This window comes from Lactuca serriola, chromosome 4 (assembly GCF_051521515.1).
Source record: "Lactuca serriola cultivar US96UC23 chromosome 4, Lser_US96UC23_V15, whole genome shotgun sequence".
NCBI lineage: Eukaryota > Viridiplantae > Streptophyta > Magnoliopsida > Asterales > Asteraceae > Lactuca > Lactuca serriola.
The window spans coordinates 88,508,144-88,580,232 of NC_136411.1; the positions used below are offsets into that span (position 1 = coordinate 88,508,144).

The 72,089-nt window shown below is 34.4% G+C and overlaps 5 protein-coding genes across 6 annotated transcripts; 4 read left to right on the forward strand and 1 right to left on the reverse strand.

The window, feature by feature from the left end:
- Window positions 1-12,572: 12,572 nt before the first annotated feature.
- LOC145102071 (uncharacterized) lies at window positions 12,573-16,489 on the forward strand. Its single transcript, XM_079039410.1, has 2 exons — window positions 12,573-13,195; window positions 16,077-16,489. Exons 1-2 carry the CDS (start codon window positions 12,887-12,889, stop codon window positions 16,242-16,244), a joined length of 477 nt encoding a protein of 158 aa, XP_078895536.1. The 5' UTR covers window positions 12,573-12,886; the 3' UTR covers window positions 16,245-16,489.
- Window positions 16,490-28,802: 12,313 nt separating this feature from the next.
- On the forward strand, window positions 28,803-29,498 carry LOC145098589 (uncharacterized). The gene has a single exon (XM_079036217.1). It carries the CDS (start codon window positions 28,803-28,805, stop codon window positions 29,496-29,498), a length of 696 nt encoding a protein of 231 aa, XP_078892343.1.
- An 8,520-nt stretch (window positions 29,499-38,018) lies between these two features.
- LOC145102072 (uncharacterized) lies at window positions 38,019-40,653 on the forward strand. 2 transcript variants are annotated; one of them, XM_079039412.1, is made up of 5 exons: window positions 38,019-38,178; window positions 39,109-39,223; window positions 39,319-39,408; window positions 39,500-39,598; window positions 40,174-40,653. In XM_079039412.1, the coding sequence occupies exons 1-5, from the start codon at window positions 38,111-38,113 to the stop codon at window positions 40,492-40,494; spliced, it is 693 nt and encodes a 230-aa protein (XP_078895538.1). In that variant the 5' UTR covers window positions 38,019-38,110; the 3' UTR covers window positions 40,495-40,653. The 2 variants fall into 2 exon arrangements, with proteins under 2 accessions (XP_078895538.1, XP_078895537.1); XM_079039411.1 differs by having other exon boundaries at window positions 38,020-38,178; window positions 39,100-39,223.
- Window positions 40,654-46,965: 6,312 nt separating this feature from the next.
- Window positions 46,966-48,183, reverse strand: LOC145102073 (uncharacterized). The gene has a single exon (XM_079039413.1). It carries the CDS (start codon window positions 47,825-47,827, stop codon window positions 47,051-47,053), a length of 777 nt encoding a protein of 258 aa, XP_078895539.1. The 5' UTR covers window positions 47,828-48,183; the 3' UTR covers window positions 46,966-47,050.
- An 18,193-nt stretch (window positions 48,184-66,376) lies between these two features.
- LOC145098590 (uncharacterized) lies at window positions 66,377-67,018 on the forward strand. Its single transcript, XM_079036218.1, has 2 exons — window positions 66,377-66,485; window positions 66,555-67,018. Exons 1-2 carry the CDS (start codon window positions 66,377-66,379, stop codon window positions 67,016-67,018), a joined length of 573 nt encoding a protein of 190 aa, XP_078892344.1.
- The last annotated feature ends 5,071 nt before the right edge of the window (window positions 67,019-72,089 follow it).

Genomic DNA, 72,089 nt, shown 5'->3' on the forward strand with positions numbered 1-72,089 from the left:
ACTGTATTTGTACAATAAAATTAGTGGGACCCATATAAAAATAATTTCATGCTTCTCGAGGTTGTACTATTTTGTTCGCATCCACCCATTCCCAATCCAATCCATCAATTATGGATGCAGTTCTGCGACTCTTCCTGACACCTTCACTTTTTGCATTTTTTATTATTTTCATATTTTGCGAACAAAAAATAAGCTATCATGATTAAAATAAGATGAAATACCTACCTCTCGTGAAAATATAATAGTATTTGATTTTATGTTGCATAAAACAATTACGTCTATAACTTATTATACTGATATTGGTTTTGATTTTCATATTTTTCATCACTTTTGCTAGATTTTACTATTCAATATATTTTAGTCATTTTAGGGTTATTAATATTCTAATATAGTTAGGGTTCTATTTGAAACAGATGATCATCTTTTGGTTACATTTTAAGACAATAGATACAATTGCATACAAAGATAATTTAAGATGATTTGGAAACATAAGGTTTTGGAACAACGCCCTTGGTCGGTTTCCAAAGGGTCTCGCCCTCGAGTTTAGGGACAACATGCTAGCGGAGTCTAAGTTAATGAGGTCGAAATCATAAATCCAGTTCTTGCTAATTTTTTTTACGAACATGGTTCCTGTGGTTTCTAAAATTTGCATGGATGGCTTTTCGATAACATCTTTAGTTTTTGTCTATTAGTGTGAGAGTAATTTGGTGTTTTCATGTAGTAGGAGTGAGTTTGTGACCATCGATAAACTATAGAGACCATTTATGTAATTTTGTTTATATTTTAATGTTTATAAGTTTATGGCTTTTCTATAATTTTACTTTTTAAAATGTCATTTTGATTACTTTTCACTATGAACTTTGTAAAATATTATTTTCATCCTCTATTTACTAAATTTTTGCGTTTATCCTCCGTGGTATATGTAATTTGGTTTTCTTTTAATAATTTTTGTTTATTAATCTAAAAAAAATCTAATTTTTTACGTGCTTATTTTTATGGGAAATATTTAGAAAAGTCTTAATATTTTACCCTAATTCACAAAAAATTCACAAACTAAAATTCGTTTACGAAAAAGAATAAATTACCGATAAAAATGACGATTTGACTCATTTTTTCCGGTTTATCGGTTTCGTTGTTTACCCAGTTCTTTTAAAGTCTCATTAATCTGTTATAATTTACGAATAAGTCTCAAACTAAAATTAAGTAACGATTTGGTCATTTTCACCCAGTAAAATACATATTATTGGTTTCTTTGTTGAGTTGGTGGCTAACCTCTCTCTCATTATCATCCATTTGTTCATTATCATCCAATTTGTTCATGGTGTCTTGTGATTCCATTAGAGGCATCACACTTGAGGTGTTAAGCTCTTGAAAGACCAAATTCTACAAGCTACAATATAGAGGTATTCATCTAATTTGATTTTATGTTACATAAATCAAATTGTATGCTAGTTGTAGGCTTCATGCTTTGGATAATTTTTGTTGTATGTATAACTAGAAAAAACTTAGATCCAAAGCATTAGGGTTGTATGTGCACCATAGGAGTGTTATAGTACATAAAATCCAACAGTGGTATCAGAGCCATGAGTGTTTTCTGTTATATTGATGCATTGGTTAAATTTTCAAAGCTAAAAAAATCTCATTTCTGGCCTCTGACTGATGGACTCGACGAGTTCACTCACAGACTGGCAACTCGACGAGTTCAGTTCATGCACTCGACGAGTTGGACAGTCTGTTGGCAGATTTTCGGGTTTTTGGCTAGAATTGGATTAGGATCATTACCACAAACTGTTTTGTATCATAAAATCTGTTTTTTTTTTTCTGATATGATAGTGATTTTCCTCATCCAATTAAAAGATAATTGCCAAAATTTTAAGATGATTATTGGTTTATATGATAAAGCTAGTTATTTGTAATTTTTATTTGAAATTATCTTGCTACAAGAGTTACATTAGGTCAAATTGGTAAAAGATAATATGATTATTTTATTGGTTAAAATTTGATCTAAATATTTTTGAAGAGTTACAAAACTTGTTATCAAGTTTTGGAACTCAAAAAGTTTTTTAAAAAGGAGTTACAAAACATGTCATCAAGTTTTAGAGTTAAAAGGTTTTGAAGAGTTACAAAAGTTGTCCTCAAGTTTTGGAACTTAAAAAGTATCTTTTATGAAAATTAACTCTAGTAATTGAAAGGTTTCAAAAGGTGCAACTATTGGGTTCATAACTTAAAAAAATAATTAAATAATTTTTTATTTTGAATTTTTATATTTTGAACCTTGATGCTTTGAATAGTTCAAGTTGCACCCTTATGGAGTTTATTAAATTAATTAAGTGTTTAATTAAAAGAGAGAATTAATAAATCCATAAGGACATGGTTTAAGCTTAATTAATTAAAAGCCTAATTTATTAATAGATTAAACCACTTAGTATTTTAAAAGTTTAAAATACACCCTTATACTATATAAAATTAAAAGTCTAATATATTATATAAGTATAATTTAAAAGTCAATCTTACCGTTAGTAGGCTTCATTCACGAAGCTAGTCTATAAGGGGTGTTTAAGGAAATTGCCTATAAAATGGTGATTGGATGGGTATCCACTCTTACCCACTGCACTCTTGATTAGTGGATGGTCGTTATCCGAACGGGTAGGATAGGACACTAAACCCTCATTAAATGTATAATGAATTATAAAGTAACTCAACCCTTATAAATTCCCAATCTTAGTTACTTTAGGAAAAATTTGAATTTGATGCTAATCCATGAAATTGCACATTGCACCTTATTGGTTAGTTAGTGGAGCGTATATGGTTAACCGACATACTAATGTGGACTAATAAAGGATGACAATGGGTAGCTTGTAGTTTGTCATAGATCAATGGAGCGTGTGTGGTTAACCGACACATTGATTAGGTGATAAATGACTTCGAGAGTGCCAATATAATTTGCATGGTTATTCACACCTTATTTGTGATCCTCGGTATCCCAGTGACAAACTTGAAGGGCATGATCGAGATTAAACATGCCATTGAAAAGTTCAATGAATCTCAAAAGATCAATTGGTAAATTGTCATTTTGGAAAAAGCTTTCCTCGTGAAGATGATGTTCCCAAAAATCATACTTCACTTCCTCCACCTCCTCCAATAATTCTCCCTAAACCACATGTTTGTCGACTTGAAAAGTTCAAGGTTACTCAAACTCTATTGGCAAACAAACACAAAGATGGAAAGTATGTATGTAATCACGTCTTGGAGATGAAGTTTTATATTGACATGCTAAGAATGTTAGGAGTCGTTATGTCGAGGAAGTTGGTTGTTGATTTGGTTCTTCAATCACTTCCCGAGTCATATAGTGAGTTCATTAAAGATTACTATATGACAGACTACGACGTGACCCTTATTGATCTTACATATTTGCTAATTGCTGTTGAATTAGAAATGATTTGGCGCACTGGTAAAGCAAATTTGATTGGAAGATCTACTTCCCGAACTTCTATGGACATTAACAATGGAAACATTGGAAGACCAGAAAAGTCTTCTCTTCCCAATGGAAAGGGATCAGTCATGATCAAACTGTTTGACCAAGTGGAAAAGATAAAGACTAAGTTTGAGATTGTCCTGTGTGCCATTCCGAAAGAGTCTGTTTGTTTCTATTGCCAAGAGAAGGGGCATTGGATGTGAAGCTGCCGTATCTACCTGAAGGATCACAATGATGGTAAATTCAAAGTGTTTGACTCTGCTTCATGTAAGTCCACTATCTAACTCTATTAAGTTACTGTTTGAAGATTCTTAATACATGATGTGATGATATCGCATTTTGATGTTTTGTAGGATCGAAGAAGAGAAAGGAAGCTTAAAGAAAGAGCATGTTGAGTCTGATCGCGAAGAGATAGATTTGGATCGCATGATTCGATGATTAGAGTTTTGAGGTGCTGCTTAGGAGTTATGATAGATTGATTAGGAATATTTAGAAACATAGTTTTCATATGTACTTGCATTGTAAGGACAAGATTTTCCACAATTTTATAAATAAATAAAATTTTAATTTTATCTTATCCTTGCAATGACATTTGTGAAAATTGATGTTTGTCTGTTTCTATTTATAGCAATATGGATTTGATTCTTTCGTTTGTGGTAGTGTCTAAATTTATCAAATAAGGAAAGATTCTCATCACCAATTTTCAATTGGACAGAAACTTGGAATCATGCGACTTATATTGTATGATGAATGAGAACTTTCGTCTTTGGGAAATTAAGACTAATTTCGTTTGTGGTTGTGCACTGATCAGGTCCACCACAAAAATCGATAAGACTATTTGTCATGATTTACTAAAAGTATAGTAAATATGGTTAGGATTACAAGTTTAAGTATAATTCTGAAACATTGAAAAAATTTCAAGGTATAGCAGAATGAATAAGAAGAATCAAATTAGGCAGAAAGATAAAAGTTTCTCCAATCTGAAAGGAAAGGAGAGTACTTTAGTATCATGTTTTATGATCATCTTAATGATTATGAAAAACATATCACAATTGATCCTCTAAGGACACCTTAGTGCATTTGCATGGCTAAGAAGAGGAATAGGGAATTGTTGAAATGGTTAAATCAATTAAGGTGAGTCATACTTCGTTCCAAAATCAAGTTTTAGAGTCATACTCTAAGACTGTTCCTTGAGTGACATATCTTAAGTAGGTTTATAACACATTTAGAATTGGTAGTTGTGATGTATTCAAGACAAATACCAACTAAGACCAATTGTATGAAGTGTTTTTCCTTGATAAGAATCCGCACTAAATCTTGAATATTTGTTTGTCAAGGATTGTTTCTTGACAAGAGAATCTTATATGTCAAGAAGTCAGTGGGAGTCTTAAATATATTGAAAAGTTTCAGGAACTAATCAAGAATAAACCTACTGTGTATCACTAGCTCACGACTTGAGGTTCATAACCTATCGTGTTGACATATTCTTGTTTCTATGCCCGTTCCAGTTAAAGTTTACTATGCATGTGAGTTCTATGAGTTCTCAATTGTTTGCACAAGGCAAAGCACCTTGATCAGTGAAAATTCATTGATCAGCTCAACAACTTGGAAGACATGGTAGACCCTTGTGCTGCCAAGTGGCAAGAAATTAAGATTGAACAAGTTCAGTCCATATGAGTTTGAATCTGCCATAGAACTTATCTAATGATAATGGTTGGAAATGACATGTTCACATGGATAGGAACACATACAACATAAAATCTAAGTGACAAAGGACCTTGATCAGTGAAAGTTCATTAATCAGTAAGGGTGATCTGCTAAACAACTTGGAAGACATGGTAGGCCATTGTGCTGCCAAGTGGGGAGAAATTAAGATTGAACAAGTTCAGTCCATATAGGTTTGAATCTGCCATAGTCCTTATCTAATAATAATGGTTGGAAATGACATCTTCACATGGACAGGAACACATACACCATAAAATCTAAGTGACAAAGGTTTCTCTCCAATTCAGGAAAATTATTATGTGGAAACACTTTCACTAAGTAGATTTTGAGGAGATAGCAGTTGTGTTAATTGCGTTCTCAAATTTGATTATGATTATGACATCCATCTTCATAGTTCGAATTGTGAGCAATGGCAAATAGTTTGAACATTCAAGACTTATTGTTGTAAATTCTAAAATAGTTTAGACACACGTATGAGGTTTCTTATAAAAGGTGTATGAGCTTAGATAAAGGCTTATCAAAGCATCTCGTATCGGAAATCTGAAATTTGGAAAGAAATTGAATAAGTATTGATTTCTAGAAGTCCAACTGATTTCTGGGTACATGTCAAAGCTAGTGGGAGCATAAGTGTTATGCTGGTAAGAATATAATTATCATGATAGTGGGAGCATGATTATTATGTGAAGTGTTGCAAGTTAGCAATACTGGTTATAAGAAACAAGGTTCGAATTTGCAAAGTTGCAAAGTTTGAAAATTTGTTTCGCTATAGTAAGGGAGATACTTCACTTCAAATCTAAAAGTTTAGATTGAACTTTAATCAAACTTAGTCATGAGCATATATGAATATCATATTGAAATGTTTCAACATTGAAAATTCTATATATGGAAATATTATAGCAAAAGCCTGGTCAAGTATCATGTCTTTATGAAAGACATTATGAATCGTATCTCATATGCTTCGGGTATAGGATCGATTGCATATGCTATAATATTCATGTGTTCTGTTTTTTCCAAATGCCTAGGGAATTAAGAGGGAAAATGATTAGAATCGGACATGACTAAGGTAGTTAAACAACTGTCAAGGACGATCTAAGGTTCGCTAAGGATTGGTTGCTTAAGGACAGTTAGAAGTATAGTAATGGATGAACCATATTGACATTATTATGAATAGACGGGATTCTCTTAATAATGAGTTGTCATATGGAAAATATGGAAATGTATCCATATTTTGGGTTGGATATTAAGAATCTATGTGTAGGTTAGAAACTTTTGTGCAAGAAGGATGTTTGAAGGAGTGTACTTTGAATTTGAGACTTCGCTTCCTTGGAATTGTTTTCTTATCAATCTCCAGTGGAAAGTTTTGTAATATCATTGGCAAAGTCTCTGTGACTTTATACCATGACATTACAAAAGGAATCCTTGCATGATAGTTTAGAATCTAACACACTATTATAGTGGTAAGAATTAGGTATTCTTACACTAAGGATTTGGAATTATGAAATGAGCATTATTGAAATGTTTTCAATTGATCTATTTCACAAAGTAAGGATCATGGGTAAACATAGTGTGCATGTTTGGAGCATGAGATAACTATTGTTTTAATTCAAGTGTTAAGTTGATTAATCGAAACACTATACAATAAATGATGTATAATCAATATGGCGATTACATAATAAAGTGTTTTATCTATACTCAAAAGTTTTGAGACCATATTGGATTAGATTATTCTTGTGTTTCACTTTGCATGTTTTGACTTCCCAAATAATATGATTATTCAAACATCCATAGTTAATCATACTTTGGAAGTAGGTAATGAGGTAAGACATAGCAATGTTTTGCTGCAGTGTGATTTGATGAGTAAATAGAACAAGCATATGAGTTGAATTTTATCCGTTCCTTTTACCCTAAGAGGGATAAAAGAGATATATGTGAGTCCCTCGATGATTTAGTGATGACAATCCTAAGCGCTTGGCCAAGCCTGTGCTGATTTAATTTGTTCAATTAGTCGGTCGTCATAAATCGAAATTGGGAAACAACACATGGACAGAGAGAATGATTATAATCCATGTCTCATGTCCATACGATATCTAGAATGGAGGAATATATGATCCCTTATCTAATGGACGCATTATTGATAAGAGTTGACAACGGCTTTTGATAGCTACGATTGCTAATCGGATTTTGGAGTCATACTTGCAATAATAGTTATTAGACTTATCCAAGTGGGAGATTGTTGGATTAGGTGTCTAAGCCCATAACTATAATTGGTATGTACTTGAACCGAGAGTAGCATGGTCCTTTTGGGTTGCATTCACCAGGGCAATTTGATAGGATGGATATTTGAGAAATAGGTTATTTATGATTTATTAATATATTATAAGTATAATATATTAATTGAGAAATCATATTATTTAATTAATTTTGATCAAGAATTAGTTTGGATAATTTTTGTTGCATGTATAACTAGAAAAAACTTAGATCCAAAGCATTAGGGTTGTATGTGCACCATAGGAGTGTTATAGTACATAAAACCCAACATCATACTCGGTCCGCAACCTCCCGGTTGGATTACCCTGGCCCACAACCTCTCGGTTGGATTGCCATACATATCACATATTGGATCCACATCCTCCCAGTTGGATTACCCTCACCCATAATCTCCCAGTTGGATTGCATCGGGTTTGTTGACTGGTAGCACAAAGCAGTACAATCTCAACCCAACCACACTATGTCCACATATGCATCAAATAAACATATAACCAGTCAACAGACAACCAGGCAACTTTACAGATCACTACCACAAATCACTACAGGATAACAACATCCTATATACCATGATACATAACCAAGTGGGTCGGCATTGGTGCCTTCGACCCACAATATAGCGAGGAAAACTCACATCTCAGTAAGAAAAGATCGTTAAACAGGACACTGCTCTGAATATCAGCTCTACCAATCATCTATTCATTGGAACATGACCAAAATTAACTCATAATCAAAATACCCATAAGTCAAACTTGGTCAAAAACATGTCAATGTCAAAAAGTCAAAAGTCAATCTGAGTCAACTCAGCCTTAGCTTGTACGCTTAGTGTACTTGATCCTTGACCAGAAATGAGGTCTTTGACCTCGTACGCACAGTATACCTAGGGTACACCCAACGTACTTAGTTGTGTCCTTCCCTTCTATTAAGAGCTTAATTCCTTAAGCTCTTTCGTCCAAATTCCAGATTTAGTCATCAAATGTTGTTCTTAACCATAAAGTTTCCAACTTTATGGTCTTTCATGGGTATTAAGTGCTCAATACCAAAAACCCTAACTTCTAAACTAATTAAGACATCCTAGCTCATGCATGGAAGGGAACTAACGACCAATATTACATTGTTATGATTCTTAATGGCCCTATAATGGATAAAGTTTCTAACTTTATCCATTAGAATGGTCCCAACAACCAAGATCTAGTCTTTAAGTCTCAAAGGGACCAAAAGTGCATCTTTTATAACTTAATCCATTAAGTACAAGTTTCCAACCTTCATATATGAATCAATATGATGTTTAGACGGATAAAGTTTCCAACTTTATCCATAACAAGGTCACACACTTTCAAGATCTAAACTTTATGTACTAAAATGACCAAAAGCTCATAACACCCAAAATTGACTAGATCTAACAAATGCATCTTCAAGATTCAAGCTTTATATCTCCAGAAGAAAGATCAAGGTGAACAAGATCTGGATCTACAAACTCCAATGCAACCAACAATTCTCTAATGAGCTCCTTTTTCTCCAAGATGCATCAAGAACATTAAAAAGCACTTAAAAACACCTTCTTTTTGCTCACACGGCTCAAAATAGGGTTAGGATTTCAAGGAAGAACGTTGAAGTGTTGAAGGCTGAGAATGGAAGGGGTTTGAGGGAGTTATGGAGCTTAAATAGGGCTCAAAACCCTAAAATTAGGGTTTGGCATTTGATCGTGTACGCCCAACCTACTAGGTTGGGCCTCAGCGATTGGTCTTGTCTAGTACGCCCAACATACACCCCCGTATGCCCAACGTACGTGGCTTAACCCAAACTGTCCTAACTTCAAACGGTCATAACTTCTTCATTTTAACTCCGATTTCGACGATCTTTATATCCACATAAAGGTTTGGAAGAGCCCCATAGTATTATATAAATATTCTGGACTAAAAACGTATCGAACAAAAATCCATATTTCATGCAAGAACCCGACCTATGACTTTCCCCTTTTTACCCTTGGCCCAAAACACAATTCAAGGGTTAAATCTTTTAACTATCATTACCTCCTTCCACAAGTACTAAACTTTTCCTCTTTAAGGACCAAAGCCTTACACAATCGACTTCCAGCCCATGGCCTATAAATGGTAGGAAACAAGATGTTATAATCCCCCCCAGTTAAATTAGATTCCATCCTCGAAATCAACTTTCGCTTCCACTTCATGATGCAACCCCTCACATCAACCAAACTAACCAAAAACCAACAAATTTGATCGACTCTAAACCTCATTTGCCATTGGCCGTCATGCTAACCTGCACATAAGTGCACCATCGCGACGAGAACCAACTGGCCACATACAAAACTAGGCTACACTCCTACTCAGCTCCGACAACCCTGCTTAGCTATCTACTGAAAACACACATGCTTACCCCCGATCCGCTAACCGACAACAAAACTCGGGCTTACACCCGATCCACTGACTGATAACAACACTCGGGCTTTCCCCTGATCCAGTAACTGATAACAACACTCGGGCTTACCCCCGATCCACTAACCGAATACAACACTTGGGTTTACCCCCCGATCCACTAACTGAAAACAATATAATACTTGATATACATACCAACTTGCACAATATTACTTGATCCCAACCACTGATAACCATATACCCGAGAGGCTCTAATTCCACACAACATCCACAAACTCCATCACACATGCAATTTAGAGCAAAGATAATTACTCCATTCATAATGCAAAATCAATTAGAACAAAACTAAATAGGAAAATTCCATTCAACTGATCATCCAATATTATAACTAAACTTTGAAACATAAATCAACCCACTGCTCCCACAAGCATAATGATGGTCGATCCAAGAATTTCACGTTGCATCCAAATCTCGTATAAGCTCAGACTTACCTCCACCCGACAAACCATTCGAGACCTTCAAAATGAACTTCATGAATTGAGATTCCATAACCCAAGCCCAACCTCGATCACACTCTTCTGTCACGCACACCTCCGTTCATAGTACAGGCGGCTACCAAAGAAAAATTTAGGCAAAAATATGGGCGTAGACAACTAGATAATGAGATAGGCGGTTACACTCTTGTTCCAATTTAAGGAATACAAACAAATTAAAAACCATGCCAATAACTCAAACCAAGTGATCTCATGCTACCTTATATAAAATACACATGTCCCCAAGGGAAACACATGACCAACGTTTAGGTTAGTTTTGGTACAAGAATCACTTCCAAAAAGGATGGACTTCGGACTTTATGGAATAAGTGCTTATTGGTTAAGATCTTGCATTGTTAATCCTTTCGGGACTTAGAGATTTGGGTTTTGGACCTTTTGGGTGGTCCTAATAGATAAAGTTAGAAACTTTATCCTTCTAGATCACATTTTAGACCAGATCTGAGCTTTGGAGCTTTTGAAATATAAGAAAACAACTTAATGCATTAAGTTGTTGGAACCCCCAGCTATCACGGCGTGGTCCTAGGCCACCATGACATGGATGCTAAGATTTTCCCGACCGTTTCGTCGTATGCGGCCACGATGTGGCCAAGGAAGACCACGTCGTGGTGGTCGCTATAGTTAACATTAGCTGTTGACTTTGACCGTTGACTGTGAGGGTTGACTTTTCGCACGTCGACTTTTGTTCAGCTGATAATAGGTAGATTAAGGTCTTGCCTTGTGTGATTATCTAGGTGGCGTTTAGCACATGTTGTGGGATTTTGAGAGCGTGTTGACTTTTGAGCTGCTTTGCGAGGTGAGTTTTCCGTCATTGTACTCCTTTGTCGAATGAACCAATGCCGACCTAATGGATTATGTTTGTAGAATGACAGTAGTCTTTGTGGCACTTATTATTATGCTTGCATGTGCTTGTTGTCTTCATGAATCTCGCTGATACGATTCTAAGCTTAGCTGTAGGGGTAAAATAGAACCGATACCAGTTGAAAGATACCGAAGGGGGTGAAATAGACCCATTACCAATTGAAAGATACCGAAGGGGTGAAATAGACCCGATTATGTTTTGACTGTTATGTATGTATGTATGGTATGAGGTATTTTAGGGAAGCTCACTAAGCTTTGTACTTGTAGTTTTCAATTTGTGTTTTAGATACTTCCAACTCGAAAGGGAAGGGTCGAGCCTGAAAGGCACCGCATCTGCCTATGTTTTCCGCATTATGAGATTTTAGGATTATATACTCTGATGATATTTTTACTGTGATACATTTTGATTGATTTGACATGATTACGACGTGTTAAAGAATGGTTTAAAAACCAAATTTTAATTTGCATTTTTTGGATGTTATAGATGGATATGAGGAAGGATGACGACGACGATAGAGGTGTTGATTGTGTGAAGAAAATAGAAAGTGTGTATAGGGTTTATTAATTTATTTCCAATTAATTTCCACTTTTTTAGGTTTAAAGTTTGACTCGATTGAAAATATCCATTATCTCCGTCAACCATTTTATGTATGTGATTGATTCAATGTACAACAGTGCATAATATATATATATATATATATATATATATATATATATATATATATATATATATATATACTTATTGAAAAAAAGTTTATAAGGTTATGACCATGGGTGTCGAGTTTCACTTCAGATTTCTCTCTTACTTGCCGCAACCTTCACCTTTGTCAAGTTTTTCCAATGAGAAAGAAAAGACAAGAATGCGTCAAAAAGGACATAAAAACTCGGCATACGGAGCACCACCTGATGTGGTGTTTGCCGAGCCACATGGGCTTTATAGAGTTTCTATGTCTAGATACTCTCAAGTCTAAGATTAACCAAATAAATAAGTTTATATTTTTTTGACGCAATTTTGCGGAAATAATTTTGGTTGAAGGCTTGAATCCAACAATAGTCGTAAAAAAATTACCAAATTAAAAGAAAAATGTTTAAGGAGCCATAGACAAGATATATTATGACCGAAATAGAATTCGGATAATAGTTGCTTATATTATTTCCAACTTTTCCTTTTCTTTTTTATAATTGTTAACAATTTAAATGATTTTTGTGCTTAACTTTTTTAAAATATTTAATAATTTTGACTAAATTAAAAGTACTTATTACAGTATTACCTTTATAAAAAAAATCAAACAAGCTTTATACCATATTACACCGAACACGCCTCCCACCTTCGGTCTTCTCTCAAAAAGCCCACCCCATAAACTCAACAAGTATACAAGAACACACACTCACCCAAATCCCAAAATCTCTCTTTTTCAACCTTCAGTCACCCCATCTGTAAAGTTTCACACTTTCACATGCTCTCCATCTTCATCCCTGTGAATCTTTATCTTCAGGCTGGACACCAACTTTCAAACCCTAACATGCTTTCATAATGCCATCCGAAGCCAACGGATTTCAATCTTTCAACATCAACCAAAATATTATAAAGAAACAGTGTGTTTTAGTTTGTAATGGGTCGAGATGATGCTCATCCAATGGGTTTCTTGCCACCAACCGAAGCTCCGTCATTGTACTCGCAAGAACAAAGAGATGATCATTGGAGACATTTTGATAAATCTGTAAATGCAATCTCTTTTGGGTTTGTTGCCACTGCCATCTTGATCTCCATGTTTCTTGTTATGGCCATTTTTGAGAGGTTTCTCAGAACCACGTCGCCGGTGCTGTCTCCCGGCGGTGGCGGTGCTCGTGGCCGGAATGCTGCCGGAGATGTTGGTTCTCAGATGGGTTTCAATTCAAAACTTGCTAACTCCTCCTTCAAGGTCAGTTCACTTTATAAACGTTCGAAGTAGAATTTTCTTCAAGTTTTGCAAAGTTCTTGAAACAAAATACCAGAGAAATTTGCATACAAAATTGAATATTTCTTATTTCTTGAACTTGTGGTTGAATTTAATTCTGTGTTTTTTTTGGAAATCTGAAACATGTGATGAACTTGATTTTCCGTTTGTTTGTGCATTTTCTGAATTCTTTAACTTTTATAAAGTTTCAAGATTTAATACTAGTACTCTTTACTTGAGAAAACAAATAAAGCTCTTTTTTGCGCGTTTATCTATTTTTACAAAGATATATATCACATTATTTTGTTTTAAATCAAACAAAATTTTGTCAATCTTGCATTTAGCAAAGATCTTTATAATACCTTTAGAAAATTGCATTTGCAATGGTAATTTGATAAGATATATATAAGTTTGTTCGATTATTTGTGAAATGTCTAGAATGAAAGATATTTGTTCGTACAAAATTCATTCTTTTTGTGGGGTTTTTGGAGCTTTTTTTGAAAAGTTTATGTTGTTCCTTTTGATTTGCTTCTTTAAGGCAACAACAAAATTTTCTTTTATGATTTAATTTGTGGTGGGAAAAAAAGGAGTATATGTTTGATCGAGAGAACATGTCATGGCCCTCTTTGTTAAGACAAGGCCATGCTTGTACATGCCTTTTTTGTCTCTCTTGTGTATCGCAACTCTCAAATTATGGGCCCTTGGTTGTTTAACTCTTCTTATTTATTTTTCCTCATTTATTACAGAACATTACAATTACACTCATTTCTATTTCTATATATATAATCACACAAATTGTATATATATACTTTAAAACATATATCTGAGTGTGTGGTTATGCTATTTTAAAGAAACCTATAAGTAAATAGTTTTATGGGCATTTAAGCTATATATTGAAGAGACCTCATTTCTTTTGTTTTTCTAATTAGTCGTTTTCTCAGTGAAAAAAGTTGTATATAGGTTATTAATTTTTTTCCCTTTTGAATTCACTATAGTACGAGGCTTTTTAAGAACCCTTTCATAGTTAATTCTTCCTGTACTTTCAGAAGACTTTCAAGAACCATCTTTAAAGCTTATTTATTTTTGTTACATCAGTTAAAGTTATCTTTCTATCTAGGTGAATTTGTCATCGGTGTCATTTTGATCGGTTTGATAAATGCATTTTAAATATATTTTTCTATAAAAATATTAATTTTTCTTTTGTATATTTAATATTTATACATTAATAAAAAATAATAAAGATACAAATATAAAACATAATTATGATAGATAAAATAAAAATATTGTTAAGAATAACGGATTACGTGTAATACTATAAGAAATATATAAATAGGTAACAAATATATAAATGGCTGATGAATATTAAGTGTTAGAAAAATAATAATAAAAATATATCACCCACTCCATTGGTAATAATAATAAGTTACAAATATGCTCTAACTAAAGAGTTTAGTATTGTATACTTTTTCCAAAATTATAGAAAAGTGACAAAAGTTATTAATATTATATAACTTTTTGTCATTTTCTTGAGGTCCACTTGGATAGTGGCTACTCTCCTATAAACTTTAGAAGATGGTTAATACTTGATGTGATAGGGATATGGTTTTATAGAATGCCCACAAGACAAAACAAGAGGGTGAGGGGAGTGGAAGGGTGATGTTTGAATTTATTGGGGCATTTTTGGGTTTCTTTAATTCTATAAGGAAGCATGTGCATGTTCCTTGTTATACTATTTTCTTGATTTTGATAGTTGCATGATGACCCCATAATTATCCAACAAATTGTTAGCTGGTTTCTAGGCCCCAACTCTCTTTTGGCTTCATGGAGTTGTGCTATATTTGGTTGGCAAGATTAGGATAGGAACATGACATGCTTCCGTGGGGCTTATCTCCTCTAATACTTAACACATATATGACAAAATAAGACTATCTCACATAACAAATAACAAATAACATAATTGATAATAGATAACAAATAACAAATAACATAACAAATAGATAATAATCGATAACAAATAACAAAGATGAAGTTATCTCCTCTAATAAGACATATGACAAAACATAACAAATACTAACATAAGTAATTATTTTGGATATTATTATATATAGATAGACAACACGTAATTAAAAAAAAAAAAAAACAAACTCACCAAAAATGGCATGTAGGCTACATGGATGAATCTTTCGAGTCATCTTAATTGTACTTAACGAGTATTTTAAGTCTTCGAGGCATACAACTTACTACGCACTTATGTATTATAAAAATGAATACATTTGTCCTATTGAAACATGTTATATTATTACCCAATTATTAATTTGTCGGGATCCGATTAATCCAACATTTACCCGTATTTTGGGGAATCGAATGAATCAAGACATTGTTTTGTCATATATTTTCAACATTTTTGTATCTATCCTCGTAAAATATTCTTTCATATTTCCTCAATCTTTGTGCATGACTACCAAATTATTTGTCGTTTTCAACCTTATTATGCGCTAAACCAACCTATTACATACATTAATCATCGAAAATATAATTTATTTTTCCAAAACTACAAAGATTAATCTATCTTAAAATATGTCGATAAGTTGCTTACCATCAATTAAACAAATATTCGGGTTAATTACCCATGAATTGATTATTATAGAATAAATACATTCATGCACATATAACTTGTAATACTGAAAGGTACAAGTCATTTTAGCATTATTCTTATAATTTAAAGTTTTTTTAGTTAAACTATCATTTATCTATTAAAATCAGTTATATGTATATTTGATATACATAGCGTATGATGTAATGATGACATATGTATATCAATTAGTATATATTAAAGTCCTTAATATTTATTGTTTATTCATTTTAGATATCTGAAAATGCAAGAGAGGTTTCGGTGTTGATGCCAGGCGAACATGTTCCAACGTTCATAGCTCAACCAGTGCCGTGTCCTTCAGGGCGTATTCCATGGTCGCCGGACCCACATGTCATGTATCCGAAGCTCACTTCAAGCTCAAATTTTCAATCAAATTGCTAAAATTCCCATTTTACCCTTGTCTTCTTTTTAAGATACATTGCTAGAATTTGAAGAGTGCATGGCTTGATTCTCCATCCATGGCTCATGAGTTAATAGAGTATAACCCTAATATTCATGGGTTTGTTTTTGTAAATATTGTTAGTTGTGAAATTACGAAAATGACCTTGGACTATGTGCTAATATTTGTTTTTGACTTGCGTTGACGGTTCTTAAACGGAAATACACTTTTACGTTTTCGATTCTTATGTTGTTTCTTTGGTTTTAAGTCTTAACTGTATTTAAAGTCGATTAAAAATAGATTGTTTAATTTGAAATAGTTTAAGTTTAATCGGCATTGTAATGGGCTAATTGCTAAAGGCTCGTATTGTACTGGTGTATATGCCATTCTAGAAGTTCTAATGTTTTATCATCAATGGGCTTTAACGTTCGTTATTTTCTCCTCTTGTTTGTATTTTTTGTGTATGAAGATATTGTGCGATAATTTAAGGGGCTGGTTTAAAAATTCCAACAAATATTGTATCCTTTTAATCATATCGGGCCTCGAGACTCTTTTTTTTTTGTTGTTGTTTTGTATTGTATTGTTTGTTAAAAAGAACGATTATGAGCCTCCACAAAAAACTCAAGAAATCAAAAGATAAAGAATACAAAATATATACCAGAATCATAAAATGCCAGCTAAATGTTAGAAATAGCAACCTGTCTTAATCTTCTTACAAATAAAAAGATGAACTTTTACTAAAATATTGTAATTTTAAACACAAACAAAAATCACACAAATTGTGTATGATCGCATGCCAAAAAGAGAGATATAGATGTATTTTAAAAGTTGCAGATGCAAAAAAACTAAAAAAGGATAAAATAAGTCAAACGCAGATGTTAATAGAGTTTATAGCATAATCGAAAAGGAGTTTTGCCTCCTTGATCCTGAAATTAAAATCAATATTAAAGAACATTAGGCAAATATTTATCTACACATACCAACAATTCTGCGAAGTCTAAAAAAACTACAACATGCTGTCATTTATTCCAGAATATTGCATATTTGTGAGTTGGGGCATTTCCAATCACCCAATACACCGCCTGGGATTCCAAAGTCAGGACCTAGTCACAAAAGATATGCATATAAATAAAAATACAAAAGAAACAACCCAGTTACATAAGAAAATAAATTCACCCTGGAGAGTAACTTTGGACCTAGGTTTTTATGGCTGATGTGTCTTCAGAGTTCAGATTGCTTAAACTGAAAATCCAGTGCATGCAAATTAGGTTAGTATTGTTGCTTCAATGTTTGCTTAGGTATTGTTTTGTTTGACTTAATGGACTCATGGTAAGTATTGTTGCTTCATATCGAATCTCAACTAGTTCTAAAACACAAATAGACAGTGTATGTAGTCGTGAAACAATATAGTCTAAGGTAAAAAATGATGTCGAACTCTTGGGGAACGAGTATGATTTTGATTCAAATAATGGTGTTGCTAATAAGACACCCCAATGACAACTTTTTAAAAAGTCAACCTATAATTAACTACTTATAATCAGCTTTTTCAGAAAAACAATGCAATTTAAACCAATAAAAATATTTCAAAATTAAATTAGGATGTCTATATGGTAAAATGGAATGTCTTTTTAGCCAACCCCTTCAAATAAATAAGCTAATAATTAAACGAAAGACATAAAAGTAAAAAGGGGGTTTTGTTGTTTAAAATAACTAACTTGTTTAAACGCTAAGATTAAGCAAACAAAAACAAAGAACTAACTTTAAAACAGTAGAGTTAAAGTACTTCCTTCTACTAGATTTTGAAGTTAGAATCAAGTAGCAGAAATTTTAAATTAAATGGAAATTGATTTCCAATTAAGAAGATTACGAGAATCGATTTTGAAAAGCGATTTTGTCCTCAGTTGAAACTTACGAACATATGAAGTATCGATTTTGAGTTCTTATGATTTTCTTGATGAATCTTCAAGAACAGATGAAGAACATGAAAGAATTCCTTGTTTTGTTTTGTTTGATCTAAAAATTGACATATAGAAGTTGGATTTAGTGATTGTGACTGATGAATTGAAAAGTCAAACACATGGAAAAGTCAAAATTATTGTTTATTTTGAGGTTAGTTCACGAAGTATTGATTGACGAACAAAACGATGGTTTCACAGTTGGAGTTTGGAGTCGATGTTCGAGTTTGGTTTAGACCATATCCAACCCATCTCCATTTTTTCCCCATAAATGGAGTAAAAAATTGGGTAAATAGTGTTTCATCTCCAAACCTACTCCATTTTCTACCCTATTTTTTACCCCAAAAAATATATTCCTAGAATATTCCATTTTTATAACTTATATATATTGTCAAATACACCCCTCTACTAATTAAACTCTATATTTATGATTAATTAATATAAATTAATATATAACATGATATTATAAATATTAAATATTGCTATTGAATCGTATTTTTCCCATGAATCCCTTTCAAGCCCTTGCAATACAATAAATACCATTACATGAATGGGCCCTGTATCAATATATGGGTTGTACGATAAATATATGGACTATACATAATAAAAGAAATATACGCTAACAGCCCCCCGCAGTCTGAACGGGAGATCTTGAACGGACATTCAGACTGTCTCGGAAGTCAAGAAAAAGAGTCGATGGTAGACCTTTGGTGAAGATATCAGCATACTGAGAAGAAGACGGAACATGTAACACACGTATGTGACCCAGAGCGACTTTGTCACACACAAAATGAAGATCAATCTCGATATGTTTGGTGCGTTGGTGTTGAACAGGATTACTTGATAGATAGACAACACTGACATTGTCGCAATACACCAAAGCAGCAGACAGCGGAGGATATAAAAGCTCATGTAAGAGGTTGCATAGCCAACAAGATTCAGCAACAACATTGGCGACACCACGATACTCAGCTTCAGCACTGGATCTAGAAGTGGTACCTTGTCGCTTGGACGACCAGGATAAGAGATTCTGACCAAGGAAAACACAATAGACGGATTTAGAGCGTCTGGTGGACAGACACCCTCCCTAGTCAGTATTCGAGTAGGCGATTAGACCGCGTGATGGAGAGACATACAACTGAAGACTATGGTCCAGAATTCCACGGATGTAACGAAGGATGCGCTTGAGAGCCGTGAAGTGAGGCTCTCGAGGGTCATGCATATAAAGACAGACCTGTTGTACGGCATAAGTGATGTCTGGGCGAGTGAAGGTGAGATACTGGAGAGCACCTGCAAGGCTGCGATAGAGAGTCGGGTCAGTAACAGGCGGACCAGTACCATCAAACTTGGCTGATGTATCAGCCGGTGTGCGAGCTGGTTTGCAGTTTAGCATATTAGCACGTTCAAGAATCTCTGTGGCATACTTTTGTTGACATAAAAACATGCCATGACAGTCTCTGGTGACAACAATACCCAAAAAATAGTTCAAAGAGCCCAAATCAGTCATGGCAAACTCTAAACGTAAAGTAGAGATGATTTGCTGAAGAAGACTTGTGGAAGATGCTGTCAAAACAATGTCATCAACATAAAGTAGTAAGTAAGCAAGTTGATCGCCCTGTCTGAAAATGAATAGAGATGTATCAGATTTACTATTCGTGAAACCAATTCCAGTGATGAACTGGGCAAATCTGTGATACCAAGCCCGGGGTGCCTATTTGAGACCGTATAAGGATCGCTTAAGCAAACAAACATGATCTAGAGCCTGAGGATTCCGGAACCATGGAGGTTGATGCATATAGACAATCTCCTGCAAATGACCGTGAAGAAAAGCATTCTTCACATCTAATTGATGAACTGGCCAATGATGAGATAGAGCCAAGCTAAGAACAGTGCGAATGGTGGTTGGTTTTACAACCAGGCTAAAAGTCTCATCACAGTCAATACCGGATCGTTGACTACGACCATTTGCTACAAGTCGAGCCTTGTAGTGAGAGAGTGATCCATCTGCATTGTACTACTTTTTAAACAACCAAATACAATTAAACACATTAGCATTATGAGGACGAGGTACTAATTCCCAAGTTCCATTAGACATAAGTGCATCATATTCTTCTTGCATGGCGTTTAACCAATGTGGGTCTCGAAAGGCTTGAGAATACGTGCGAGGAATGGGAGAAGATGTGGAATCAATGTGGAGATTTAGTTTATCAATCGGTTTAAAGATGCCATGCCGAGCATGAGTGGTCATAGGGTGAGACGGGGCGGAAGCTTGAGGTGGAGCAGCCCGTGAAGGAAGAGATACGAGACTAGTGGCAGCAACCTTGGGAAGAGGATTGAGATCGACATTAGCCGTAGCTACGTCGACGGAAGAGGCAGCGCCAATGAGAGGTTCAACGGCGGTAGCTGTCGGAGTAGGGATGGAATCGAGAGGTTGAGCTGTATGAAGGGAATCGTTGAAAAATTGCAAGAATCATTATGATTGAGAAAATCATAGTTCGGGGAGCGGAAACCCTTATGATTGGAGGGGTATCCAAGAAAAATGCAAGGAACCGAACGAGGTTGAAGTTTGTGGGTATTATGGAGATGAGGGTAGCAAAGGCACCCAAAAACACGGAGATGGGAGTATGTAGGGTGTTTATGGAACAATTTGTGGTATGGGGTGTCATTTTGAAGAGTAGTGGAAGGCAATATGTTTAAGAGGTGAGTGGCCATGTGAAGAGCTTCCACCCAATATGTAGGGGGAAGATGGGCTTGAAATAAAAGTGTGCGAATGGAATTATTTATGGTGTGAAGCATTTGTTCGGATTTGCCATTTTGTTGAGATGTGTATGGACATGAGAAACGTATATGAATGTCATGAGTGGAACATAATTGGTGAAACTGATTATTATCAAATTCCTTTCCATTGTCACATTGAAAAGTTTGAATTGTGGTGTGAAACTGATTTTTGACATAATTGTGAAAATGAAGAAATTTAGAGAACACGTCAGACTTGCTACGTAATGGATAAACCCACAAAAAATGAGAAAATTGATCCAAGAATATAACGTAATAACGAATACCACCATTGCTTTGTAAAGGAGATGTCCAAACATCAGAATGTATTATTTGAAACGGAAAATAAGCATGAGTTTGAGACATATCAAAAGATAGACGAGTATGTTTGCCAAGTTGACAAGCATGACATAATAATTTAGAATCCTTTTTATTACAAGAAATGGAATTATTTGCAACTAAAAACTTGAAAGTTTGATGACTGGGATGACCAAGACGTTGGTGCCCAGTAGATGGGGTGACATTGAGAAGGGCTTGAGGAGTTGGACTTGTAACCGGATAGAGATCCCCAGTGCTATCACATCAGATGAGAACTTGTTTGGTCAAAAAGTCCTTCACAGAAAAACCAAACTCGTCAAATTCAATAGAGCATTTATTATCACGAGTAAATTTACGAACAGAAACAAGATTTTTAATTATTTGGGGAGTGATAAGGACATTATTTAAGACAAGAGTACGAAAGGGATTTAAACCAAGGGTGGTGGTACCCGTTTTGACAACAGGAATTCGAGACCCATCACCAACAAACACCGAAGAATTAGTACACTTATGATTAATAGATTTGAGAATACCTGCGTTGTTGTTTAGATGAGTCGTAGCGCCTGTGTCCATGTACCAGTCAGCGTTGCCCGGGTCTTGAAGAGACATAGTGCTGAATGCTTGAGGTAATGATGTGGGTTGATCTGTTGGTTGCGGGTAGTGAAAATACTGCCATCCGGGTGGGAGAGAAGTGGGTTGTCCAACATTGGGTTGTCCGGCAGTAAGCAGCGCTTGTTGGGCTGGAGCTGTAGTGGGCTACATAGTAGTGGGCTGTCGAGATGTAGGAGTCGACTGGAAAGACCAAGGGGCCATCGTGAGCTGTGGCAGGAGGCCACCTTGAGGTGAAGATGACATGGTCCATGCGAAGAATCCACCCCCCCAAGCACCAGGAGGATGAAAAACACAGTTGGTCCGATTGAATCGGCCACCCCGACCACCGTTGTTCCGGCCGTCGGTGCGACCGCCACGTCCATGAGAATTGCGACCGCCACCCCTGCCACCGGGAGAGGATCCACGAGTGGAATTATTGGAGGGTAGAGGCTGATGTTCGGTGTTAAGAATTGTCCGGGCAGATGAGTTGTCAAGGTGCGGAGTCGGTACAATGTTGGTTTGATCTTTGATCATGGTACGTTCTTCCAAAGTGAGCATGGATCGCATCTCCAACCATGTTGGAAAAGGTTTTTGATGGCGTATGGTCGTGAAAATGTGAGCAAACTTTGGAGACAACCCATTTAGGGTATAGATCACAAGGTTTCGTTCCGTTACCGGGGCACCGATGTTGCGAAGAAGATCAACTATGGACTTAATACGGGTATAATATTCCATAACAGTGGAGTCCCCAATGGCCAAGTTGCGAAGTTCATCATCCAATTCCAAAGCTTTAAAAATGAGATGGAATAAAATTGAGATGGACTAAAATTGGCAACCAAACTTCACCTCCAAAAATAGAGGTGAAAATGGGATAGGGTTGGAGAAGAATGAGGGAAGAAATGGAGTTTGGGGTGGGTTGGAGATGTTATGGTTTGAGAGCGAACTGACACTCACGCACTCAGATGTTCGTTCGTTGGGTTTGAAGATAGTGTTGGAATCGATCGTGTGTTGGGTCAAGAATCGTTGATATTGAGCCTTGATTGCCTTCGTTTTGGGTTACGATTGAACTTAAAATCGATGATTGGTGATTTTTGGTAATAAGGAATGGATAGATTGAAGAACTAATTGCAAAATCGCTGTTTGGGAATGCATTGACTAACGAACTCAAATGTTCGTTCATTGCTTGAAGGTGAGTCAAAAATCAAAATGTTGATGTCGATTTTGAAAGTAAAGAACAATGATTTGGAGTTTGCACACGAGATTGATGATTTGGGTTGATGTTGATGAATTGGAAAACGAAAGTTTGTGTTGGAGACTTTCGAATCTATGAGATTGATTTTGGGATGGTGATTGAAAAACGAAGGTTTGAAAAATGAAGGATTTGATAACGAATGTTTTAAGAATGAAGATTTCAAAAGGAATCGATGAACTAGGAAGAGTTGATTAGGTGACTAAATGGTTCAGATGTGATTCAACAGCTTAGCATGCCTTCGTTTTCGTTATTCCTTTGATCAAGAAATTTTTTTGTTATAATGGTGCTGTGGAAAAATTTTCGTTAAAATGATGTTGTGAAGAAAAATTCGTTAAAATGGTGTTGTTCGTTAAAATGGTGCTGTGGGTTTGGTTTAGTGGTTAACGAATTGGGAGAAGAAGACATAAAAGTTTCGAAAATGGACCTTAAAGTTTCGAACGTTTGACACTTTAACCCTATATTCGAAAGTTGGACAAATTTTTGAAAGTTTGAAGAAAAGAGGCAGAATTTTCAAAACGAGTACCTGCAGATTCGAAGGTTTGGCACATCATACCCAATTTCGAAAAGGGTAAATGTCATATTAGCCCATCGAACTTGTTGTGTTTGTTTTAAAAGGCCACCCAACTTTTTTTTTGGTACATTAAGGGAATGAACTCTCGTTTTCCTGTTTTAAAATATACTTATGTGACCTGATACCGAGTAAAGCTGTAAAATGTGTGCCTTGACCACTGTTTGACCATCAACTACACCTCCACCTCCATTAAACTATACTCACTGTATCTACTCACTGTACACTGAAAAACAAAGAACAAATCAAAGAAGATGAAGGGGAAAAGAGATAGAGAGAAATTATCCTCGTGATCGATTAAGAGCCACCGACCCACCGATTTCCTGATTTCGTTTATATTCCTTCCTACCCTCGATTAGTGAGTACCAATGACGAAGAGCAAACCAAAAAAGGGCCATTGCAGGTCGACTACCCCCATGATCTCGTCTTTCCCAATTCCCGCCACCACAAAAATCAACCAACGATTTTGAAGAGATTGTGCTTGTTTCTACGTTCGTATCCTTTACCCCAAGTAAAATAGAGATCGATCCCATTCGTTCGCCTCCTTCAATCGATTGTAGCTTCTGGTATTAATTCTAGGTCTCAATCAAAGAACGAATGGCTCCTACTGTTCCTTCCCAAACGATCACAGGTACCCCCATTCATTTTGTATTCTTCACACATTTTCTATGTATATGCGTGAATCCTCAGCACCAAGGAATCAAATCCCCTTTCTTCTTGTCGGTATCAATATTTAAGTATTTGATAATGACGATTTTGACTCATATGTTTCATCGATTCCAAAAATCAGACATCATGTATCGACCCAGGAGGTGTAACCGGATAAAGAAAGTCGAACTTACCAGATAGAGCAGTGGTTGGCATCAGTGATAGGAAGTATGAAGCGGAGATCGGAGAAGGGTCACAACTCTTCTCTCTGATGAACGTTGTGAAGGAGTGTGTCTAGGAAACGAGCCTAACGATGTGAACATTGAGGTTTTCATCTACATGTTGCCCTAATGATTGTAGGAAAGGTTGCGATGGGTTTGGCCATGGTAAAGGAGATTGCGGTGGGCTGGTGGCTAACTGCAAGTTCCAATGAGGGGGTTGGAGATTAAAAAGTAAGATGTTATATATGTAGAATATTTGACGTGGCTACATAAAATAATTATTAAAGCCACATCAGCATTGTTATCGGGTTACCTGCTAAATTTGAGTAAAATGGCTTATTTAACAGGTAAAATGACACTTTAGGGATCTATTGTGCAAAAAAAAAGTTTAGTGACCAAATCGAGAAAATGGTAAAAGTTCGATGTGCTAATATGACATTTACCCTTTCGAAAATGGGTAATAAAAGCTGAGAAATTGAAGAATATTCATTTCAGGCCCATACAGTTGGTGCGAACTTACACTTTATGCTCAGTTTCGCAAATGGGGGAGTGTTTCGCATCTTTAGCTGTTGTTGGTGCAACGGTTCCCTGCAGAATTCTATTATTGGCAATTTTTACCCGGATTTTCAAAAATCTTGCAACTCTCACCCAAAAGTCAAATAATTTCACAAATTGGAAATTTTTTCGAGGCTTTTTCGTGATTGTTTTTCCGTGCAAGTTTTTCGAGTGTTTCATTTTTGGCACACATCAAGGGGGAGTATTGTGAAGTTCATTCCTCGGGCGCTTATAATCATTTTTTGATTATTAAAAAGGGGGGAATGATGGGTATTCGAAGCGGGTTTTTTCGGGTATTCATTTGCGGATTTGAAGACCGGTGTTAATTCGAGGGGGGTTTGGTCTTGATCGTGCGAGCTCGTTGGATATTGAAGTCGGACATCCAATCTTAACTTTGAGGGGAAGAATGTTAGGGTGAAAAGTCACTCTTGGATGTATTTGTGCTTTACCCACTTGTATTGTGTGATAAATTGTCTTTCCTATAAATAGGAAGTGAGCGACACTCATTTATGCAATGAACACTTTGAGAGCATTAGTTTAGAGAGAGAAATTACTATACTTATTTGTACTCTTTCTATCAATACTAATGAGACCTAAACCCAGATTTATTTACTTCATGTGTTCTTGATTTTGTATGATGATTCAATAGATATTTTCTAATTCTATACATGTCATCACAATCAACACCACTACTAAAAAGCCTTATTCATATAAGCTCTGAAAATTCTTGTTCATAAGTCATAACTATCCTTATATAATAAATTTGCAACAAAATATGCAACCCAAAAAAATAAATACAAAATATGTTCGGGAGTTTCAATCTTGTCGCTCCCACTATAGATCATATCAAATCCTCCTCGACACAACAAATAAAAAGAAACTGAGAAATTTGGTAAAGATGTACAACCTGTGATCATATTCATGCATAAAGTTATCTTAATAATCTTGAACCAAAAGTAGATAAATTTCATATAGAAGTAAAAGGTTACACATATTCATAAATACATGTACCTGATTTCTGTATAGATAAATAGGACATGATCCAACTGGTCCACCCTGGAATTCATATAAAGTACTTCCTTTGCAGCGTTCCTGGAAATAATCTACAATGAGTGGAGAAAAAAAATTTGAATTAGTTATATATTATAGATTAAATGGATATTTCATGTATCATGAATTAAAAAGGGGTCCTGTTAAAGACACACCATACTATTTTTTTTTTCATAGCCCTAATCATTATACTTAATAATAATTATTCTTACTTTATTAATGTTTAATCATTATTAATTATATTATTTAGCAATTACATTTTTATTACCAACTAATTTATTATATTACTTTTTGGTTATTTAGATATTTAATTTCAAACTTATTTTTTCATAGATATGCTAAATAGAACAAAAATATAAAATTATTATATTTTGTAAACTATGATATACATCATTAAATGCATTAATACAGTAAGTTGCAAAATGGTTTTACGACATAATGAAAAAAAAGTTAGTTTATTTTTTAATTTTGTTGTTTTTTGTTGTCTTGTTTTCATTTTTTTAAGTTAAGAAACACATAAAAACAAAATAATAATTAAAATTTAAATATTATTACGAAAAGTAAAAATAAAAAAGTTCTATAAAATCAGAGTTTTCTTTAAAGTACTTAGCAGTGTATTATTTAATTTAATGAAATACTCAAAAAAATTATGGATTTATTTTATGATTTTGTAATTTGTTTATAATTAAAAGTTATATTAAAAAATTAATTAAAAATAAAATATGAAAACAAATTGATTAAATATTCCATCGGGCAATAATGCAGAAATAAGAGGTATTGGGTACATCAAATAGTTATACACATATAAATTAAACATTAGAAATTATATGCCATCGTCGTTTCTCCGGACCGCCAAAACCACCAGATTGTCGTTGTCGGACCACCCTCAATTACCCAAGTTACCACCTTTGGACCACTGTTTAATATTATTTGTTTACGTATTCTGATTAGCTTATGTAAAAGTAACAGTGATATAAAAAAAAAAAAAGATAATTATACTATTAAAAAAAGTGGATGATTTGACAAGAAAAATAAATGAGATAAAGAAAAAAAAATACACCAGAGTCACCAAGATTCCAATAAGAATTAGTCAAAATTCTAGATTTTAAAAAATTCTATAGGTGTGCACTAGATTGGTGTGCACAAAAATATCCTATAGATGGAATCCTGACCAAACATTTCGGATATGACACCGTGTCCTCCTAGAGCATGCTCATCCTGATAACATCACTCCTATCTACAAGGCCAACCCTGGAAAAAATTTGCAGATTAAAAAAAATATATAAAAAGGCATAAACATGACATAAATAGATGAAAAACTAGATTAAAGGGCACTTTTAAGGAGTTACCAAGAATTTGGCAAGGGTTTGAAGTATCTAGTCTCGTTCAATATCTTCTATAAAACGTTAGATTTTTATTAGCACCAAAATCTCAAAAGTACCGCTACTGGATCAGAAAAAGCAACATGAACATCAAGAATCAAGAATAAGAATCAAGGAGATTAAGAAAGACCAAGTGAAGAAATTATTGACATATTACCTGGGTATATGAATGACCAAAGTAAGATTAGCATTAGAAGAATGAAATTGACCCCACGCTAACCATACCAACCACCAACCCACCATCATCAACCTCTATTGCCAACACCACCTTCATAACCCTACGCCACCAACATCTCCAACCTCAATCCTCGATCCCTTATTAATCGAGAATCAAAATACACATGTAGAAAGGCAAGACCTAGTTCCTTGTTTATCTTCTTCATGCCACCTGTAATCAGAATTCAAGGGAAAAGGGGGAGGTCCATGTTCATCAATTTTTTTTTGTGGAACACACACAAATTACGCACCACTCAATAGACTTGTGAACATGCTTCCTAATCATACACACAATCTTTCTATGTTCCTAAATTCACAGGATCCTAACGATACTACGACAATTTTGGACATGGAAACCATCTTGATTAGCACAAATTGACAACAACTTTTGAAGAACTTTATAATGAAAGTTGAACCAGAGAATGTGGAAACCCAAATCAAACATCAAAACATATTATAGGACTGGTGAAGATGGAAGTCTAAAGAAAACCCAAATAGAAAGAAAATCATACACAAATTAAGACGTAGCTTTGTCGAAAGCCACAAGCTTGCCGCAATCTTTGTCGAAAGCCACCGGAATATGTCGGTGATGCAATGGGTTGTAGATCGGTGGTAGTGTCTACCTCAGACTCTATCTCTCCGATTGTATAACCCCCAAACAACAAACACAGGTGAACAAACGATAGTGAAACACATGGCTAACATTCAAGAAAGAAAGCCGAGAACGGTTCCAACCCAACTGGAAATCACCAAAACTGTTAATATTTATTTTCCACGTAAGCAATATTTGGTTAGAAAACAGTTATTAAACTGTGTTAATACTTTTGTTAGTAGTTTTATTAGTCAGTTAGATTTTGAGTTAGTTTTTTTTTTCTTGTATATAAGTTTGTATGTTGCTGATTCAAGTAATCAATACAAAAATCGTTTTCTCCTTTCTCTTGTTAGTTCTCTAATTCAACATGGTATCAGAGCCATAGTTCTTTCTTCTTCATTTTCTTTCTCAATTTTTTTTGATTCCTTCATTCAAAAATGGTGATTCCAATCGTCAATTCTTCACCAAATCAATATTCTCAAATCAATCATTCTAATCCTTTATACCTGCATCCATCTGATCAACCTAGAATGTTATTAGTTTTAAAACAATTTGATGGTTCAAATTTCAATTCCTGGAACAAAGCTATGTCAATTGCCCTGTCTGCTAAAAACGAATTGGGATTCGTGAATGGAAAAATCCTCAAACCAGATGAAAATGATCCTAATCTTGATACATGGCAATGTTGCAATGATATGGTGACATCATGGATCCTGAATGTTTTATCTGGAGACATTGCAGAATCAGTCATATATTCATCTTCATCTTACGAGATCTGGAACGAACTTGATGCACGTTTTGGTCAATCAAATGGCGCAAAACTCCATCAATTGCAAAAGGAGATCTCAGATCTGTCTCAAGGAACAAGCGATTTAGCCACATACACCAAACTCAAGAAGTTTTGGGATGAATTAAGTGCTTTATCATCTGTACTTGCATGTACCTGTGGAGCGATGCACAAGATTCAAGAACTCAAACAAAATAAAAAACTGATCAAATTTCTCATGGGGCTCAATAGCGATTATTCATCCGCTAGAGGTAACATCCTTATGATGAAACCTCTTCCAACTGTCTCTCAAGCTTATGCTCTCTTAATTCAAGATGAGAAACAAAGAGAGGTTCATTCTGCATAAATTTTCTCAATGGATTATGCTTCTATGAATGCTAAATTTGGAAATAATTTTTCTAAATCTACAAACTATGAAAGAAAGAAAAATATAGTTTGTACTCACTGTAAAAAATCAGGACATCCGGTGAACAAGTGTTATCGACTTGTTGAAATCCCAAAGGAGTTCAAATTCACAAAAGGAAAAAGTGTAGCTGGTAATGTTTCAAGCACTCAAACCAACAACGATAACGGATATCCTCAAGTTCATCAAGTTCACCAGGGAAATTCAAACACTACTGAAGCAAATTCTTTATCTGATCTGACTACAAGTCAATATCAGCAAATCTTGACTATGCTCAACTCTCAATCAATGAATTCAATTAATGGGGGTGCAGACAAAATCACAAATGAAGGATCAAACCAGGGAGGAAACAACAACAATTGTTCCAACATTAACTTTGCTGGTAATGTTTTTGATACTCATCAAATTCCAATAAATTGCAATTATCTCATTACTTCATCAACCACTTGGATAATCGATTCTGGTGCAAGTAATCATATGTGTTTTGATAAATCTGCATTATTTTCAATCAAAACACTTGAGAAACCTCATTCAATTACTCTTCCTAATGGTCAGAAAAAACATGCTTATGAGATTGGAAACACCAACATTGTAGATAATGTCGTCTTAAGCAATGTTCTTTATGTTCTAATGTTTCGATACAATATTTTATCAATTGGCAGATTGTGCAAACAATAAAAGGCTTTTGTTGTGTTCTCAAAAGCATATTGTTTCTTGTTGCAGGGCCCTTCTCTGAAGAGGCCTCTGGTTCTTGGTAGATATGCAACTGTATTGTATTTTGTCCAATCAAAGAATGCAGCCAACAAGAGTATAGTGTTGAATGTTTCTATACAACATCCTTCAGATAACTCAGTTTATTTTGTTGATTCTCTTTGTAATGCAGTTTCCAATGATAGCTCTACTTCCATATGGCATAAACGCCTAGGACATTTGCCTTTGTACAAGTTGAAAACATTTGATTTCATTAATATTCAGTCTTCTTTTGACGAATCTCTTTGTGAAATTTATCCAAAGGCCAGACAACACAAATTGCCATTCAAACAAAGCACAATTCATACTAGTTCTACATTTGAACTTGTGCATATTGATACATGGGGACCTTATAATACAAAAACTTACACGACCATTCTTACTTCTTAACCATAGTCGATGATTTTTCAAGGTGCACTTGGACTCATCTATTAAGCACCAAAAGCAATGCCTTTCAAGTGATCAAAGGGTTTGTCGCAATGGTTGAAACCCAATTTAACAAGAAAATCAAGATTCTATGATCATATAATGCTTTGGAACTTGGATCTAGCAATGAAGGAAAAATTTTCTTGCAAGAAAAAGGCATAATACATCTAACAAGCTGCAGAAATTGTCCCCGACAGAATGGAGTCGTAGAGAGAAAACATAAGCACCTTCTTGAAACTACTAGAACTCTTCTTTTTCAGTCCAATCTTCCAATCAAATTTTGGGGTGATTGTATTCTCACCGCTTCATATCTTATAAACAGATTTCCAACAAAACTTCTTTAAGGAAAAACTCCATTCTTCAAGATGTATGATTCTGAACCAACTTACTCCCATTTAAAAGCATTTGGATGTTTGTGTTTCGTAAGCACATTAAAGACTAACAGGGACAAATTCAAACCTAGAGCATCTCCATGTGTATTCATTGGTTATCCTTTTGGCAAAAAGGCATATAAACTATATGATATACATTCTCAAACGGTAATTATTTCCAGAGATGTTCATTTCCATGAGAACATATTTCCCTATCATTCCATGAATTCTAATCCTACACATCTTTTTGTTCCTCAAGAACATCCTATTCTGTGTGATGACAATGTTGAAATTAATGTCAATCCCAACATTGCCCCTCATTCCACCACAACTCCAAACGTTGCCCCTCCTCATGTTCTTAGAAGATCTTCAAGAAATCGTCATACACCTTCTTATTTGACAGATTTCATATGTAATAGTGTCATTGATTCTTGTGTTCACACTATTACTCACATTTCTCCAACAAATCATATTTGCTTTACTACTCTTAATAATCAAAGCAAAATTTTTATTCAAAGTACAATTGATTTGTATGAGCCATCCACTTATGAAGAAGCTGTCAAATTTCCAGAATGGAGAGAAGCAATGTCTAAAGAATTTGATGCTTTAAATGCAAATGATACATGGATCATTACTGATCTTCCCAAAGGAAAGAAACCAATAAGCTACAAGTGGGTTTACAAAATCAAATATAGGACCAATGGAGAATTTGAAAGATGTAAAGGAAGACTTGTGGTCAAAGGGTATACACAAAAAGCTGTTATTGACTATACAAAAACATTTTCTCCGGTTGTTATATAAAATGACAACAATAAGGGCTCTCATTGCTACTGCTGTCAAGAAGGATTGGAAAATGCATCAACTAGATGTCAGCAATGCATTTTTGCATGGGGACTTGGATGAAGAAATTTACATGAAGCCACCACCAGTTCTAGTGATGAACAATCCTAAGCAGGTTTGCAAGCTTCAAAAATCCCTATATGGCTTAAAGCAAGCTTCTAGGCAATGGTATGCTAAGTTGTCTTCAGCTTTAAAGGCTAAAGGGTATCAACATTCCAAGAATGATTACTCCCTCTTTCACAAAATGTTGGGCAAAAATGTCACTTATGTTTCCATCTATGTGGATGACATAATGATTACCGGAAACAATGATGATGAAGTGGTTGAATTGAAAACTTTTCTTGATGAAAAGTTTAAAATCAAAGATTTAGGATTTCTTAATTTTTTTCTTGGAATGGAAGTTTTATATTCAGATTCAGGAGTCATTCTAACTCAAAGGAAGTTTGCTAATGAACTACTGAAAGAATTTCAATGCAATGGGAAAGCTTCTTGTCCGTTACCTTCAAATGTGAAGCTATTAATAAATGAAGGACAACCTTTGAGTGATAAAGAACTTTATCGAAGGCTAATAGGCAAACTAAGCTTCTTGACAAATACTAGACCAGATCTTGCATTCACTGTGCAGCATCTTAGTAAATTCATGAGTAATCCTTGTCTTCCTCATCTTGAAGCTGCGCTACATACTCTTCGATATATTAATGTCAATCCTGATCAAGGTCTCATTTTTAACAAAAATGAAAATTTCACCCTCCAAGCCTTTTGTGATTCAGATTGGGCTGCCTGTCCACATTCAAGAAGAAGTGTAAGTGGCTTCTTTATCATGGTAGGAGGCAGCCTAATCTCTTGGAAATCCAAGAAGCAAGTCACAATTTTACTATCCTCTGCACAAGCAGAGTATAGAAGCATGAGACGTGTAACTACTGAATTGGCATGGTTGTCAAGACTCTTATATGAACTAAGTAATCCAAATGTAACTCCTATCCCAGTTAAATGTGACAGCCAAGCTGCTATTTACATAGCCAAGAATCTCGTGTTTCATGAAAGAACGAAACACGTGGAAATTGATTGTCATTTTGTGAGGGAAAACTACAGGAAGGATTGATCTCATTACGTCATGTTCCAATAAAGACTCAACTAGCTGATATGTTCACTAAAAATCTCCCTATCAACCAAGCCGAGAAATAGAAACCAGAAATCACAAAAACTAAGCCGAGAAGTAAAGAGTTACTCTGGTTAGTGTAATGCTTAATAATTTATAAAAGTGAATTTGTAAAGAATATCAATATTAGTCGTAAATAAACCAATTTTTGCAAAGTTTCTGGAAATTATCATGAATTCAAAATGAATTCGTTGAAAATTATATTTTTCAACTATGATTTGAATTTAATACATTAATTGACAAATTACGTAAAATTTTTTTTGGAGATATTTAAGTTTCTTTATTTTCTTTATTATATTTTTAGATTAGATTTTTTTATAATTTAATAACAAAGCCAAAAAAAACCATAATTTGCCAAGTGGAATTAAATGAAATTTAAAAAATGTCACGTGACACATTGAATTAGGTGATGACATGTTGTAAAAAAACTTTCATTTATTATGTAGTGTGTATATATATATATATATATATATATATATATATATATATATATATATATATATATGAAAAAGTTCAATAGATAACGATAATTATTGGTTCTCTAAGGAGCCATATTTTTTTTTCAAGTTCTAGAGCTTATTCTTTATCGAAAAAAAAAACTAAAAATATCTAAATTCATAACATAACATTGTGAATGTTAAATATATTTTTCGGATTCACCGTGTGAATATAGATTCACATTGTGAATTTGAGGAATTTTTTTTTTTTCGAATTTGATATCATTGGAAAAATGATAAAAAATTATGAATTTCTGTTTTTGATAAAAAAAAATATAAGTTCTAAAAGTTGAAAAAAAAATTGATTCCTTGGTTAATTATGGTTCTCTATTGCAGGAAATATATGTTAAAGTATATTTTATCATCACAATAATATGTTAAAGTATATTTTATCATCGTAGTAATATATTGAAATATATTTTATCATCCTAATAATATATTAAAGTATATTTGATCTTCGAATAATTTAATAGTTTTTAAATTTGAAAAGGAAATTAATAAAGAAAAAAGTCTCTAAATAAAAATTACAACGATTTCATCTATAATAACGATATATTCTCTTAATAGGAAGTAAATCTAAAAAAACTAATATAGATATACATATCCGATTATATTTGTATATTTTAGTAATAAAAGAATGGAAGATGAAAAATATATATTAATAAGAATAATATTATATACGTGAATTATGTATCTATACTGTTGCAATGGAAATATATGCGTTGATTGTTAACAAGCCATAAAAAAAAACAAATGAAATGCTTAATTGACTGAATATGGTAACATAATGTTCAGGGGCTGATTCTATAAATTTGATGAAATACAAAATCAAATCTGTAATAAAGTGCTTTACTTCAAAATGCTAAGCTTAACTTCGAAAAAACAGACTAATATTAGGGGGGGTTGAGCACCGGCCAGCCCCGGTACTTCCTCCACCACTGCTCTATTGAAACTTACATTCTCTCTCTCTCTCTCTCTCTCTCTCTCTCTCTCTCTCTCTCTCTCTCTCTCTCTCTCTCTCTCTCTCTCTCTCTCTCTCTCTCTCTCTCTCTCTCTCTCTCTCTCTCTCTATATATATATATATATATATATATATATATATATATATATATATATATAGGCTGAGCATCGGCCAGCCCGGTACTCCCTCCACCATTGCTCTATTGAAACTTACCCCCTCTCTCTCTCTCTCTCTTTATATATATATATATATATATATATATATATATATATATATATATATATATATATATATATATAATATTAACGTTATGTGCTACAAGTTAGTATGAGTATATACATGTTTTAGATCTAAAATTTACACAATTATAAAAAATAATGTACATAATTTATATAAAAATAAACAGTTTAAAAATAAGATTAATGTTGTTTTGATCTCATCTAGGATTGACCCAAACGATGGTGATCGTAGGGATTATCGTTTAAGGCGTCGTTTCATGGGGTCCAAAAGTTTAAGTTCTATGTAATATTAATTTGTTTCGAAAATATAATATAAATTAGAGGAATAGAAATTGAGCCAAACTCAAAAGCTAAAATTTGATACATTGCTGGAAGCAAAAAGAAACAATAACATACGTATAATTTTCGTTTTTCATAAAGAAGATCAGTAGTGCAATCAAAATGGGGGAAATGGAAGCCACAAATTGTAAGTTGGAATCCTATGAAGCAACCAAAATGATTTTTTTTTTATTCTTTTTTTATTTTGTGGTGAGCCCAAAATATATTTTATACCGTAGTCTATCTTAAGTGTCCATATATATATATATATATATATATATATATATATATATAAAAGTTTTTTCTCTAAGTAGTATAACAATCTTAAGAAATGTATTTTTCGAATATTTATGCCAATTTGCAGCGTGATTACAACAGTTTCTCGATGATTATTTATGCCAATTTGTAGTGTGATAAAATCTACTTGATGTTTGCATCTAACCTAGCTACGGGTCATGACTAAGTTGGAATGGATTACAAAGTGTTATGCATATTTTAATATTCATAAATTTAACTCGGTCATTCGCAAAGAAGCCCTAAATTAATACATAAAAGAGAAATATATTAATTAATGTCATGTTACCAATAATTATGTTATGTTATTTTTTAACCAGTAAGAATCGTTTACTTGTGGATAACATTTGAACAAAAATATAGTTTGTTGAGATTTTTTTTAAGAAAGACCTTACATGGATCAGATCTTTTGAACTATCAAATTTGAATGATGCTTTTTTGCAGTGTTTTAAAAACTGGTTCGAATCGGCCGGTTGAACCGGTCGAACCGGGAACCGGAGGTGAGGACGGTTCAATTTGGACCGGTTTTATAATGATTTCCTGACCGGATTGAACCGGCCGGTTTTGATAAAAAAACTGGTTCAACCGGCTGAATTGAACCATAATGGATCGGGTTGAACCGAACATTCTTGGATTTTTGTGTTTGTTTTAGACTTCTTTGTTTGATTTTGACTTCTATAATGATTGTTTTTATATGTTGGATTCTATTTACGTTTGTAATACTAAAAAGATGACAAGTTTTGTAATCAATGTATGCAAGATTAATAAAAAACATATAAAAATATAGAACCGGTTTAACCGTCCGGTTGAATTGGTTAAACCCGTTGAACCGGAAAACGTCACCCGACCGGTTCAATTAAAAAACCGGTTTTTAAAACATTGTTTTTTGAACGTTTTTGAATTATAGTTATCCTTCCGAATCTTTTTTTTTGTTTCTCTTTTAATCAAAATTTACCGGTAAATACCCGTTGTCATAAAATTATATTTGAAAAAAATATGTAGTTTGTTAGTGTTTTTTTTGTATTCATTTAAATGGTGTTTTTTTAAACATGTCAAATTTAAATAATGATTTGGGTAAATTACACCAATCATCCCTCGAGCAGGTGCCGAAAAGCACGTTTAGTCTTTATTTTCAAAAATTAATTTGGACCGTCCCTCGATTGGTTGAAAGTTGCACATGTCATCCCTCGTTAGTTTAAATTTGCATGTTCCATCCTTTGTGAGACATGAAATGACTGTTATGCCCTTATTATTATTATTTTGAATTATTTTTCTTTCTTATAATTATTTATAAAATACAAAAAAAAAAAAAAACCCACCTTATCTTAACCCCCTTCCCTTTAAACCCTTTTTTCCTTAAGCTACCATCGGAGAAGAGAGTCATCGGACCACCGCCTACCACCATCGATGAACCATAACCCACCCGCCTCTTTCTCTCTCTCTCTCTCTCTCCCCGATCTTAATATGAAACACAAAAAAATTAAATCCATAGACAAAAAACAGAGATCGATCGAGATCTTTTTGGCAATTGAGGGGGTTTACAGGTAGCGACGACATAGAAGATGATCAAACCATAAAGGGTTGGTGAAGATCTTTCCGATAAAGGGAACCAGGTAGGTCAAACACATTCTCCATCGGCTAGCACTTCGTGAAATCTGTGTCGCCATCGATGTTGGTTAATGTTTCAGAACCACTGCCTCTAAGATCTATGTAAGGTGGGTTTCAAACTGTCAAGGGTTTTGAATCAGCAGTTTAAGATCATTAATTACATCATCAAAGGGTGTGGATCGTGAAAGAAACCGTCGGGAACTACTCCATCTGCCTTATCGTGAAAACCACTTCTACCTAGGGTCTTAAATCTAAGATTGTTGTTGCTAGGTTTCCGAACAACCACCACAGGTTTCAGTTCGAGCTCCACTGTCACATTTATGTTTGATTTTAATTTTGGGGGTTTGATTTTGATTACAAGTTTCAGGAGGTGGTGGAGGTGATAGGTGGTGGTGCCAGATTTGAGGAAGAGGATAGGGAAGTGATGGAGGTGATAGAGATTATAGAGAGGATATGAAATAGAGAAAACTAGAAAGCTCCATGAGAGACAGTGAGAGGGACGGAGAGAAGCGATGCTATTTGGTGGATTCCGGTGGTGGTGGAATGTGGCTTTTGGTGGTAGTCGGTGGTGGTGGATGGTGGTTCTGGTTTCCAGGCAATGTAGAAGGAAAACGGAAAGAGAAGTGGGAAGGGAGGGGTGGATTGGGGTGTGGGGACTTTTGGTTTATATTTTTATTAATTTAAATTTGTTAATGATATAAAAGAAAAAGCAAAAAGAAATTATTAAGGGCAAAAAAGACATTTCATGTAAATAGGGACTAAACGTGTAAGAAAAATAAAATATAGGGACGGTCCGAGTTAATTTTTAAAAGTAGGGACTAAACGTGTTTTTCAGCACCTGGTCGAGGGACGATTGGTGTAATTTACCCTAATGATTTTGAACGATTTTAAAATAAAATTACCCTCATAAACTCTTTTTTATTTATTTGACTTTTGAGTTATACCTGAGAACAAACCGTTCATTATTAATACTAGAGGTGAGTGATACATAAATTTGACTATAAAGCTGTAGTTTTCCCCCAAAATTTAAATAGAATCCCTGCAATTCTAGAGAGAGAAACCGAGCGAGCTTCGGAGCTTGTACTTGCATCAATGGCGTTCTTATCTTTCGTCGGCCGTGTTCTTTTCGTCTCCGTCTTCCTTCTCTCTGCTTGGCAAGAGTAAGCTCCATTTCTTCAACTTCAGATCAGTCTCCTTTAAAAAATTCAGTGTGGTTTGTATGCCATTGCAATCTTAACTACTGGTGTAGGTGGTTCGATTTTTCGCGTTTGTGGTTTTGATTCTAAAAGTTAGAATTATGTTCAGTTCTTTTTCTCTGGATTTCTACGTATTAAATGTTGTTACAAGATTGTTGATCTGTGGAACTATAATCGGGTTTATTTATGTAATACTAGGTATTTTTTTTTGGAGGTTAATGATACGGTTTGAAATTTAGGTGTTTTGTTTCCAGATAAGAACTTATGCTCTAATAATCTTACCTTTTACGAATTATTTTGTGATTATGTCGTAGGGTTTCTTGATTGATGAAATTTAACACTTCATTTCAATTTCGCGTCCTGAAAAGAAATTAGGCGCTAAATACCAGTTCATCCCATGAATTAGTACTAAAGATCTTGACAAGTTTCGTATCTTGGTAGCAAATTTCTCAGTATTCTTTCGAGGAAATGTTAAAGTTTTGTGTTTTTTTTTCTTCTAATTTTTATTTAAGTGGACTTGCTGTCAATTGGTATTTGTTGCAATTTTTAGAACTGATGTAGTATGATTCTGTGTAAGATTTTCAGATCCTGAGGTTTCTTTTGAGATTTCCATTATTATATTCAAAGAGTTAAGTATTTGTTGCTTTCAGATTTTGGTTTTTGAAGATGCAAGTTTCATTTTTTCCTTAGCCAAAGGAAAGATAAAATGTAACTTTTATATGTTAATTTTTCATTAGAAAAACATTCTTCAACCTTTTGCAATGATCCATCATCCACGATACATTTTATGAACATTCACTTATGTTTTCATCACTAGCATTGTCACTTATACATTTAATTGATTCTTAAAGAAAATACATGGACTCACTATCATGTGCTTTTTAGTGTGTATAGGTTTAATGAATTTGGAGTTGATGGTGGATCTTCAGCAAAAGTCCTTACACAAAAGTTCAAAATGCTTTCAAAGCATTTCACAACTTTTACAGGTTTCCAAGTGCCAAATTTTGAGGTAATGCATTTTATATATTGTTATTTTAATTAGAGTCATGAATCATGATAGTTTACCTCCAAATATCTATAACTTAATTTACATTGTGGATACAGATTAAGTTCTTTGTTGCTGGAGCTATAGCCATTAAATCCCTTGGAAGCTTTCTTTTCATCTTTGATAGCACCATTGGTGCTACACTTCTTGTGAGCAACTCTTAATTAACAGGACCATTTTGTCATTTTCTTTTTTAAATTCAAATGCTTAACTTGATTTGGTTAACATTCCTCTTTTCAGATTTTGCACCAGTTGATTGCTACTCCCATCTTATATGACTTTTACAACTATGACACTGGGAAGAAGAAATTCTTTCAACTTACTTTTAGTTTTACACAGGTTAGAGAAAAAGATGAATCTTTTTCTTTTCTTTATATTTTCTTTAAATGTTATGTTACAATATGCATGGTATAATCTCAATTTAGAAACCACATTACCTATTTTAAAGCAAAGCAGTCAAAAGATTTAGGTGTTGTTTGGTATGATTGAATCAAAAAAGGAATAGAATGGTTCATTCCATTTGAATGAAAAAAAAACGTGTTTTTTAATGGATTGAAATGGAATATTCTTGGAAAAATAAATAAATTCCATTTTGTTCATTTTCTTTCCTTAGCCAAAGGGTATTATTTTCTCATTCAATCTTGGAAACAAATATTCTTTAATAAATTTCAAGTATTTAAATTAAATTACATAACTTTTGAGTTTTGATTAGCATTTATAACTCTAGTTTTTTTCTATTTATATAAATAAAAGTTCATTAGCTATAATTAAAATAATCTATAGGTTGGAGTTATTGTTATGCATTGTATTTATATATAATATTATTAGTTCATTTGAAGAATTATTCGCTTGTACATGCCAATCAAACATTATCATGGAATGGAATGACTGATTCCATTCCCTTGTTTTTGTAGAGTTTGTCACTGTTAGGGGGATTGTTGTTCTACGTTGGAATGAAAAATTCCATTCCAAAGAGATCTTCAATTCCAAGCCACGGGATTGCAACAACACAAACAGTCGAAAATGTACGAGATGAATATATCGAACATTTGAAAGACGAATTAGGACAAGCAAGGGTAGAATCGGAAATAATGTTTGAAAAATTGAAGCTTACTCAAGCTCGACTTAATGAAACACAAGAAGAATTATCCCAATGTTATCAGGAAATCACTCGGCTGAACAGAGAGCTAAAGGGGAAATCTAATGCAGAAGGATTCAAACGATGGTTTAGCTAGTGTCGATGAAAATTACTGATTTAGCCTTAATAGCATAATAGTTATATATAAATAGATATATGGGATGGAAAGAAAAGGAAATATTTCTTATTTTTCTAAGTTTTGTAATGTCATCCCAAAGTTTTTTGGTTATAATAGTAGATATAATATTTCATGATATACATCATCCTATTCACTCATTATTTTGACCAAAACTTTCTTTGATTTTTTTTTGAACGACAAAACTTTCTTTGATTGATGAGTTCATTTTGGAATGAGACGTTGAAAGTGGTCACAAACTTTGCATGAAATGTCGCAGTCAAGATATCAAATTATTTTTGGACAAAATATGTTGAAATTTATTATGAAGGAAAGGTGATTTGACTTTCCATCTTTTTGACTTTTCAACATTTCTAAATAATGCTCTCATCAATTCATATTTAAGTTTCGTAAAGTTTTGAATACATTATATAAAAACTTGGATTTAAAAGATTTTTAGAAGAAATGTATATATTCATAATAATGATTCGATCATATTATATTTATGACTTGATAGTGGATGCAATAAACAAAGAATTTATCAAAAATATTAGAACCTGTCTAAACTTTATGTAATATTCAGTAGATTGCTTTTGACAATGCTAAGTACATAAGTATGAGCTTGTTCGGAGTGGCGTCAAAGGAGGGGGCATCGTGCGCGCGAACACCATCACGGGTATGCATCGAAGTGGTGATCCCAGGTATGCATCGAAGTGGTGAGGAATAGATGGAAGTCCGGTGGGTGGGTGGTTGATTCTTTCTCTCTCTCTCTCTCTCTCTCTCTCTCTCTATATATATATATATATATATATATATATATATATATATATATATATATATATATATATATATATATCTTCTCTATACTAATAAAAAAGTAGCTCTTTTGCCATGTGTCACCATATTAGACATTTTAATTAATGTGTTGCCACTTGTCAATCTATTAGTTTTTCATTTTAAATTTATTAGACCTCCTCATTAATGTCATTCTATTTTAAATTTTAAATTATTGTTTTCATTAATTCACAAATAAAAAATATTTAATATATATTAAAAATTAATTTTATATATTTATTTGTATCAATGATTATAATTTCACATAACTAATAAAAAAATCTCTTAAATTAATAATTTATTTAAAATAACTTATTAATAATTTTTGGTTTTTACTATAAAAGTTTGATTAATTTTATAACCGTGGTTCCCACGGGTTATACACTAGTATATATATATATATATATATATATATATATATATATATATATATATACACACACACACACACACACACACACCATCCCAGGTATGCATCGAAGTAGTGAGGAATAGATGGGAGTACGGTGGTTGATTCTCTCTCTCTCTCTCTCTCTCTCTATATATATATATATATATATATATATATATATATATATACACACCATCCCAGGTATGCATCGAAGTGGTGAGGAATAGATGGGAGTGCGGTGGTTGATTCTCTCTCTCTCTCTCTCTCTCTCTATATATATATATATATATATATATATATATATATACACACACACACACACACACACCACTCTGGTGGTGGCGGTGAGCTGGAAGGTAGCCGCATCAGGGCCATGTCGGAAAATGCCCTCCCCGGTATCCTACACTTCTGCTAGCCTAATAGTTGAATCTAGGCCTATTGAAAATACCCAATACCAGATTACCGACCTAACCCGTTTTGAATTTGGGTAGATCGGGTCGGGTAAATCGGGTTTCGGGTTTGAAAATACGGGTAATCGGGTAACCCGATATTTAAATAGGTCGGGTATTGGGTAGGTTTAAAAAAATTCGGGTATACCCGATGTAACGACCCAAAAATCCCAACTAAAAATTTCTTTAAAAACATTACTAAAATCATATATATAAAACTGTATCATAAATCATAACATAATTTCTCGAGTATTAATTCAAAACATAATATCATTATCAGAGTCAAACATCCCCAGGCTAACTGACTATGGTGTGTGCACTGCAATCTCCCCGAGCTCCTCTTTTGAAAACTGAGTACCTGAAACCAAAACTGAAAACCGTAAGCACGAAGCTTAGTGAGTTCCCCCAATCTTCCACATACCATGCAATAACATATAAGTATATACTGGGCCTTGCCCACTGCATCGGACCGAGGTCCGGACTAACTGGGACCTTGTCCCCTGCATCGGACCGAAGTCCGGACTAACTGGGACCGTATCCCCTCCATCGGACCGAAGTCTGAAGCTGACTGACTGGGACCTTGTCCCCTACATCGGACCGAAGTCCGAAGCTGACTGACTGGGACCTTGTCCCCTACATCGGACCGAAGTCCGAAGCTGACTGACTGGGACCTTGTCCCCTACATCGGACCGAAGTCCGAAGCTGACTGACTGGGACCTTGTCCCCTACATTGGACCGAAGTCCGAAGCTGACTGACTGAACACAGCATAGCATAACATATCAATTAGCATAAACACATAAATCCTGTCTGAGCCACGGAGGTGTCAAACATACTAACTACTGCATTGGACCGAAGTCCAGAAACTACGGCTAACTGAACGGGCCGGCATTGTGGCCTTAGACCCGTTCCTACTGGAAGGAAACTCACCTGAGACTGCTGAACTGATGCTGCTAATCCTTTTGACTGCTACTTGACCTATGACTCCGAACTGCTGCTCCACTAGCTCCTTGAGCTACCAATGTCAAAATAACACTTAGTCCAACTGACCTGCAAAGGTCAACTAGGTCAACTCTGGTCAAGGTCAAAATCCTGGTCAAAGTCAAACTTCCAGGTCAACCCTACTCGCCGAGTCCACCTAATAACTCGCCGAGTTCATATGCTCAGGGTCTTTCTATTCGCGACTCGACTCGCCGAGTCAGCTATTCCTGAGTCCTGACCTGTCCAACTCGCTGAGTCTCCACCTGACTCACTGATTTGAGTTTCAACTCGAAGGGTTTGGGGTTTCGCGACCTGACTCGCCGAGTCCAAGAATAGACTCGCCGAGTCCAAGGCAATCTTCAACTAACTCGTCGAGTTGTTCTTCCAACTCGCCGAGTTCATGCCTAACTTCATCCGACTCGACGAGCTGTTCATCCCACTCGTCGAGTTCCTCCTCATCTTCAAGCTACTCGCCGAGTCCACTCGAAGGACTCGTCGAGTCCCATCAGATCTACATACATGCAGAGGACTTTAGAGTCATGCATGGACTCCAAACTGTAGATCCACTCTTCTAAAGCCTATTCCTTACGTAAAGTGGCAAACTTTACGTGTAGCTAACGAGATCTAGGCTCAAATCACTATAAACTAAGGTTTGAGACAAAGGGGCTCAACAATCAACCCATAAACTGATGCTTTATGATTCTCCAGGCCAAGATATACATAGATCTGAAGTAGCAACTTCAGATCTGGGCTTCTAACTCGGAATAGCTCATAAACTTGTCCTAAAAGTCCCAAATCCCAAGATAAAGGTTGATCTATATGCAAAAGAGGGAAGGTAGCGACTCATTACCTTCAAATTCTCTGGAAGACCTCACAAGCTCTGGATCTTCTGCCAATTCTTGAATCCCCAAAGAGTGCCTTCTTCCTTCTTCCTTCAAATCACCCAAATTGGCAAGAAAACTTGATTGAACAACAATGGAGGCTTAGGGTTTCTGGTTCTAGACTATAGGGCCGCAAATGAGCCCTAGGAAAGAGATTAAGATGCTTAAATAGGGTACCAAGTCCCGAAATTAGGGTTTCCCAACCCAGACCTGACTCGCCGAGTCCACTTGCCGACTCGCCGAGTCGGTCACTTGCTTTACACCCGGATCCCGCTCCGACTCGCCGAGTTCCTCCCTAGACTCGACGAGTCAACCCTCTTTTAATTTAGGGTTTTTCCTTTCCTTTCTTGACCTTTCTGATTTCGGGTGTTACACCCGAATACCCGATTTAAAAAGAAAAAAACAAATTAATAAACTGGTTATAATAAGTATTAAAATTGTATAATTATTTTACATAATTATTGTTCCTTATAGTTTAAACCAAATGTTATATGGCTTGGTTATTTGAACGATATATAATAAATACAAAAGAAATTGTTCAAAATGAAATGAAGTTTTGAACATAATGTTACAACAAGTATAATGAAAATGAATAAGATGTTAGATTCCCCTTCATTTTCTTTGTGCACTATGGATCTATTTTTTTTTCAACTATGGACTTGTTTCTTCTTTGTCATTTCTTCTTTTTGAATTGAAATATAGCTATAGAATTCGTCCCTGCAATTTAGATAACATGCTAAATTTTTTATTTATAACTTTTATGTATTCACCTTTTGCATTAAATCATGTAACATGTTTGGTTAATCCAAATTTGATCAAAATTGATCATGTACTCCATAAACTATTTTTTTTTTTATCAAAATTTGAAATGGAATGCAAAAATCACATAACATATTATAATGACTTGTATTGTTATCGTATATGTATTTGTTAAATGTATGGAATATTTTGTTACCCAAATTTTTATTAAAGTAACCGAATTACAAAAAAGAATTAAAAAAATCAATAAGTGACAGTTAAGTAATTTTCGGGTATACCCAAAAATACCCGACCCGACCTAAAACCCGAATACCCGAAACCGGAGAACCCAAATTACAATATAGGTCGGGTATCAGGTATTATTATTTTAAGGAAATACCCGAACTACACGACCCGTTCTACCCAAAACCCGGAAATTTTACTCGATCAACACCCCTAGTTGAATCTTATGTTTTACCAAACTTGAAAGTATTTGTCCAAAGAAAGAGAAAATGACTTAAAAAGGTAATATAGTTATCATTTTGTATATGTTTAGTCCTTATTTGTTTTTTCTTGTAAACTAAGTCTTTGAACTTGTTGTTTATGACTGGCTATTCAATGTTAAGTTCTCAGTTTTACACATTTAGTCCTTAATGTTATTTATTTATTTATTTATTATTATTTTTGCAAAATAAGTCCTTGTTGTTTTTGCATAAATTTAGTTCTGATGACCACTCATCTGTACTTATATTAGTAACCTGATTTACGAATTGATCAAATAATGTTGGTGCCGTAGTTTTCTCCAAGAAATGAGTTTTCTGTTCGGTGGTCAAATAATGTCGGTGCCCTACTTTTCTCGTAGACAAAACAACACCCTATAAAAAAGTTTAGATACTTCCCTAATTCCTTGGTATGTCGATCCTAACCATTTTTCAGCAAATGAGTTTCTTGTTCTTTTTAAATTGATTATCTTTCTTACCTGCATAAAAATTGTTTTCTGTTACCGAATAAACAGTTAAAAAGTGAAAATGTCGGCAATATGTGGATGAAGAACATGTCAAATTAATCCCGAATTTTGAAGATAAGCGTGTAACTCTTAAAGATGAGGTTTCATGTCTCAAGAAAGAAGTGAATGAGCTGAAGAAGAATTTATTTAATGATATGGTTCAAATAAGTTGTAATATTCTGTAATGAAATGAAATTTAATTGGTATTAGTATTGGAATCATTTTGACTAATGTATTTTCTTCATCTGATGTAATATAATTGATATAGCTATTGAATGAAATTGGTATTTATATTAAATATAGTTGGCATTTTACTATAACAGTTACTAATATCAAAAGTACAATGTTATTAAGGGCAGATGATTTCACTGCCAAGACGAGCCTAATATGAGAACACCTTATTAATGATTGTCCTACGTAAGATGTCACGTGAACAAAACATGAACAAATCAATCACAAGGACTAAATATATACAAAAACAATAAATACTTATTTTGCAAAATAAATAAATAAATAAATAAATACTAAATGTGTAGAAATTAAGAACTAAACCTCTGTAGTAACCAGTAATAAAGATTGATTGTATACAAAAACGACAAGTCCAAAGACTTGTTTTACAAGAAGAAAAAAAAAGAATTAAACATGTAGAACTATATTACTCTTTTAGGCCATTTTCGGTTAAATAAACAGTAAGAGAATTCATCATGTGTATGTTTCTCATTTAAAGAGTATATAATGGATATGAAATCTTATTTGACAAACCTTAATGTATTTACTAAAAAACCAAAATTAGTTTACAGAATCTGGTAAACCTTCTATGTCGGTGATCTAGTGTCATAAAAACGTAGTGTGATTATAATTAACTTGAAATAATCTCAACTAAATTGCATAGATATATTGCGAGCTTGTGAAATGGATATATTCCTTGTTATTCTCACCAAAACCAACTGACTCGACTTTTCCCGGAAAAAATGACCGTTTTAACTGCATTATCTCTGATATCTAATTTCTCAATTATGTATAGACTTTATGTTTTGTAGAATATCCATTTTCGAAAAGTACGATAGGATCCAATAAATACCCGACTCTTATTTGATATTCATTAACTCTAATACTAACACATTACAATCGATGTTTTCGTGGTTTAAAATCATTTTTAACTAAACATTAAAGTATACGATATTCAAATTATGTCAATTATCACTAGAATGACTCTTGAAAATGAAATTCGGAGGATGTAACACGAATACTAAACGATTTCTATAGAAATATAAAGCATTCTAAGGACACAAGGGGGTTTTCAAATGATTCGTCGTCGTTTCTGTCTGGTGGAGCCCAGTTACTCTCTTCTATCTCTATACCCGAACCTAAATCGGGTTTCGGAACACTCTCCGGCAAACCCGACCTGAATCGACCGGGAGAGTTTTCTGTCTTCCTCTTAGACGGGCTCCTTCCTATTCCATTTCTAGTCCCACCACCTCCTCCTCTGACCGTCGTACGATTCGCCGGAGATCTTGATCGAGATTCCTGTCCAGTTCCCGACACCGGCCTTTGTCGGCCATTAGAGCCAAACCCGGAACCACGGTTGTTTATTTCACCTACGGATCTGATACGACCGGGAGACTGTTGCTTGCCTCTCACCGGGGAATTTCTTACCGCTCGAAGCTCACCGGAATTCTGCTGCTGGTTCCTTCGCTTAGCCGGAGATCTGTCAGTCACTCTCCTGCGAATAACCTCATTTTCTTCTTCAAATGTGGTGGTTGAGATATTCTCGCTCATCGTACTGCAGATCTCAGAGAGATTAAGATCGTCAAGATTGTTATGCTGTTGATCCTGGATCTTGTGAAGGCTCCGTCGGGGTATACTCTTTCTGGGTTCATCTTCGATTTTTAAGAAATGCTTGTGGTTGGGAGTTTCAGAAAGCACTTCTTTCACCGTCTCTTCGTCTACTGGTGGCGGAGCTCTGCTTGATTTTGATGAATGACGGTTGAATTCAGGAGATCGGGGAGTTTTATTTGTGCTGACAAAACAACCCATTATTTAGAAATTGATAAAGATCGGGACTTTGATCAATATGAGACTAGAAATGAGGGTGGTGGTTTCCGGTAGAATTGGGTGGTGATACGGTGGTTTAATCAATGATGACACAACCCGTTAAGTAAAACTTGAAAAAGATCGAAACTCTAAGATGAAGAAGATTGAAGTGGACGCCATTTTAGGTGGTGGTCTGGGGTGGTTTCAGGGGAGAAGCCGAGGAGGTGGTGGTGGTAGTTGAAAAGAGTCGTTGGAGGGGTGTTGACTGTTGAGAGAAAGTGAAGTGAGTGCGGTGTGAAAATGGGATTTTGAGTCAATGGAGATGGTGCTGAATTTATTGGTCGTTCTCACTAATCTAAATAGGAGGCAAAATTGTTCAAAATAATTTATTGTGATTAATTGTTTGTGAAAAGCGAATAGAGTAGTGGAAAATGTAAGGAAAAAAAGAAGACCGTTTCTTGAAGAGTAATAATGGTGTAAGGTGCAATGTGAAAATAGATATATTCTACCTTTCCCCAAATGCTAAAGGGTAAATTTTGGCAATTTTAACGGGGCCACACATCCATATTTCAAAAAAAAGAAAAAAAAAAAACCTACATGCCAATTAAAATATGTATTTACTACAATAACAACATACATTGAGAATTTCATTGACATACGGTAGGAGATAGTTGAATGTTGACAATCGGGACTCATGTCTTCATAAGAAATAGAACGATTGCATCACATAGATATCTCCAACATAAGCAACTTAAAACCTGTAAAAGGGGCAAAGACATAAAGATGTATACAACAAATTAGATTTAAATGCATCTAAAAATCCGCACAATCCGCATACGAACCAAACAAGAGGGAGTAAGTAAATGTATCAGTAAAACTAAACAATGATAACCAAAGGGCCTTTGGCCTCTCGATAATGAGTGACTCTCTTATTTGAGAGGTCATGAGTTTAAGTTTCATTTGAAACATAAATGTTGATAGTTAGGATGAGATTAATTTTCTGTTAAAAAACGAAACGAAGATAAATCAAGAGACAAACACATAAACAAGAATATGTAATCGACAATTGAAGACATACGAGGTAGCGAAACCTACACATCAACCCTAATGTTTAGCCTCCACACTTTAGTCATGTCATCGGAAAGAACAAACTTCTTTATGTCTAGTTTCACATTGTCCTCTCACTTCCTTTTATGACGTCTTCTCCTCCTTTAACCATCAATCAACATTGACTCTACCCTCCTTATCGTCGTTGATGATAACCTCCTTAAAACATGTATTTAGCGACAATTAACAAGGTGCTCATCTCATGCAAACGAGACCACAACTAGAGAACCCACATTGCAATTGTCGAATTCATGAACACTCTCAATCAAAGCATTACTCTTAAGAATTCTTCATCATATCTTTCTCGTTTTATTTTTTTTCCTTTTCTATTAGGAATATTCAAAGACTATTTACACACTAAGAATAATTTTCTATTGTATTTAGACCTACAAAAATAAAAGATTTAAAACAAATATGTGGAAATTTATGTAGGTCTGAGGTGTGATATTATCATTCACATTCATAATCTTTTTGTCGCAAAAACGTTTTTTTGTTAGAAGTATAAATATCTATTAAATTTTATGCATACTGGGCCTAAAAATATAAAATTTGGGTTGTGGCCTTCATCTTCTTCAATTTTTGTACATATCATACTTTTGACCCTTCAAATCAAAAGTTCAAACTCCGCCACTGTTTATAGTCTAGTTTTTACCTACTAAAAATGAAAAAATCACATAAAATTTTGCAAATCCAACCAACAAAATTACTATAATTTTTTTTTTCTGTTTTTGTTTTTTGTTTTGTTTTGTTTTTTTTTTGTGTGTTAAGGATCTTCAAAGACCATTTGCACAAAAAAGGAGCCTTATATTGTAGTCTTGACTTGCGAAAATGAAACAAAAAAATTCGAGACACTTTCATAAATCAGATCTGTGAAGTTACTATTTACATTTGAAAATCATAGGTTTTTTTTTCTTATGAATCTTCGAAGACCATTTAAACAATAAAATGAGCTTTTATTATGTGTAAAAATGAAGTTTTTAAGTGATATTTTGTCACACCCCGAAAACCAAAGGCGGAAACGTTTCCGGGGTTGACTCCATGTTGAGTATCAAATCCAATGTACATAGTAATCACAGTAAACAACCATTACATTACATATATTTGAAAGTTTACATTGGTTTCAAAAGTAAATTGTACAAGAGTTATACATATATCATATAATCAAAAGTAGAGACGAGTCTTCTGAGCACTCCATCTTCACCAAAAGGTAATGCCGGGTACCTGTCTAACGTAGACCTGAGAATACAAGCAGTTTGAAAATCAGCATAAAACTGGTGAGTTCATAAGCGGTTTTGTTTTATGAAAATGTATCGGTTTCCTTTAGTTTTCCAAAAAGGTTTGTTATCCAAGAAAATCCCATATTTTCTTATATTAAATAGTTAGTTTGGTTATCTTTCGTTACAGTTCAATTATGCGATATACATTACCCCAGGAAAATCTTATATTTTCCTAATTACAAGACCGATTTAATAACACAGAGTATAGTTTAATACACAAAACTATATATTGAAAATCATAGGATTACTATCCCGAAATAAATATGAAATACTTTAATATTCACGAATTGTAGACAGAAAATAGTTTGAAAACCTTGGGACTATCATCCCGAATTAGTTATAAGATTGTTTGATAAAACCATGGGATCACTATCCTGAATTTGATATAAGATAGTTAGATAAAGTCATGGGATTATCATCCCGTACAAGATATAGTTCAAAACCATGGGATTACTATCCCGAACAAGATATAGATTCAAAACCATGAGATTACTATCCCGAACAAGATATAGATTCAAAACCATGGGATTACCATCCCGAACGAGATATAGATTTAAAATAAAATCCAAGCTGTGAATAAATTTATATTAATACATATTGTGAGTCGGGTAACCATGCTGATACGACAACGAGACATCCTTGACGTTAGTCAGACGTCGGACGATATCCAGAATTTGTCACCCCAGGCGTGCCCGCCTAACTGTAGCTAGCAGTTAAGGTGTGGGATTGTCAGTCCCGAATAGATCTATTCACAAATTCCTCGCTCTCCCTCCAGGAGACTCTGGTTACACTTCCGGGGAGGATTTATTGGTCATCCATAAAGGGTAGTGAATACTCACAAACTAGTACTAATCTATTCACAGGATTCTCATACGATATCAAACATACAAAGATTATGAAACATGATACAGTGAAAATAGATACATACAAAGAAACTATCTGGCAATACATTCAAATGATACGGAGATAAACTGAATCAGACATAGTTTATCTAATAACTTTAGACAGATATCAGTACATGATATAAAGAGAATATAGAATCCCAAATTATTCCCATAATAATTTGATTAGTTTGGTTATTTTCTTAACTAAAATCCATTTAGTTGTAATTGATAAATCATTCCTTATGCTCAGCATAATACATAAGGAGTAAAAGTGTTTATAAATTTGCCAGATATTATTTGAAACATATTAGTGTTATGATTTGAAAACAGTTATGGTTTGCTTGTATTCCCCCCTGAAAACATTGAAAAACACAGAAAAGGCATAGGGGTATGAACTCACCGAACGAGAGACGTGACGATTTCGGATGCTAAACGTTGGTTCGGGGCTTGCAAACGCACGAGGTTCCTAAGTATAATATAAAGATACACATTTGTATCTAATTAGGACTTAGTTTATTTATTTGTTAGGGAAAATTACTTCTAATCGTGAAAACACTCCGATACGAGTGTTTGGAAGGACCCGGGTGGCGTTTAAGGACGTGAAATGACACTAGGGACTTGGGACTTGAGTTTATTCCCCATGAATAAGCTCATACAATAGTTTTTGGTATAAAACACCCCTTCCCCATGAGTTTACGGCTGTAAAATCATGGTGGGGTAGTTTATGGTGCAAAATGACTTCAAATACTTAGGGAATAATTTTAGAATTTGGTTTAAGGATTTGGAATGATTTTTAAACATCAAATAGACCCATTTAAGGGAGTTTACGGCCTAGCATAAGGCTCATGGCCGTAAACTCCTATAAACCCATGAAAAATTGTGTTTTTGGATTCCAAGCAAATCACATGTGATTGTAAAAATTATTCCAAGGCTCTACATAAAATTTTATGAATCTTATGGGGTGTTTTTGGAGTTTACGGCCCATGAGACCCCGTCATGGCCGTAAACTCTTCTATAGGGTGATTCAAGATGTTTTAAAGCCAAGAACTTGTTTGAAAGGACTTCTAAAATTCACCTAAAGGCTTTAGGGGTGTTTAGGTGGCATTCTAACACCATGAATCAAGGAGTTTTCGGCCCAAGCACATGCCTTGGCCGTAAACTCACATAAGTCTCCCAAAAATTTTGTTTAAAGTGTTCCAAGGCTAAAGCAATTATTCTAGAAGTCACATCCATGTCTTGTTGTGGTTTTGGAAGGGTTTAAGGGCTTAAAAACCCTATATTTATGAGTTTACGGCCTAAACACCATCCTTGGCCGTAAACTCCTATTCAAGTCTCCAAATTATAGTTTAAGGCATTCTAAGTCCCTTCCATAAAGCCATCTAGCCATATCTAAGGTCCAATTGTGTTTAGGAAGGGTTTTTGTGCTCCAAAACCCATTTTATATGAGTTCACGGCCTAGGACTGTTCCTTGGCCGTAAACTCATGAATGTGGTCCTTTTCTATGATTTGAACTCGAATTTGAAGGCTAGGAAGGTTACATATCAAGTTAGGGAAGGTACCTCAAAGATTTGGAGCCTAAAATTGATGATTTGGACCCTTAAACTTGGATTTTAGGAGAGAGGTTAGAGAGAGAGTAGAGAGAGGAAGAAAAAGCTTCAAATGAATGTTTAAACACGTTTATATAGTTCCTAAAACTTGGACACGGTGGAATTCTACCCGATACCGGCCTTAACGAGGCTTTAGGTCGCACCCGATTAAGCTTCCGTCACCCGGCGGGGACGTTTCTAAAAATTATGAAATAAATATTTTTGGGCTAGATTCATGAGTTCCTAGAGGATTTGGACACTCATTAGATTAAAATAAACATATAAATTTAACTAACTAAACCCAAAAACGACATCGGAACGTTTCGACATACGGCGAGTTATACGGACAGAATGGGTTTTCGGCGATGAACAACTTCGGGTTGTTACATTATCCCCCCGTTAGAGGGAATTTCGTCCCGAAATTCAAAGAATAAGATATAGATCATGAATTTGGAATGAAGCACAAATAGATTTGTTGTCTCGGATCTTCACTTTCTCCAGTGGAATTAGGTCTCTACTGGGCGTTCCAGCGAATTCTCACTATCGGGACGTGTCTTTGTTTCGTACTTTGACTCTCTCAATCTACGATATCAATCTGTTTTCTCATGGAAGTTCCAACCCTGGACGACTTCGGTTTCCTCAAAGGAATCACTAGGGTTTCGTTGGGCAGACGCTTCTAAGGATTCGAGATGTGATGTACCGGATAGATGTTATCAAGCTCTAAGGGCATCCGAACCCTGAAGATTGTAAAATTGGTTTCTACGAAGATCTCGGAAGACCTGATATGGGACTAAGCTAGACGTTCGGAAGAAATTCTTGGGAGCTCTTTGGGAAGATATCAGGAATACTACAGTTTTCAGGGACGCTCTAGAGATCTTTAACTTCTTGTTTCTTGCTGATTGCATGGATTAGGAATACCTAACACTCCTTTTTGTAGGAGTTTTCGAGCTTTGATTCAGAAAATGATGCGAAGATTTGGGCCAAGCTTGACACCATATCTCATGAGGGTTCGGTCAGAGGGAAAATTTGAGACGAATAACTTTTCATAACGAAGTGTATTAATATGATCAGGACTCAACTGATACATGTCAAAGATAACATCAAAGCTCTTTATCGAAACTGACATCAGAGCAATGAGGAAAGAATGATTACTCAATGTAAGGATGTAGCTTGGGGATAAGTCGCTGGTGCACTCATTCTCACTGGTAACCATATTGACGGAAAGTGTTTCGATTATTAGACGAGGACTATATTTACGAAGATATTTGAATGAATGACTAATAAAACTTTCTTGACACTAGATTCGAAAAGAATGCGAACATATGAATTATCAAGAAGAAATATACCCGTGGCGGTGGGATCAGCGGCTGCTTTCTCTTGCTTCATAGTTAAAACCATCTTGGCGTTGTTGATGTTGTTGGTGGTTGCTGCCTTTGGGCAGTTCCGCTTGAAATGCCCGATTTCTCCACACCCATAGCAGGCCTGTCCGGTACTTGATCCAGAAGCTTGATTGATTAGATGAACTGGTGTTTTGCAATTTTGAGCGGAGTGGCCCTTTTTGCCACATCTTTTGCAGATCCTATCGAAGCACAGGCCAGGGGTATAATGGTGATATTTGCACTTGTTGCACCAAGGGAGATTACCTGCATACCTAGTGGTAGGTGCTTGAGCTATAGGCACAGCAACAGGAGTAGCAGCAGCTTAAACTGTAGGCACAACGACAGGAGTAGTGACAGCTTGAACTGCCATAGTTTCGCGCCTCTTGGAGGGTCCTTGGGAACTCTGACCTTTTCGCTTTTTACTCTTATCATTTTCATTTTGATGCTCCTGAACATTTTCATGGTTTTGGGGGTAGGGGTTATATCATGGACCAATGGACTTGTTAGGGTTCAAGATCGTCATTGCAGCCATCACTGCAGCAGAAACAGCCAGTTGGAACATTACAGGGTCGAAGCGAGATGAGGGTGGCGATGGAGGGCTGTTGTTACTTGAATTGGATCCTTTCTTTGAAGACATTTCGATCTAAAGTGATTAGGAAAAAGAGGATGGTAAGTCCCCTACATTAAATCAAGAGATATGAAACAAGGGATATCTCTTTAAGACAAACATATAATTCTATTAAGCGATAAAGCAGGAATGAATTATCAGGGCAGATAAGTTATCACTAAAGGAATGATCGAGGAATAACGCGTATACGAGGATTTCTACAAAGGATCGGCTCGAGAAATACTCCCATAGTATTTCATGGTTCGCTGCAGCGACGATTTGTTGTTTGGGATATTGGGTAAGTTTTAGGTATGCCGCATACCACAGTCACTCCCAAGCACATGTTGGCCGTGTCTAGAATGAATATAGTTGACCAGGCTATATTGACCCTAGACACGACTACATAACTGCCCAGGTTTAACCGCAGCGTACAACACCCATTTACTTATGTTTTGTTCTACTTGTAGTTACGGATTTCGACGGCTCGGCATACTTAAATACTTTTGAAAATACGTATATTCTGTCACACAGATCTACATCCAGTCACACAGATCTATAGATCACTAAGCATAGCAACATCCTATCTAGTAGGATATCGATCTAACAGATCATAACAATACAATAGCATGCATAACATGATATCAATCTAATGGGCCGACATTGGTGTCTTCGACCTGCAAGTACAATGAGGACAAATCACCTCACAAGTAGTGCATACCTGATAAGGGCTGACTCCGAATCTCAGCTCCTTAATCAATGCATACAATCAACACGACCAAACCCATCAAAATCCTGAAATACCTAAAATGCCCTCAAAAGTCCAACTTGGTCAACCATGGTCAAAGTTAAAGTCAATGGTCAAGGTCAACAGTCCATGTTGACCCAAATTGTCGAGTGTACCTCTTGAACTTGTCGAGTTCTACAGTACTTAGAAAGTCAGGGAAAACGCTAGCCAACTCGCCGAGTTTTCCCCATGCGCAGACATAAAAGTTTGAAGTGCATTTGTTTTTCTGAAGTGCGCAAACATAAAAAGGTCTGCGCGAGTTCTTTACCACACAAACATGGGCTAGTCTCTTCTAAAGTCTGTGAAGTGCCTTTAACCTAAAAAACCACGTTTCTTTTCTTTTCCGCCTCCATTCGTCCAAACTCACCACCCTCGACAGAACCCTCGCTCCATCTTCGCTCCAGCACCGCTCGTCGACCATCACCTTCGATCAGCACCACCTATCGCCACCCTCCTCTTCGATCCCAGGTGTCCAGACGACCAGACGAATAGGTTTTTACCTTTTCTAATCGTTTTTTCACTTCCAGCATGAAATTGAGGATTAATCTTGCTGGAAAACTCTCTAATGCACTGAAATTCTTGTTTTTTGATATTGGAAATTCGAAAATATTGAAGAAAATAGATTTTCTTGCTTCAAATTCTTGTTAAATGTTACTGAAAATCGTTATTTGCTAAAATTGTTATTTGATTTTTTTTTGCTGAAATGGTTATGATTCTTGCTGAAAATACTCTTTTTTGGCTGAAATTGTTGTTAGAATGTGCTGAAATCAATCTTTTTTCTTGATTAAAATATGAAAATTTGTGCTAGAAATATGAAATAATGCTGTGAATGTTGTGATTCTTGCTGAAAATATTTTTATTGTGTCAAATTGTTGTTGAATGTGCTGAAAATCGTTATTTTGTTTTAGAATTATGAAATAATGATGTGAATATTGTGATTTTGCTGAAAATACTCTTTATTGTTTCAAATTGTTGTTGAATGTGTTGAAAATCGTTATTTGATTTTGGAAATATGAAATAATGATGTTAGTTGTTGACTGTTTTTTTTTTTGTTGGAATGTGTAAGATATGCAATACTTTATGAAATCATATTTGTTGATTTGTGAATGCTACAACACCTTGTGAAATCTTATTTTTCTATAGTATATTGGTTATTAGAAATGGGAGAAAAACAACAATGGACCAATGAACATTTAAAATGCTTATTGGATACTTGTATTGAAGAAGTAGAGAGTGTTGGTAGAAAAGGATTGAGTTTGCAGAAAGATTCATGGATAAGGCTTGGAAGAGTTCTTAAGGAAAAATTTGGCGTTGAGTTGAGTCAAAAACAAATGAAAAACGCATATGACAATCTGAAAGCCAAATACACAGGATTGGTATATTTAAAAAAAGAAAACTGGTAATATATACAATTCTCAAACAAACGCTTTTAACTTAACAACCGATCAATGGGATGATTTTAAGAAGGTATATATATATATATATATATATATATATATATATATATATATATATATATATATATATATATATATATAGGGAAAGGTTATATGGAAAATAAAGAATTAGGGCAACACATGTTAGAACCAATAAAAGCATGACTACACATCACTTTGAAATAACTACATAAATAACTTCCATAGTACATTGCTTATGAATAAAGAAATGGACACGTGTCACTTGATCATTGGTTCCAGCATATGTTGCCCTAATTAATCATTTTCCATTGAACCTAAACCTATATATATATATATATATATATATATATATATATATATATATATATATATATTAAACATTTACGTTTGAAGTTGCCAAATATTTTTATACTACTTTTTGTTACATTTGGGTTTAGGGGCATCCGAAGGCTGCTTCATTGAGAACAATTCCACTGCCTTTTCTAGATCTTTGTGCACGTCTTTTTGATGGAAATAGTTCCACTGGTAATTTTAGGAGTTACTCAACCCAATCATCATCAGTAGCTGGAGCATCCTCTTGTCGTGCTCCACCACTTCAGATTACCGCCACCCCTTTTCTTGCAATAGATGATGATGGTGATGACACTTCCCATCATGAGCCACCGCCTTCTGCTGCTTCACCATATACTGCTTCACCATCTGGTAACCCCAGCAAAAGGGCTAAATCCTCAACTCCTATAGCTCCTAGTGCCTCACCGTCTGCTTCTTCACATGATGGAACTTCTATTACTGCTGACGATTTAACATTTGAAATGAAAAAAAGCTCTAGAAAGTTTGACTAAAGTGTATACAATTCCTCAATGTTAAGAAAACTTAGAGGTTCTTCAATTAGGCCCTACAGATCCTTTACGCTTTGTTGCATATCATATTTTTGGAGGGACCATGAACATGAGAGAGATGTGGATGCATTTGCCCAATGTTCCCGAGATATTATAAGGATGGATTGAGATGACGGGTAAAAGTTTAGGAGTTTTGAAGGATGGAAAGATTGTCCGATGATATTTCTTGTGTTGAAACTATTTTTTTTTTGGTTTTTTTGCCTTTGTTGGAACTATTTTCTTAGGTCTTTTTGCCTTTGTTGGAACTATTTTGTTAGGTCTTTTTGCCTTTGTTGGAACTATTTTTTGTTATTTTGCTACTTCCCTTTGAGCATAACTACAATCCTATGTGATCATGCAACCCTAATTGCTTTGGATCTAAGTTTTTCTCTATTGAACATGCAAATACAAACTTCAAGGAAATAATCCTATATACTAGCATATAATTTCGAAATTGACATATGAAATAGGATTAGATGATTACCTCACTTGTTATATTGTAATAACAAGAACAATCCTTGCTTGATCTTGACTCTTGAAAGCGTAGTGCCCCAATTGTTGCACCTCTAATGGATTCACAAACACTCAATGAAAAGGATGAGATGAGAGATGCTAAAGATCGGCCAGGGTTTCTATCTGGAATGCATGAGCCAATTTTCACATGTATTGGGGGGTTTATATAGCTATGTGGGCTGCTAGGGTTTCTGGAGGAAACTCTAATTCCTGCTTAAGGATTAAGCAGCCTATGGAATCCTCCATAAGAGGCCTTGGACGAAATCTATAGGGCATTCCTATAGTATTTCATCCACTGCTCTCTATGGAGTACATCAACCCAGTTTTGCAACTATCAATGATTTGCATTACCATTCCCTCCATTATTAATCAATTCCTTTAATCCCAAAATTAATTTCTGATTAATTACTAATTAATAATATGATTTTCAAATAATATATTAATCTTTATAATATATTAATAAAATCATTCTGAGTACTAATTTATTATTCATATAATAAATCATACTCTCTCTCCACTAGTCATCCTATCAATTTGCATGAGTGAAGGCAACCCAAAAGGACCATGCTCATAATCAAATGAAGTACATACCAAATATAGTTATGGGCTTAGACACATAATCTAACAGTCTCCCACTTGGATAAGTCTAATAACTATTATTGCAAGTATGACTTCAAAATCTGATTAGCAATCGTAGCTTTCAAAAGCTGTTGTCAAACTCTGATCTTATTAGTAACGTCCTTTAGATATGGGATCAAATATTCCTCTTTTTGTATGGACATGAGACATGGATTATAATCATTATCTCTATCCAAGGTTTGTTTCCCGACATCTGAATTATGACGACTGACTCAGACTACAATTGAACACATCAACTTAGTCCAGGCTTGGCCAAGCGCTTAAGGTGTCATCACTAAATCATCGAGGGGACCACATATATCGTTTTTATCCCACTTTGGTTGAAAGGAACAGATAAAATTCGACTCATATGCTTGTATTATTTACCCATCAAATCACACACGACAATACGTTTTTATAACATCAAGTTACTGATGTATTTACATATTATCAATGCGCAACGACTCGTAAACAACAACTCATATGTCTCCATTTCGAGAATATAAGATATTATCGTCTCACAATCACTCGTGATAAAATCCATGAAGTGATTCAGATGAGCGTGGGTTTAATCCAATACTCAAATTCCTATTTCAGGAGTACTCATGAACACTGCAACAAACACTTGCTATGTCTAAGCACTTAGACAATCTACAATCGGATTCATGACAGTCTTGCCTCATTACTTACTTCCAAAGTATGATCGACTATGGATGTTTGAATAATCTTATTATTCGAGAAGTAAAACATGCGAAGTGAAACACAAGAATAATCTAATTCAGTATGGTCTCAAAACTTTTGAATATAAATAAAACACTTATTATTTAACCACCATGTTAATTAGACCTTATTCATTGTATAATGTTTCGACCAATCAACTTAATGTTTGAATTAAAAATAATAGTCATCCCATTCTCCAAGTATGCACACTATGTTTATCTATGGTCCTTACTTTGTGAAATAGATCAATTGGAGTTATTTACAATGATGCTCATTTCACAATTCCAAATCCTTGTCACAAGTGAAAAATACCAAATTCTTGCCACTACCAGAATATTGTTAGATCTAAACTTACATGCAATGTTCCTTTTGTAATGTCAAGGCACCAAAGTCACGGAGAATTTGCCAATGATATTACAAAGCATTCCATTGAAATTGTGACAAGACAATTCCCCGAAAATGAAATCTCACATTCAAGGTACATTCCTTGAACATCCTTCTTACACAAAAGTTTCCTACTTACACATAGATTCTTAATATCCATCTCCGATTATGGAAACATTTCCATAATTACCATATGGCAAACTATTCTTAATAGAATCCTATCTATTGAGAATTATATCAATATGATCCATCCATTACTATAATTCCAACTGTCCACAAGCAACCAATCTTTGGTAAACCTTAGATTGTCCTTTGGTAGTTGTTTAACAATTTTAGTCATATCTGGTTCTATTCCTTTTTTTCCTCTTAATGCGCTAGGCATTTGGAAAAATCAGAACATGCAAATATTATAACATATGTAATCGATCCTATACCTGAAGCATATAGGATACGATTCATAATGTCTTACATAAAGACGTGATACTGGACCAATCTATTGCTATAATATTTCCATATATATATATATATATATATATATATATATATATAATTTTCCTATGTTGAAACATTTCAACATGACATTCATATATGTTTATGACTATGTTGCATTAAAATTTCAATCTAAACTTTTTAGATTTGAAATGAAGTATTAATGCTCTCCCGTAAGCCTTACCATAGCGAAACAACTTCCAAATTCTGCGACTTTGCAAATTTAGAACTTTGTTTCCTATAAACAGCATTGCTAACTTGCAACACCTTTCATAATAATCATGCTCCCACTAGCAAAAAAATTATGTTCTTATCAACATAACAATTATGCTCCCTCTAGTTTTGACATGTACCCAGAAACCAGCTGGACTTCTAGACAATACCTATTGACTTTCTTACCAAAGTTCAGATTTCTGATACGTGGTGCTTCGATAAGTCATTATCTAGACTTCTCAAGCTCATACACCATTCATTAGATAGCTTATGTGTGTGTCTAAACCCTTTCAGAACTTATAACAATAAGTCTCGACCATTCAAACTGTTTGCCATTTCTCACAATTATAACTATGAAAAGAGATGCCGTAATCATACTTGAATTTGAGAATGCAATTATCACAACTGTTAACTCTAATCCTTTAAAATCTACAAACGAACGCGTTTCCTCCCAATTATTTTCATAAAATAGAGGGAAAACTCTTACTACTTAGATTTTATGGTGTATGTGTTCCTATCCATTTGAATTCGTCATTTCTAACCACTATCATAAAGATAAGGTTTATGACAAATTCAAACTCATATGGACTGACCTTGTTTAATCTTAATTTCTTGCCATATGGTAATAGAAGGGCCTACCATTTCTTCCAAGTTATTGAGCATCTCACCCATACAAATCAATGTACTTTCATTGATCAAGGTGCTTTGCCTTATGCACTCAAATGAGAACTCATGGAACTCACATGCATAGTCAACTTAACTGGAATGGGCACAAAAGAAGATCATGTCAATACGATAGGTTATAAACCTCAAGTCGTGTGCTAGTGATAACTAAAAGGTTTATTATTTATTAACTCTTGAAACTATTCAAGATCATTAAGACTCCCACTGACCTCTTGACTTATTAGTTTCTTTGTCAATCAACATTCCTTGACATACAAATATTCAAGAGTTGGTGCAAATTCTTATCAAGATAACACTTCTCATAATTGGTCTTAGCTGGTCATTGTTTTAGCCAAAACATTACAACTACCAATTTCAAATATACAAGAGTAAGAAAACATTTCTACTCCACATTTCATGAGATGTTTTAAACCTACTTATAACATATTACTCAAGGTACAACTTGGAGTAACTAGAGTATAACACTTAAACTTGACTTTGGAATGAAGTATGATTCATCCCTTTGGTTTAACCATTTCAACAATTCCTGATTCCTCTTCTTAGTCATTTAAATGCACTAAGGTGTTCTTAGAGGATCAATTGTGACATGGTTTCAAAATCATTAGGATGATCATAAAACACGATTCTAAAGTACTCTCCTTTCTTTTCAGATTGGAGAAACTTTTATCTTTCTGCCTTATTGATTATTCTTATTCTTTCTGCTATACTTTGAAACTTTTCAAGGTATTAGAATTACACTTAATCTTGTAAGCATAACCATATTTACTGAACTATTAGCAAATCATGACGAATAGAATTTATCGTCCTTTGTGGTGGATCTGACCAGTGCACATCAACATGTACTAGATCCTTTAACCTTTCACTTGACTCACATACATATGTGAACAAGGAATTAGTCTCAATTTACCAAAGATCAAGATTATCATGCATCACACAATTCAAATCATATGATTCCAAGTTTCTGTCCAATTGAAACTTGGGTGATGAGAATCCTTCCTTACTTGGCAAATTACGTCACTACCACAAACGATATAACCAAAAATAAAACCATTTTCAATATTGCTAATAATATACATATATTAACACCAATTTTCCATAAATTCCATTGTAAGGAAAAACGATTTTATTAATAATGTGCGGAAAAACTTGTCCTTACAACGCAAATACATATGAAAACTATGTTACTAAATATTCCTAAGCAATATATTATAACTCCTAAGTAGCATCTCAAAATCTGATCATCGAACCATGTGATTACAATCCATCTCTTCACAATCAGATTCAACTTACTTCTTCTTTTAAGCTTCCTTCTTTCTCTTCGATCCTATAATACATCAAAATGCAATCTTATCACATCATGTATTAAGAATCTATAAATAGGAACATAATAGGGTTAGATAGTGGACTTACCTGAAGTAGAGTCATATAATTTGACTTTACAATCCTTGCGGTCCTTCAGGTAGATACGACACCTTCACATCCAATGCCCCTATTCTTGGCAATAGAAAAATATGGACTCTTTGGAAATGACACATGAGACTATCTCAGAGCTTGCCTTTCTCTTATGATCAAACTTTTCGACCATGGCCGATTTCTCTCCTTTAGGAGGAGAAACCATTTCTGGACTATCACCTTTGCCACAACCAATGTTCATGGAAATTTGGGAGGTAGATCTTTCAGACAAATCTGCATGATAGGTGTGCCAAAGCATTTCTGCTTCAACAACAATCAGTAAATAAGTTAGATCAATAAGGGCCACGTCATTATTTGTCATATAGTAGTCTTTAATAAACTGACCATATGACTTGGGAAGTGACCGAAGAACCAAGTCAACAGCCAACTCCTTTGGGAAAACGACACCCAACATTCCCAGTTTGTCAAGGTGGGACTTCATGTTTAGAACATGTGCACATACAAAGTTTCCATCTTTTTGTTTGCATGCCAATAGGGCTTGATTTAGCTTGAACTTTTCAAGTTGACGAAATTGTGGGTTAGGGAGAATTATTGGAGGAGGTGGAGGAAAATAATTATGACTTCCAGTTCCACCTTTGCACGAAGAAGGGAATGATCTTTCACCTTGATCGACATGTGGAAGATTTCCAGTTCCACCTTTGCACCATGAAAACGAAATTTTAAACCAATTAGCTTTTAAATAAAATTTCTAGATCTTTTGAGATTCATTGGACTTTTCAATGGCATGTTTAATCTCGATTGTGCCCTTCATTTATCATCTAATCGATGTGCCGGTTAACCACGCACGCTCCATCAATCTAAGATAATTTATGAGCTACCCATTGTCATTCTTCATTAGTCCCATATTTATGTGTTGGTTAACCACACACGCTCCACTAACGACCAATAAGGTGCAATGTGCAATTTCATGGGTTAGCATCAAATTCACATTTTCCTAAAGTAACTAAGATTGGGAATTTATAAAAGGTTTAGTTACTTTGTATGTTCATTATACTTTTAATGAGAGTTCAGTGTCCTATCATACCCGCTCAGCTAACGACCCTCCACTAGTCAACAGTGCGATGGGTAAGAGTGGATACCCAATGACGGTCATTTTATAGGCCGCTTCCTTAAACACCCTTATAGACCAACTTCGTGAATGAGGCCTACTAATGGTAAGACCGACTTGTTCTTATACACACACACACACACACACATATATATATATATATATATATATATATATATATATATAAATTAAACCTTTAATAGTATAAGAGTGTATTTTAAACTTTTAAAATACTTAGCGGTTTAATCTTTTTAAATTAAACTTTTAATTTAATTAACTTTAAACCTGTCTATGAAATTATTAATTATTCTTTAATTAAAACACTTAATTAAGTAATTAATAAAATCCATGAGGGTATATTTTAAACTATTAAAAATACCAAGGTTCTAAACTTAAGATTTCAAAATTAAAGCTATTTAATCAAATTTTAAATTACAAAACCATGAGGGTGTATTTTTAAACTATTTAAAAATGCTATGGTTTAACTATTTAAATTACAAAAAATTAAAACTTTTAATTTCAAATTTAAACTATAAAACCATAAGGGTACAATTTGAAACTTTTCAAATTACTAGGTTAAATATTTGAATCAAAATAATCTTATATTATCCATATTTAACCAAATCCATCAATTTTGATAAGGATATCTCATACCAATCAGAAAAATCTAATTTAGGCATTAAAAGCAAGTTATGATAATTATCATAATCAAAATCTAGCCAAAAAATCGAAAAATCCGGCACCAGACGAGTCAACTCTTCGAGTTGGGCAAGGAACTCGCGAGTTCACCCAAATCATCGAGTTATATGATGGACTCGTCGAGTCTGGCTACTAGACAACAAAAAAATCGATTTCTTGTTCTTTTGGTTGTTCACTCTTGCATCTATTCAATTGAAAAACATCAAAGGCTCTGATACCATTGATGGGTTTTGAGAATAACTACAATCCAATGTGATCATGCAACCTTAATTGCTTACGATCTAAGTTTTTCTCTATTGAACATGAAAATATGAACTCCAAAGCAATAATCCTATATACTAGCATACAATTTCGAAAATGACATATGAAATAGGATTAGATGATTACCTCACTTGTTATATTGTAATAACAAGAACAATCCTTGCTTGATCTTGACTCTTGAAAGCTTCGTGCCCCAAGTGTTGCACCTCTAATGGAGTCACAAACACTCAATGCAAAGGATGAGAGGAGAGATGATAGGGATCAACCACGGTTTCTATCTGGAATGCATGAGCCGATTTTCACATGTATGGGGGGGGGGGGGGGTTATATAGCTGTGTGGGCTGCTAGGGTTTCTGGAGGAAACCCTAATTCCTGCTTAAGACTTAAGCACCCCATGGACTCCTCCATAAGAGACATTGGACGAAATCTATAGGGCCTTCCTATAGTATTTCGTCCACTCTAGTCTATGGAGTCCATCAACCCAGTTTTGCAACTATCAATGATTTGCATAACTAGTCCCTCCATTATTAATCAGTTCCTTTTATCCAAAAATTAATACTAGATTAATTTCCGATTAATTACTAAATAATAATATGATTTTCAAATAATATATTAATCTTATAATATATTAATAAAATCATTCTGAGTACCGATTTATTATCCATATAATAAATCCTACTCTCTCTCTCTCTCTCTCCACTAGTCATCCTATCAATTTGCATGAGTGAAGGCAACCCAAAAGGACCATGCCCATAATCAAATCAATTACATACCAAATATAGTTATGGGCTTAGACACCTAATCCAACATGAATATGGTTAATGTAGTGTTATTTTGCTACTTGAAATATGGTTTATGTAATGTTTTTTTGCTACTTGAAATATGATTAATGTAATGTTTTTTCTTAAAGTTATACTTTGTTGATTTTAGGTTCATAATGGATCACGATCAAAAGATACTTCTCGTATTTCTTATGTACCTGTACATTCGTTATTTTTGAAAGAGGGGTGTAAAACGATTGCGGGATAATGCTTCGTAAATGACGGGACATGAATACACATTAGAGTTATCACATCGTAATCGTTTACAATGTGTTGAAGTACTACACATGTCCCGTGACTCTTTTGTACGACTATGTGCTCATTTTAGAGCAAATTACTCATTAAAGGACAACAAACATGTATTGTTTGAGGAAAAGATGGCTATGTTTTTTATGATGATCGGTCATAATCAATGTTACGTGATTATCAAGCGGAGATTTCAACACTCGAAGCAAACAATTCATAAATTTTTATGACGTGTTGGAAAAATGATGCTTTTCGCACAAGACGTTATAGTACCAAAATTTTTTAATTCGAATCCAAACATTCCAGGACATAATAGGAGGCTACGGCGGGTTTTCAAAGGGGCGGTTGGTGCACTTGATGACAATTTGATACATGATGATGTCCCTGCTAAGAAACAAGACCTATATAGAAGTAGGGGAAAGGGAGATTGCTACTAAAAATATTGGCAATTTGTGACTTCAATATGATTTTTACATTTGTTGTGTCCGGGTGGGAAGGGGTAGCGCATGACTCTAGAATATTATCAGAAGCAGTAGCCAATCCACAAGCATCATTCCCATTTCCACTACCAGGTACGTTTTTGTTTTTTAAATATTTTTATCTTAGTTTGAAAATTGATTATTGTTTTGCATTTTTTATAGGCAAATATTATATTTGTGATGTTGCATACGCACACACTCAAGGACTTATGGCCCCTTATCGTAATGTGAGATATTGGATTGGAGATTTTCATCAAAGACGTGCATTGACCAATAAAGAAAAATTTAACCATAGACATGCAAAACTTCGGAATGTCATTGAGCGTGCTTTTGGTGTTTTGAAAGCATGCTTTCCTATATTGAAGAGGATGGCACCATTCCCGTTTGTTACAAAAAGAAACATTGCCATGGCATGTTTCGTGCTTCATAATTTTATAAGGAGAGAAGGACTGACTGATGAGTATTTCGCACGATACGATGAATCCAATGTCTCGTTTCGAAATAACAATGTGACTGTTGATGATGATGAAGACGAGATTCCAATAAATGGTACTGCAACATACTGTGAATATATGACTCGGTTACAGGATGAAATTGTTGAGCAGTTGATGCACAATATAGATTGAATTGGTTTAAATGAAATTGTTATTGTAAAACCAATTTTTTTATTGTATGACTAATTTAGTTGCATGATTTTTTTTTTCAGTGTTGTATGACTATTATTATCAAAATTTTGGTGTTGAAAAATCATTTTAAGTTTGTAAAATCATTTTATTTAAAATTCAATTTATTTCAGTAGCCTGCAGATGTTAAAAAACAAACAATCTTCTTATTGCAGACTATAGACGTTTGGTCCACCTCTTCTGCTGTAGAGGCTTGCAGATGTGGTCCGCAGACTGCAGTCATTTTGACTTTAGAAAAACAAACAACACCTTAGGCTCAGAACTGTCTAGAAAAGTCCGTGGTCGTCATCCATATTATGCTGGACGACTAGATCACAATCACATCGAGGCCTCTCATCATTTTTATTTCATCACACATCACAATCTACCCATGTTCTACCCAACATATTTGTAAATAAAATATAATTGTTTATATACAGCTTAAACCTGTATAGCATATCCATTCAATACTGATACCACATAACAAATAGTATATAATCACTTAGCATGTATTTCATAAAGTATAATTTATATATGTGTATTACCGGAAAGCAACTACACACTTACTCATCTCATATATCTAATACATTCATCAATACTTGTATTAAAATCGTGTATATGAAAGGGACTATGCACTCACTTGATAATATGATTATCGTACAGCACTACGGCTCTAAAAGCAGTATTCTTTGATGAAATCGGGAGATCTTCACACATCGGGTTTCTCGCGAACAGAGTTTCAGCTCGGGAACTCTGATTCTCGGGATCTTTGGGGCTTTGGGACTCGCTTCGGGTCTCTGGATGATACCGGGGCTTCGGGGGTATAACTTGCACGTAAATCAAGGTAATAAGGGTGAGAGAGAAGAGATTGAGAAACCAAATCCGGCTGCCCCTTGAATTCTATTTCTAGAGCTGATTTTTCGATTTTCACGTCGTGAACCACTTATTCACGTCGTGGCCTTGAACGTCATCAGGTGCGTAGTCGCAAGCTGGGTCTGCCATGCTCGGAAGGGTCAAATCTCTGAGTTCATGTCGTGAACCCTGACAAAGTGTCGGGGTTCGTGCCCCGAACATCAGAAATTCATATCTTTCGCATACGAGCTCCGTTTTCGATGTTATTTATATCCACACATAGGTGAGATTATACGCTACAACTCTCGTTTAGACCTCGTCGGCTAATTTTGACTTTCTTTTTATTATATTTTTGTTATATTATTTTTAGTAGGTCGGGACAGGAAAACTCCGTTAGGAATTCATAACTCCTTCATCCAACGTTCGTTTTCGTCTGTCTTTTCACCGTTGGACTATTATCGACGAGATATTCTATTCTCGTTTAGAAATCACTTGATCTCATATCCGAACTTTGGGCTGCATACCGCTAAGTCGAAACTTCGAAAAATCATAACTTCTTCATACAAAGTCAAATTTAGACGTTCTTTTTATGCATGCTCTCGGTTTAACGTATTCTACAACTTCCGTTTAGATCACTAAGGCTAGATATCGCTCTATCTTAAATTCATATTTTACGTCATACAGCGTCGTGTCGGTTCTGTCGCGAAACTTCGACAGGTCATAACTTCTTCGTTATAACTCGGATTTTGGCATTCTTTATATTTTCTGAATCCTCATAACAACCACTACAACATCCTTCATAGATATTGAGCTCATCTAATATTTTATTATTACGCTTATTTTTATTCTTAATTCATTTAATCCACACAATTAAGCATAAAACACATAATATTCAAATAATACATTTATATTATTTGAAAATGAGTTACAAGGGTTAACCTAGACTATTACATCGATATTAATGCCTAGCCTAGAAACACGGGCGTTACAAAGTTAGTGATGCATTTTTGCAATACCAATGTACAACCGACTTTTGAATTACAACTCATATATCTCCGTTTCAAGAACATAAGATGTTATCGACTCAGAATTACTCATGATATAATCCATGAAGTAATTCTCTGAGTGTGGGTTTATCCAATAATCAAATCTCCATTTTCTAAGTACTAAAAAACGTTGTAGCATCACAAATGCATTAAACAAATTCATAATTCAATCACCAACATCAATTACATTTATTTTGTGACAAGTTTCAAACTAATCATCTAACTACTAAAATTAATGTTATCTCTCAAACCAATGCTCCTAGCATGTTGACTATGTTTAACTCTACTCAGAGCTTTTGTGTGAGGATCTGCATGATTGTCTTTTGATGAAACTCTCTTTACTAGGAGATGTCCTTCTTCAACTCTATGTATGATATAATGGTACTTTCTGTCGATATGTTTTGATTTATCATGATCTCTCGGTTCTTTGGTCAAAGCAACTGCTCCTTCATTATCGTAGAAAAGTTCATTTGGCTCCTGAATGGTCGGAAGTTTGACTGTTTGAGCATTGCTTAAACATCATCTGTTTTCCCAGGTCTTGATGTTGTATAGGCATTTATAGGAGATATGATTTTAGATATCTTGGGATATTGCTTTGATGCTTATAAGGTTTGACACGTATGCTGACTTTGATTATTTTGGGTTACAATACAAGTGTTGTTCGGGTGATGTCCATGCCAAGGCTAAGATATAATTTTGACTATTTTAAGTAACATCTACCTAATTTCCTTTTTAAGGGATTACTTTGGTACATTTTGGTTGTTGATGCATTGTTATAAGGTTGAGTGTTGTAATTTTACTAGCAATACATCTCGACACAACGACATTCAATATCATGGAAGAAATTCTTAACAACAAGAAACCATCACTTGATCGCTACTTCAAGTAGTTGTGGCTTGAGTTTTTATGATCTGACAAAATTCATGGCTTGGTTATCATTTCAAGAGGCAATTTCCATATTTTCAGCAAATAATTACTTGACTGGCCATATGAAGTAGCCATTTTGGATTGTTTCGGTTAAAGTGTCGGATGTCATTAATCTTAGGGTTAGTCCTTCCCTTTTTCTCCTAGGCGATTTTTATTACAAGAGGCCATCTATTCCTTGTGGATGTACACGACCTCTCCGATTGTGAAATCACGTTAAATCTCTTGTCTCGTTATTGTTGTTTGTTTGTGTTCATTAGACATTGTTATCTTAGTATTTCTACATCCTATTTATTTGGTTTGGTTTTGAGGTTAACTCTCTTTCTAGGACCAAGGGTTTTGGATATTTGTGATGTTATCTTGACATTAAGTGCAATTGTTGGTAGTTTATTCTTATGATTTGGATACATTTTCCCTAACAAGGAGAAATTCCCTAATATTTTATGAGATATTCAAAATCTATAATGGAATTAGGTAAATTTGTCAAAGTGTAACAAAAATTAGGATCTTAAACATAGACATAATATATATATATATATATATATATATATATATATATATATATATATATATATATATTTTTTTTTTGACAAAAACGCATCCATTTATGCATCGGATTCTTTAAACGTGGGGTATGTTGTGACTAATAAAATCTAACACTAACATGGTTCTTGTCCCATGGGGTTTGTAAATAATTGTTATGCATTTTGTTGGTTAGTTATTCTTTTGTTTTTAGTGTTCTAACCATACAAAAATACAATAGCATATGACGAAACATAACTAATAACTAATTTAAACTTCTGATTACACAAAGTGCATGTTACTGACATGCCAAAATGAAATCTAAGACCTGCGACGTTTGTTTACTTAATTATTAGCTAAACCAACACATACGTGGAAGCCAAAAGCTGACAGTGTTTCGCGGAATATATTAATATAATATACAGGGAAGTTAATTTTGGTATGTCTTTGAGACGTAAGAAAAATAGTTTCTGGTAGCTTATGAAGTAGTTTATAGGGTGGTTTTTTTTATAGAGGTGGTAAATGACCGATTTGGGTTGTGTTTGAATTCAATTTATTTATTAATTGGATCGAAGTTTTCAACCCAATCTAACATGTTTATTTAAATGGTTTGATATTCATAACTTAACCCAATCTTTTATATAAATGAGTTGTCATCGAGTTGACATATTTATGTAGTTTCCGACCCAACATATTACATAAATGAGTTAAATTTGGGTTAACCCATTTAAAATAAAAAAAGATAAATAAATTAACTAATGAGTATATCACTTAAAATAGTTTCAAGCGTAAATAAAATTTCAAAGTATGACAAAAACACAATCCTAATTCATAAATACAAATAAATTGTTTAAATAACATTAAAAATTTAAATGATTTTGGAGAGTGACTAGTATTATCGACGCTAAGAAAAATGATGAGAATTAGAATTGCATTTTTAAAAGATAAAGAATAATACAACATTATAATTTATAGAAAAATTAATACTTTGCATGATAATATTCAAATAATTTTTAAATTATATATATATATATATATATATATATATATATATATATATATATATATATAAAAGTTAAATGGGTTGACGTGTTGATAATTTTATCCACCCCAACCTATTAAATTAAATAAATTATGGTTTGACCCATTTAACTTAAATAAGTTGGAAATCTCAACCCAACCTGCCAATTTTGGTTTGGATTGGCGGATTAGATCGAATTTTGCCGGCTCCAGTTTTTTATAAGTTGTTTGAGATAAATTTATTAATATGCTAACTTATAAGCTAAAAACTAAAATTTCCAACTAGTGTACCAAATAGTTCATGTTTGTTATAGGGCGATCCAAGCCGATTTAAGGCCTAGGACAAAACAAAAAAATGGGGCCCTTCAAAAATAAAAAAATCTATTTTTCTTGTATATTAAACGGCCAACAATGCACTCACAAATACAAATACCAAAAAAAAGAGTTTTCCTAGCAGTTAAGGAAAAATGTTAGAGAAAACATCATAACTCTCCATATGTCAATAAACTTTAGGCTTTAAAAATATAATCATCTCGGTATTGAAAAAACACATTAACCAACAATAGTCACAAGTTCTCTAGTGAAGACCCAAATCCAAAACATAGTGACAATGAACAATTTAATCTTGCAAAGAGAAATCAACTTAAACCCATTTGAAAGAAAATATAATG

Coding starts and splice junctions, on each gene's coding strand:
- LOC145102072 (XM_079039411.1), top strand. CDS start 38,111: ATGGCGTTCTTATCTTTCGTCGGCCGTGTTCTTTTCGTCTCCGTCTTC. Junction 38,179..39,099: donor CTTCTCTCTGCTTGGCAAGA/GTAAGCTCCATT, acceptor TGTGCTTTTTAG/TGTGTATAGGTTTAATGAAT. Junction 39,409..39,499: donor CCATTGGTGCTACACTTCTT/GTGAGCAACTCT, acceptor TCCTCTTTTCAG/ATTTTGCACCAGTTGATTGC.
- LOC145102071 (XM_079039410.1), top strand. CDS start 12,887: ATGGGTCGAGATGATGCTCATCCAATGGGTTTCTTGCCACCAACCGAA. Junction 13,196..16,076: donor TTGCTAACTCCTCCTTCAAG/GTCAGTTCACTT, acceptor TATTCATTTTAG/ATATCTGAAAATGCAAGAGA.
- LOC145098589 (XM_079036217.1), top strand. CDS start 28,803: ATGGTGATTCCAATCGTCAATTCTTCACCAAATCAATATTCTCAAATC.
- LOC145102073 (XM_079039413.1), bottom strand. CDS start 47,827: ATGGGTTGTTTTGTCAGCACAAATAAAACTCCCCGATCTCCTGAATTC.
- LOC145098590 (XM_079036218.1), top strand. CDS start 66,377: ATGATTTTTACATTTGTTGTGTCCGGGTGGGAAGGGGTAGCGCATGAC. Junction 66,486..66,554: donor ATTCCCATTTCCACTACCAG/GTACGTTTTTGT, acceptor CATTTTTTATAG/GCAAATATTATATTTGTGAT.